Source organism: Arachis hypogaea, chromosome 11, assembly GCF_003086295.3.
Source record: "Arachis hypogaea cultivar Tifrunner chromosome 11, arahy.Tifrunner.gnm2.J5K5, whole genome shotgun sequence".
NCBI lineage: Eukaryota > Viridiplantae > Streptophyta > Magnoliopsida > Fabales > Fabaceae > Arachis > Arachis hypogaea.
In genome coordinates, this window is record NC_092046.1 from 18,641,922 (window position 1) to 18,714,010 (window position 72,089).

Sequence of the window (72,089 nt, forward strand, 5' to 3'; positions counted from 1 at the left end):
GTTCCGAAATATCCACTTGGTGCCGATCACTTTCTTTTCATTTGGCTTTGGAACAAGTGTCCAAATTTGATTCTTTTCAAACTCATGAAGCTCATCCTCTCAATGGCTTTCTTGACGTTTTGAGGCTCCATTTGAGAGAGAAAAGCAATGTTTGTTTCTTCATTTGCTTTTCTAATGGAGGAACGAGTTTTGACACCATGAGAGACATCCTCAATAACAAACTCCTGTGGATAATTCTTTAAAAATCTCCATTCCCTAGGTCTAGTGGACTTGGAGGTAGATTCAGTCACTAAGGGACTTAAAGAACTGGTGGTTTTATGATTTCTTCCAGATTTATGAGACAAAATAGAATTGTCTCATGTTAGATTTTTAGCAGCTACAGGTTCTGATTCAGTTTGCTCAGAATTTTCACTTTCATGATTTTGGGCTTTTTCAACATCCTTTTGAACCTGATTTCCTGCATCACAATCCTCCAAAAGACTTTGAACTAAGTTAGTATCACAAAATGTAACATGTATGGACTTCTCAATTATTCTAGCATCTTGATGATAAACTCTAATGCTTTACTATTTATGGAGTATCCTAAAAATAAATACTCATATGCCTTTGGATCAAATTTTCTCAAATTATCTTTGTTATTTAGAACAAAACATTTGCATCCAAAGATATGTAAGTAATTTAAATTTGGTGGGTGACCTTTCCAAAGTTTATAAGGTGTTTTCTTAAAAAATTTCCTTATGATAGTTCTATTTAAAATGTGGCAAGCTGTGTTAACCGCTTCAGCCCAAAGGAATTTTAGAACATTACTCTCACACATCATAGCTCTTATCATTTCTTAAATACTTATATTCCTTCTTTCCACAACACCATTTTGTTGTGATGTCCTTAGACAAGAGAAGTTGTAGATATTCCAAATTCCTCACAAAAAGATTCAAATAAATGGTTTTCAAATTCAGTTCCATGATCACTTCTTATTGAGGTGATTTTTAAATCCTTTCATTTTGAACTTTCTTGCTAAATATTTCAAAGACCGAAAATGCTTCATTTTTGTGTCAAAGAAATAAGACCCAACCAAACCTAGAGTAGTAATCCACAACTATTAACCCATAGTGTTTACTGCCTAAGCTTTGAGTTCTTGTTGGACCAAATAAATCAATATGTAGCAATTCAAGTGGTCTTTTAGTAGAGATGTCTTCCTTTAATTTAAATGAATTCTTAGTTTATTTTCCCATTTGACAAGCCTCACAAGTGATGTCCTTGTCAAATTTAATCAAAGGTAAACCTCTTACTAAACCTTTCTTGACAAGCTTGTTTATTTGAAACATGCTTGCATGGCTCAATCTCTTGTGCCATAGCCACTTTTCAGATTCCTTATAATGAAAACAAGCTACGTTTTGATCTTTTAGCTCATCAAGAGTAAGTCCATACACATTATTACAATGCTTAGCAATAAATAGTACTTCATTTGTATTTTCATTTACAACACAGCATTCCAATCTTTTGAAAGTCACCAAATAACCCAAATCACATAATTGACTTATACTCAAAAAATTATGCCTCAAGCCATTTACCAAAAAGACATCATCAATGAAGGTAGAGTGATTATTACCTACTTTTCCAACAGCCATAATTTTACCTTTTCCATAATCTCCAAAGGTCACAAAACCTCCATCATACTTGTTGATGGTGTTTTTGTGGAAAAATGAATTTCCAAAATACCTAAAACTAACCGGCAAGTATACCGGGTCGCATCAAGTAGTAAAACTCACTTAGAGTGAGGTCGATCCCACAGAGATTGAAGGATTGAGCAATTTTAGTGGGTGATTAGTTTAGTCAAGCTAACATTGAAGTGAATTGTGTGAAATTGTAGCCAACAGAAAGTAAATAGCAATGAATTTAAAGTTGCAGAATGTAAATTGGCAAGAAACTTAAAGAGCAAGAAATGTAAATTGCAAGAATCTTAAATGACAAGAAATGTAAATTGCATGAAATATAAAGGGGAGTGGGTGCTGGAAATGTAAAATTCAACAAGAAAGTGTAAATAGCAATCAAACAGAGAAGTAAAAGATGCAGCAGATTCAAACAGATTTGGAAAATCACTTGAAAAATCAAAACAGAAAGCAGCTTGGCTCAATTGCGAAATCTAAATGAGAGGTTGAAGATCTCAGGAGCTCAATGAGACTAGAAAACAAGTCTAGATTTCAATCCCTTCCTTGATCCAACAGCAAACAGATTGAAGAAAAAATAGAGATGAAAGCAGTAAAGAGAGCTTTGATTTAAATCACAATTCACTGAAATTATGCAGACAAGCAAACAGAGAGAATTTTCAAGGTGAGATTGAAACAGAATTTCTTCAATTATCAACCCAAGATTCAAAACAAAAAGAAAAAAAACTAAAAGAGAGAGCTCTCTAATCCTAGTGCTCCCTAGTGGAGCCAGCCTCCTGGTGAAATGAAACTAATGCCTTTATATAGGCTTTTACAAAATGAAAATGAAGAATGAAAACAATATTTACAAAAATGAAATTCCTAATCTAACTTCTCTGTGTGCCTTTGAGTCATGTGGGTTTGTTTGCTTTGGAGTGGAATTGGGTTGAAGATGGATCCGGATGGTTGCTCTTGGACTTGGGAAGAAATCCGCTTGTGAACCGGGCCATGAACCATTTAAGCTTGAGTCAAAGTTTGAGGCAAACTTTGACTTAAGCTTTTTTTTGCAGCTAGCCTCCCGTGCTGTCATCCACGTTTGGCTCAAAGTTTGAGGTCAAACTTGAGCTCAAACGTGGCTTCTCCCTTGCAACTCTTTTGGCCAACGTTTGAGGCAAACGTTGGCGCAAACGTGGCTCAATTAAACCTTCAATCAGGGACTCTTCTTCATGCTCAAATGGCGCCAATGTTTGACCTCAAGTTTGAGGCAAACGTTGGCGCAAGCTTTTTGTCCTCCTGGGTAAAATTGTTCAAGCCAACGTTTGACCTCAAAGTTTGAGGCAAACGTTGGCGCAAGCTTTTTGGCCTCTGGGTGAAACTTTTCAAGCCAACGTTTGACCTCAAAGTTTGAGGCAAACGTTGGCGCAAGCTTTTTGGCTTCCCTAGGTGAGATTTTTGCAACCTTACATGCATGCTTGTATTTACCTTAATAAAGCTTAATGCATTAACATTAAAGCACTTATTTGCAATGTATGGCTTTAATAATGTTTTAGTGCATTAACGTTAATTGCATTAGAAATTAAAGTTTGCATGCTTTTATTGCTTTATTAATTACTAATGCCAATGCTTTCATTTAATGAATATGGCATAATACTAACGTGAATAAGCCCAGGTAGCATGCATTCATTTTCATTGGCATTAGTAATTAAGTTTCATGCATGTATAAGCATTAATAATCATATGCATGCATGCTTTAGCTATTGATTCATGATAATGCATGCATGAACATTAATGCATGATAATAAGGCCCAGGCTTCATGGTCATGGGCCACGCTTTTAAAAGCGTGGCCTAAGGCTCCAAAGTGTGCTCCAACTTCAAAGTGTGCCCCAAAATTCCTCTTTTCTTCTTTTAAGCTTATTTTGTGCTATTTTGCTTCTTTTTCAACTTATTTCCTGTAAAATTTATAAAATCAAAAGATCAAGGAAATATACCATTTAAGCACAAAAGAATGCAATATTTAAGCACTAATTATCAATTACTTGTATGAAAAAGCATAGAAAAACATGACATGGTGACATGTCATCACAACACCAAACTTAAACCTTGCTTGTCCCCAAGCAAGAAAAGAATCATGCAATAAAGATTGACAAACCAAGGTGAGAAGAATAGAAAATTAATGTTCATGGTAAGCTAGTTTTCTAAGCAAGCTACAATCACAAAAGAAATGTAAATGATTGATGCTTCCATCTAGCTCAATTTATGAAATCTTTTTCTTATATTTCTTCCTTGAAGAAAACTTTTAATTTTCTTATTAGCTTCTCCTTATGGGTGCTTTGCCCCCATGAGTTGATAACAAAGCTACGACTTCTAAATGCTTTGTTTTCAAGTATTACCACTTGATACATAAGCACCACAAGCATTTGATTAGAGGACTTCATTAAGCTCATTTTTCTTTTCTTTTCTTGACTCTCTAATCATTGATGCTCAGAGCCTTGAGGTTTGAGGGAGTGCTTTTGCACTTTGAGCCTAACCTTGACTTCTAAGTGTTTTGTTTTCAAGCATTTGGCTTGATACATAAACACCACAAGTACTTAACAAATAAATTGCCATTGGTACTCAGAGCCTTCAGCTTTCTCATTCTTTCCCTTTTTCTTTTCTTGCTTTATTTTGCATTTGCTTCTTCAAGGTTTTCATGATTTTAAAAGATTTCACAAAACGTGCTAGATGAAAACTTCAATTAAATAAAATCTAATGCAATTAAGCAACAATCAAACATACTAGCTTTCCAATACTTTTATGCACATGCTAAATTCTTCTTTAATGCCTTGTTTGTTTATGATCATGATGCTTGATTGCTTTTGAACTCACAAAACTCAAGTTGGTAGTCATAATGCCACAGCACCATGTTGCAATTTAGAAATCAAACTATGCCTTTTCATACACACATGCATACAGAGAAGGTAAAGACAATCATGCAGTTTATAGTGCTTGAAACAAATGAGAGGAAAAGAAACTTTACAACCTTGTAGTTCATCTTCTCTATTGTTGTCATTTTCCTCCCATTCTTCCCTTTCCCTTGCCAAACTCAGAATGCTTGCTCATCCTCAAGCAACAATTAGAACAATGGCTATGGGGCTAAGATGGATCATGAATGTCTTACACAATGAAATATTAATAGCACATGTGTTTTAAGCAAGCAAAATTAAAGATAATAATCAAGGCACAAAGGACAGAGACATTGTGATTGCATAGATAAGAAGGTGTGCACAATACATTGCATAAAAGATAAATGGCACACCCAACTTAGTGTGACACTTTCACTTGGAATTAATGCAAGTATCCAGTAAGGATTGGAAGCAAATTTTTGTTGCATAGCAACACCAAACTTAGAGTGCAATCATATGTCAACTTATTTGAATTAAAACTAAGCAAGTGAAACTGTTATTTGTTAAGTACAATCACCAAGCCAAGAATCTGTCATGAATAAAGCTCTCTTGGCAATATATTAACAAACACAGTAAATAAGCAAACTAAAATGAAAGCATTTAAAAACAGAAAAATGACTAAAGAAAGTAGAACGAAAAATTGTCAAATTAAAAGAGAAAAATAAAACTGCAGAGGCATTATGATTATGCAAACAAGTAGTGTTGCTTGAATGAATTGCATAGAGAATAAGTGGGACACCAAACTTAGGATCTTGGTGTGTCACTTTCATTTTTGATTTGATGCAATCATCCAAAAAAAAATTGAAAATAATGTGTTGCATGGCAACACCAAACTTAGAATGTAACCATATGCCAATTTATTGAATTTAAACAAAGCAAAGAAAGAAATGTACCTACGGTCTACCTGTTCTTCACTTTCTTCCTCTTCTTCCAGTTTGTTAAGAGGAATGACCTCAAAGGAGGGAAGGATTCAGCTAGTGTCCCTTGTCTTGGCCTTTCCTCAGCAAGCTTCCTTTTGCAAATGGCTTGATTGATCTTGCTTGCTGGATTAGGGACAGAATTGGTGTTCTTACTAGTTGCCTTCACTTCTTTGGATTCAAGACTTGGTTGCTGTGTGATTATTGGAGTTTTGTATTCATCCAGAGCCTTTTGAATTCGTGGTTCCATGAGCTTTTCCTCTATGTACTTCTCTGCTTCACTTGAGTTTGGAATTCTTTGGTTGTCTTTCTCACTTTCTTGCTCCTCCACTCTTTTCTTTGCACCCAACATTTGACTTAATAGTTCTTTTATGGAGGAGGTTTATTGATCTTCCCAACATTTCTTCATCTCCTCTTCATATCTTTCAATCATGGATTCAATTGTTGAGCCGTTTTGTTTCAAGGAGGTTTGAGAGAGTTGTGAGTTTTCATGTTCCCTTGTCATCTCAAGTGGCCTCTGTGAATATGCAAGTTCAGGTTCAAATATTTCCACCACCTCTTTTTTCTTCACTAAAAATCCACTTGACTCAGTAGCCTCTTCCTCTTGTTTTTCCTCCTTCTTCGTTGCACTCACCAATTGAGCTAGCTGCACTTCCATATTTTTGAGGGAGTTTTCTTGTTCTTTCCAAACTTTCGTTGTCTTCTCCTCATATCTTTTGAGCATGGATTCAAACTTTGAGAACCTTGAGTGGTTCATGGAAGTTTGTGTGGGTGGTGAGTTTTGAAAGGGGCTTTCTGTTGAAGCATGGTCAAGTGATGATAACTTTGGATGAATATCATATGGAGCATTAGAATTCCCTTCCCAGCCACCATTAGAATCATGACTTGCATCATTTTGTGGTGGAAGGAAATATTCCATATGGTTTTCTTGCTTATCTTGTGTCTCTGAAGCAAATCTCCATGAATTGGAGTGCTCAGAATGTGTATTCTCTTGGTGATATTCCCAGCCACCATTAGAGATTGATGATGGTGGGTAATATCCCATAAAACATGTTTGATCATAAGATGAGTTGAACTCCATTTGAGTTTTGTAACATACACAACCAAGGAAAATTGAAATTACTCATATCAGAGATGAGAATTTCTTAGTGAGGCAAAAACTCAAACACCTTGTTTCAATCTAAAACAGAAAACAAAAATAAAGAAAATGCTTGATCTAGACTTCTCACCCACTTAATCATTATTGATCTAATCAATCCCCGGCAACGGCACCAAAAATTTGATGGTGTTTTTGTGGAAAAATGAATTTCCAAAATACCTAAAACTAACCGGCAAGTATACCGGGTCGCATCAAGTAGTAAAACTCACTTAGAGTGACGTCGATCCCACAGGGATTGAAGGATTGAGCAATTTTAGTGGGTGATTAGTTTAGTCAAGCTAACATTGAAGTGAATTGTGTGAAATTGTAGCCAACAGAAAGTAAATAGCAATGAATTTAAAGTTGCAGAATGTAAATTGGCAAGAAACTTAAAGAGCAAGAAATGTAAATTGCAAGAATCTTAAATGACAAGAAATGTAAATTGCATGAAATATAAAGGGGAGTGGGTGCTGGAAATGTAAAATTCAACAAGAAAGTGTAAATAGCAATCAAACAGAGAAGTAAAAGATGCAGCAGATTCAAACAGATTTGGAAAATCACTTGAAAAATCAAAATAGAAAGCAGCTTGGCTCAATTGCGAAATCTAAATGAGAGGTTGAAGATCTTAGGAGCTCAATGAGACTAGAAAACAAGTCTAGATCTCAATCCATTCCTTGATCCAATAGCAAACAGATTGAAGAAGAAATAGAGATGAAAGCAGTAAAGAGAGCTTTGATTTAAATCACAATTCACTGAAATTATGCAGACAAGCAAACAGAGAGAATTTTCAAGGTGAGATTGAAACAGAATTTCTTCAATTATCAACCTAAGATTCAAAACAAAAAGAAAAAAAACTAAAAGAGAGAGCTCTCTAATCCTAGTGCTCCCTAGTGGAGCCAGCCTCCTGGTGAAATGAAACTAATGCCTTTATATAGGCTTTTACAAAATGAAAATGAAGAATGAAAACAATATTTACAAAAATGAAATTCCTAATCTAACTTCTCTGTGTGCCTTTGAGTCATGTGGGCTTTGTTTGCTTTGGAGTGGAATTGGGTTGAAGATGGATCCGGATGGTTGCTCTTGGACTTGGGAAGAAATCCGCTTGTGAACCGGGCCATGAACCATTTAAGCTTGAGTCAAAGTTTGAGGCAAAATTTGACTCAAGCTTTTTTTTGCAGCTAGCCTCCCGTGCTGTCATCCACGTTTGCTCAAAGTTTGAGGTCAAACTTGAGCTCAAACGTGGCTTCTCCCTTGCAACTCTTTTGGCCAACGTTTGAGGCAAACGTTGGCGCAAACGTGGCTCAATTAAACCTTCAATCAGGGACTCTTCTTCATGCTCAAATGGCGCCAATGTTTGACCTCAAGTTTGAGGCAAACGTTGGCGCAAGCTTTTTGTCCTCCTGGGTAAAATTGTTCAAGCCAACGTTTGACCTCAAAGTTTGAGGCAAACGTTGGCGCAAGCTTTTTGGCCTCTGGGTGAAACTTTTCAAGCCAACGTTTGACCTCAAAGTTTGAGGCAAACGTTGGCGCAAGCTTTTTGGCTTCCCTGGGTGAGATTTTTGCAACCTTACATGCATGCTTGTATTTACCTTAATAAAGCTTAATGCATTAACATTAAAGCACTTATTTGCAATGTATGGCTTTAATAATGTTTTAGTGCATTAACGTTAATTGCATTAGAAATTAAAGTTTGCATGCTTTCATTGCTTTATTAATTACTAATGCCAATGCTTTCATTTAATGAAAATGGCATAATACTAACGTGAATAAGCCCAGGTAGCATGCATTCATTTTCATTGGCATTAGTAATTAAGTTTCATGCATGTATAAGCATTAATAATCATATGCATGCATGCTTTAGCTATTTATTCATGATAATGCATGCATGAACATTAATGCATGATAATAAGGCCCAGGCTTCATGGTCATGGGCCACTGTAAGATCCAGAAATTTCAAAAAAATCTTATTAAGAACTAATTTTGATTTATTTATTCATTACATGCCTTAACCTCAGAAATTATTTTATTAAAGATAATTAAAACAAATTTTGATGGATTGAGTTTAAAGTAATTTAAAGTTTTATCTGATTTTATAATTATCGAATTATTTTCTATATTTAAATAATAAAGTTTAGCAAATTGATAGTTAAATATATTTCTAAGTAATTTTAAGGGATTAAATTGGATTTCAAATTAATATGATATACTCTAATTTTATTAAAATTATTATCAAATTCAAATTTAATCCCAAATTCTCAAATCAAACCCTAACTAAACAAAATCCTAATTTTTCTACCTTAATAAGATAACGGATACAAAATTGTTTTCTTCTATATATTTATATAAATTTTAACTAAATAAATATTTAATATAAATACTATATGCTATGTGTATTAAACAAAAAGACTACTAACCTTTAAACTGTTAAAGAGAAAATAAAGATTAATAAACTATTAAACCATGCTTCTTTTGAATGTCAATTCTCTTCTTTGACCTCATCATTAATTTTCTTTCTTTTCCTTGCTTATTGTACCTGCCGCCACTAACCCTTTTTTTTCCCAAAAATCAATTACTATCAGCTTCAGAAAAAAAAACTAAAGAAAGAAAAGAAAGGGAAGAGAGGGGAAGGGAGACGCAGGAGAGGGAGAAGGGGGAAGGAAAGGAAGGCGGTGCGGTGGGTGTCACCGCCACCGCCGCCGCCGCTATTGGCAAGGGAGAAGGAGATCTGAGAGGAAGAGGGTGCCGGGGATGAGGGAACTGCAACAGAAAGAGAGATCCGCGAGAAGAGGAGGAAGAAGACCACACCTAACCACGTTCATCCCGCCGACGCGCCGCCACTGCACAGCGTCGCCGCCATGCCTTCGTTGCCATCGAACGCCGTCAAGCACGAAGGGAGCCAGACACCGCGGGGAAGAAGTTGCTCGTCGCGTCATAGTCACCGTTGCTGGGGCTGTGAATCGCCGCTGTGAACCGCGCGAGAGCCAGTGGAGGAGGGAGCCTCTGCTGTGTCACCGTTGAGCTTCCATCAGCGCCGAACCGCCATGCCGTCGCTGCCATCGTTCAGACTGTCGGAGACCATTACCGAGCTCCTCGCCGCTAGAGGATGCCCCTGCAGCTGCCAAACCCCATCGCACTCTAGTTTGGGTTCCGGCTCTGGTTCGTTTATGCTGGGTTTTGTTCTCCCGAGTGCCGGAGCCGCCATTTTCTTGGTAAGTTTTAGCCTTGTTTCAGATTTCTTTCCTTATCCGTTGAAATCCTTATTACCGTAAGAGTAGTCGCTTAAGTCGTATTGATTGATGATGGTGTCGCAGTGAGTTTTTCCGCTGCTGGTTGAAGCCGCCGCTGTTGGAGCTTGCCGGAGTTAACCGCTGGAGCTGCGGCTGTGCTGTACTTAGTTTCTTGTCGGTACAGTAAGTCGCTCTTGCTCTGAAACTCTCTTAATTGCTGTTCTGTTATATGTGGCTGAGGTTTTGCGATATTATTTGCTATTTGATTGAGTTTCGGTTATTTCTTATTACGATTAGAGTAGCTGTGGTTGCCGCAAAAGTGGTTTAGAGCTGAGGATGAGACTGCCGCGTTGTGGGCCGAGAGAAAAACTGAGTTTATCGTGTAGCTAAGTCGTAAACTGAGGTAGGGTTTTTCTTAATATCTAATTTATATTACAGAGTTGTGATAAATAGATATTAATGTGAGAGAACATATGCCTGTGATTATAATTGTCTTCTAAATGTGGTTGTTTGCTGGACTGAATGCTTGATTGCTTGATTGCTTGAGTAGCTTGTAATTGCTGAAAAGAAGTTAGTTTGAAAGGTTATTTAGCTGATTATTATGAAAAATGGTTTTTCTTGGTTTTGAAGCTATTTTTGATGATGTAAAGGAATTGGCTTTGGAAATGGTTTAATTTTGAGTTAGTGACTTTATAAATGATTTAGTATTTGAGCTGGTTTGATTTTAAAAAGAGATTTATTATGGGCACTGATTCGCTTGAAAATAATTTGATATTGGAACTAGCTGAATCTTGGAAAATGATTGAGGTTTTGGAAAGGTTTGAGAAATGTTTGGATGGGACCCGAAAAGGGTGGCAAAATCCGAATTTTAGAGGAGATGCTGCCGAAATTTTATAAAATTAGAAGTTTCATTTGAAGTAGTTATTTTAAAAGGTTTAATTTTAAACATCATATGATTTAAGATTATTTCATTTATCAAAGAAAAAGTTATGTTTTGGATTGAGAATTGTTAGTGAACGAAACGGAAAGAAGGATGATGATGATTGATTTGAAATATGATTTTTGAATGAATTTGGAAATGGGATATGGATTGACGAATGATGATGATATTGAGAATGGCTTAGATATTGATGAATGATGAATGAATTATTTATATGGCTTATGAATTTGAAATATCTGAGATACGAGGTTCCCTGGATTAAGTGCCGTGGCTTGCCACCACGTGTACCAGGTTGAAAACTCGATACTCTGTTGACCCTACGACGTAAGTGTGACCGGGCACTATATAAATTCTCGGGAATGTTACCCCCATTGAGCAATATTGATTATTTGAGAAAAAGCTATGCATAGACTCTTGGGGATGCACGTCGGGGGACAGTCTAAGGACAATTCAGACTTGTCGGGTTGGCTGGATAACCGACAGATGAGCCTCATCAGCCATAGGACAGGCATGCATCATATGCATTTGTATGCTTTGCTTGGGTTTGAACTTGTTTTGGTTTGCCTAATTGCTAAACTGTTCTTAACTGCTACTTGAACTATTTGCTGTAACTGCTACCTACTTGTGTTTTCCTTGTCTGTCTTGCCTGTGTTTGTCCTGGCGTGCTACATTTGAGAATGAATTTTGGTGCTAAATTAATGATTGTGTTGTTTGATTGCGTGGTTGGTTTCTGATTGAGATTTTCTTATAAGAAAGGAAAAGTTTCGGATTTCTGAAAAAATAAACATTGTTTTTTTTTGAAAAGGTTTTGAACGATTACCTATTAGTTTTTTAAAAGATTCATAAGGCAAAGGTAATCACTGAGCTTGAAAACAGTTTTCTTATAAAATATCTTCTTATGACAACTTTGAAACTTTGTGGTGAGACCGTGTGGTTAGGTTCTCACCCCCCTACAGTTTTACCTTTTCAGGAACCGGATGAAGAAGCATTAAGAAGAGTTATACTACGTTTGGTTTATATGTTATTGTATTAATTAGATTATTTTCTTCCCTCGCCTTTGTTATTACAATTTTGTAAGAGGGATAGGAGTTGTATGTTATATATATATATATATAAGATATTATGTAAGAAGTCTTGTATATGAATCTATGTCTGCTTGTTTTTTTTTTAAGATAAGGTATTTACTTCCAGTTTTTAAAGAAATCAGCAATACAGTGTCGAGTCACAGGCTTCTATTTTAATATTTAGTATGTAAAGTAGTCGTAATACTTCTTGCTATCAGAGTAGCGCAGCCGGAAGCGTGACTTCTGATGGTGAGGGTGTTAGTTTTGGTATCAGAGGGGTCCTTCTTGTAGAGCCTTGGTAATGGACTGATTATGCTTCAATTGCATACTCTGAGATTCTGTCATGTAGTAGGTCTTGTTTAAATAACGAGAATTAGAGCTTTATGCACATGACGGTCTATTGATTAATGCCGTTAGTCGTGCATTGCATAATTCCTGGTATTAAGTTTGGCCGGCTTAACACTAGTGAATTATATATATGTAAGCACTAATGGGTTGTCATAGACGATATGTGAGTCATAGATAACGCGAGTCGCGGGTTTTGGGAACGTTAGAAACTAAGTTCTAGAGATTAGTTCTGTTTCGACGTATAACCTTTGCTCGTGCTTGATGTTATCTTCTTCTTTATCAATTGTATTGGAATCTCTAGTTCTTGATTTCTTCTTGGAATGTGTTTTGGATATTTTTCTACCATATTTTGTCATTCATATATATCCTTGCTTGATTATGTTCCTAATTGTTGCTTGAATCTTTAAGGAACATTCAACCTTAACACTATTAATAAATTTGGTATTTGTTGATTTGATTTCGAATTAGTTTTGGTGTAACGTATGATCCTTGATTCCTAAATCATTTAAAATCTTAAGAGTCGCGATTCGTAGTAAACTAATTATGCGATTTAGTTCTCCTGTTTCGTGTTCTGCAACTATTGTGTGTCCTGCTCGGATTACAATCTTTGGTTTTGTGTTTTTTCGTAAAGATGATAAAAGCTGACCTTGTTTTGATAAAATGTATCAATTCTAGTAATTTTCTTTTACAACTCTTATCTTGGAATCTCTTTTGAAAATAGTTCTATTTTAGTCCTTTTCTGTTTGATTATGATTGTAACCATTATTTGAATTCTGAATATGACAACCTTAGATTTTATAAATATTTTCCTACAAAAAAATAATAAATTCTTTATATAGTTACAACATGCTTTTATTTAAAAGTACTACCTAGTCTTTATTTATTTTTACAAGAATACTTTATGTTAGATTTTCTCATTTGAACATAATTTGATTCTCTTGCAATATTATTCGAATTTTTATGCATATACATATATATTTACTTAATTGTGTATCTACGAACTCTTCAAATTTTCTAAAGCAAGATTTCTATTTTCATTTCAATTAATCTTCATTAATAAACTACACACAAATCATTTTAATTTGAATTTGATCTAGTATAATATAATATTTACCTTTATTTAGTTTTTTTTGAAAAATATTGTATTTATATACTTTCTTCAAAAAAAAAAAAAAGATGAACAAATTCCCTTAGGTTCAATTTGAAGTTGTTCTAAATTGTTGTATTCTCTTTCCTATTATTGCCCATGTCGAAGCTCTTTGATTCAGAATTCCTTCTTAAGCTTTCGAATTAACTCCCTTTACACTACACTTGATTGCTTATATATATACTTGTCTGTTGATAATCTCACGTATTCTTTCAAATCCTTGCGAAGTACCATCCTTGTTCAACTGTCAACCTGAATATTCTCCCGATTTCTTGCAAATACCATTTGTGTCTTTTGTAATCTTCTCAAGTTTAGTAGTTCTTATATGTTAGTTTTTAGGGACGCGATTTGTGCATGCAGAAAGCGAATTTGGTAAGTGTACGAGGTTATAAGGAGCCGCGGAGTTTCGAGGTAATGCAAACATCTATACTTTGTTCAGTTCCCTCAATTGTTTATTTCATATCTTCTCTTTTTCCTAGATAAGATGATCTTCCTCTTAAGTTTATCTATTCCTTGTGGACCTTTCATTTGATTGCGTTCCTACATATTCCTTTGGATTTTGTAAATGACGTCCTTGACTCTGGTCACTTCCTTGTGAATCTTGTACTTTGATTTAGCTTGAATTCAATTCTAACGAATGTACCGTTCTCTTTTCATCGTCTCCATTGAAGTTCTTTAATCTCTCCATATGTTCATCTCTTATTTGTAAACTGCTATTTGAATCCTTAAGAACGTCTATCCTTGTCATTATACTTCTCTTTATGAATTTTGTACTCTTTGACAAAATATTGGAATTGTTTTGGGTACGATGCCGACCCTTAAATCTTTGAAAATGTAAAGTACCCCTTTTTATTATATTGTATTGGCTTATGTGTTCTAAATTGTGCCACTCAATTTGATGTATCGTTCCTCCTCTTTTCTTGAAATGTAATTTAAATTCCCTTGCTTCGCCATTTGTACCTTACGCATATCTTGACTGGTTACACTTCTGACTATGTTAAAATTTTTGCAATACGGCTATTGATTCCATACTTTTCCACGAACTATGAAACCCCCGTGATTATTTGAAGTTTTTCGCAGTAATGCGTCACCATAGTCTTTAATCATTCCTTTTCTATGAAATCTCATACTTCTTCAACTCAGCTTGGATGTGTTTTAAACTAATGCGCTGATTTTCTTCTTATTGATCCTGTTGAATTTCTTTGATCTAAAGGTTATCCTTGAAGTTGTCAATTGATTTCTTTCTGGTAAACTTCATTGCTTGAATATCCTTGTTTACCTGCAATTTCATTCATTCTTTCAAATTCTCGCGAACGCGGTCCTTGTCACTTCTCTTTCTTTTCTATGGTCTACTATCCTTCTGAGTATACTCGAGATTAGTTTTGGTATCTTGTGCGACCGTTAGACTTAGTAAACAACACATTAGTCCTTTAGGACACGTTTGATGAACGTAAAAGGTAAAATTCGTAGGTGTATGACATCACAGGGAGTTGTGAAACCTTGTTTTACGGGAAAGAGTTCTATTGATGTGGGACTTATGACCAATAGTAAGGTTTGCAAAGTGTTTAACAAAGTTTAAGACCTTCGGATAAGTTACTCATTGAAGTATGGTTAAGAATGGTGGAGATAAGTTAAGTTGAAGTTTGTATAATTGAATCTCTGAAGTTGGTATGAGATTAGTATGCGAACATTAAGCACATCGTTTTAACCCCAGCTTGTTTTATAACCTTTTGCCGTCTTGCTTTACCATCACATATTTGAAACATATCATCTTATACATCAAGCCTATCTTGTAACTTTTGTTTCGCATCACACTTATATCCTTTATAACTTTATGGCATGTGAAAATCTTGGTATTTGAAACTACATGTATATATATATATTGAGGACTTTTTGCCATTTCTTTAAATAAGTTCAAGAGTGAAGTAATATAAGAATCTCTTTTATTTTGCATCAATTTTCGAGGACGAAAATTTTTTATAAGGTGGGTAGGATGTAAGATCCAGAAATTTCAAAAAAATCTTATTAAGAACTAATTTTGATTTATTTATTCATTACATGCCTTAACCTCAGAAATTATTTTATTAAAGATAATTAAAACAAATTTTGATGGATTGAGTTTAAAGTAATTTAAAGTTTTATCTGATTTTATAATTATCGAATTATTTTCTATATTTAAATAATAAAGTTTAGCAAATTGATAGTTAAATATATTTCTAAGTAATTTTAAGGGATTAAATTGGATTTCAAATTAATATGATATACTCTAATTTTATTAAAATTATTATCAAATTCAAATTTAATCCCAAATTCTCAAATCAAACCCTAACTAAACAAAATCCTAATTTTTCTACCTTAATAAGATAACGGATACAAAATTGTTTTCTTCTATATATTTATATAAATTTTAACTAAATAAATATTTAATATAAATACTATATGCTATGTGTATTAAACAAAAATATTACTAACCTTTAAACTGTTAAAGAGAAAATAAAGATTAATAAACTATTAAACCATGCTTCTTTTGAATGTCAATTCTCTTCTTTGACCTCATCATTAATTTTCTTTCTTTTCCTTGCTTATTGTACCTGCCGCCACTAACCCTTTTTTTTCCCAAAAACCAATTACTATCAGCTTCAGAAAAAAAAACTAAAGAAAGAAAAGAAAGGGAAGAGAGGGGAAGGGAGACGCAGGAGAGGGAGAAGGGGGAACGAAAGGAAGGCGGTGCGGTGGGTGTCACCGCCACCACCGCCGCCGCTATTGGCAAGGGAGAAGGAGATCTGAGAGGAAGAGGGTGCCGGGGATGAGGGATCTGCAACAGAAAGAGAGATCCGCGAGAAGAGGAGGAAGAAGACCACACCTAACCACGTTCATCCCGCCGACGCGCCGCCACTGCACAGCGTCGCCGCCATGCCTTCGTTGCCATCGAACGCCGTCAAGCACGAAGGGAGCCAGACACCGCGGGGAAGAAGTTGCTCGTCGCGTCATAGTCACCGTTGCTGGGGCTGTGAATCGCCGCTGTGAACCGCGCGAGAGCCAGTGGAGGAGGGAGCCTCTGCTGTGTCACCGTTGAGCTTCCATCAGCGCCGAACCGCCATGCCGTCGCCGCCATCGTTCAGACTGTCGGAGACCATTACCGAGCTCCTCGCCGCTAGAGGATGCCCCTGCAGCTGCCAAACCCCATCGCACTCTAGTTTGGGTTCCGGCTCTGGTTCGTTTATGCTGGGTTTTGTTCTCCCGAGTGCCGGAGCCGCCATTTTCTTGGTAAGTTTTAGCCTTGTTTCAGATTTCTTTCCTTATCCGTTGAAATCCTTATTACCGTAAGAGTAGTCGCTTAAGTCGTATTGATTGATGATGGTGTCGCAGTGAGTTTTTCCGCTGCTGGTTGAAGCCGCCGCTGTTGGAGCTTGCCGGAGTTAACCGCTGGAGCTGCGGCTGTGCTGTACTTAGTTTCTTGTCGGTACAGTAAGTCGCTCTTGCTCTGAAACTCTCTTAATTGTTGTTCTGTTATATGTGGCTGAGGTTTTGCGATATTATTTGCTATTTGATTGAGTTTCGGTTATTTCTTATTACGATTAGAGTAGCTGTGGTTGCCGCAAAAGTGGTTTAGAGCTGAGGATGAGACTGCCGCGTTGTGGGCCGAGAGAAAAACTGAGTTTATCGTGTAGCTAAGTCGTAAACTGAGGTAGGGGTTTTTCTTAATATCTAATTTATATTACAGAGTTGTGATAAATAGATATTAATGTGAGAGAACATATGCCTGTGATTATAATTGTCTTCTAAATGTGGTTGTTTGCTGGACTGAATGCTTGATTGCTTGATTGCTTGAGTAGCTTGTAATTGCTGAAAAGAAGTTAGTTTGAAAGGTTATTTAGCTGATTATTATGAAAAATGGTTTTTCTTGGTTTTGAAGCTATTTTTGATGATGTAAAGGAATTGGCTTTGGAAATGGTTTAATTTTGAGTTAGTGACTTTATAAATGATTTAGTATTTGAGCTGGTTTGATTTTAAAAAGAGATTTATTATGGGCACTGATTCGCTTGAAAATAATTTGATATTGGAACTAGCTGAATCTTGGAAAATGATTGAGGTTTTGGAAAGGTTTGAGAAATGTTTGGATGGGACCCGAAAAGGGTGGCAAAATCCGAATTTTAGAGGAGATGCTGCCGAAATTTTATAAAATTAGAAGTTTCATTTGAAGTAGTTATTTTAAAAGGTTTAATTTTAAACATCATATGATTTAAGATTATTTCATTTATCAAAGAAAAAGTTATGTTTTGGATTGAGAATTGTTAGTGAACGAAACGGAAAGAAGGATGATGATGATTGATTTGAAATATGATTTTTGAATGAATTTGGAAATGGGATATGGATTGACGAATGATGATGATATTGAGAATGGCTTAGATATTGATGAATGATGAATGAATTATTTATATGGCTTATGAATTTGAAATATCTGAGATACGAGGTTCCCTGGATTAAGTGCCGTGGCTTGCCACCACGTGTACCAGGTTGAAAACTCGATACTCTGTTGACCCTACGACGTAAGTGTGACCGGGCACTATATAAATTCCCGGGAATGTTACCCCCATTGAGCAATATTGATTATTTGAGAAAAAGCTATGCATAGACTCTTGGGGATGCACGTCGGGGGACAGTCTAAGGACAATTCAGACTTGTCGGGTTGGCTGGATAACCGACAGATGAGCCTCATCAGCCATAGGACAGGCATGCATCATATGCATTTGTATGCTTTGCTTGGGTTTGAACTTGTTTTGGTTTGCCTAATTGCTAAACTGTTCTTAACTGCTACTTGAACTATTTGCTGTAACTGCTACCTACTTGTGTTTTCCTTGTCTGTCTTGCCTGTGTTTGTCCTGGCGTGCTACATTTGAGAATGAATTTTGGTGCTAAATTAATGATTGTGTTGTTTGATTGCGTGGTTGGTTTCTGATTGAGATTTTCTTATAAGAAAGGAAAAGTTTCGGATTTCTGAAAAAATAAACATTGTTTTTTTTTGAAAAGGTTTTGAACGATTACCTATTGGTTTTTTAAAAGATTCATAAGGCAAAGGTAATCACTGAGCTTGAAAACAGTTTTCTTATAAAATATCTTCTTATGACAACTTTGAAACTTTGTGGTGAGACCGTGTGGTTAGGTTCTCACCCCCCTACAGTTTTACCTTTTCAGGAACCGGATGAAGAAGCATTAAGAAGAGTTATACTACGTTTGGTTTATATGTTATTGTATTAATTAGATTATTTTCTTCCCTCGCCTTTGTTATTACAATTTTGTAAGAGGGATAGGAGTTGTATGTTATATATATATATATATATATATATATATATATATATATATATATATATATATATATATATATATATATATATATAAGATATTATGTAAGAAGTCTTGTATATGAATCTATGTCTGCTTGTTTTTTTTTAAGATAAGGTATTTACTTCCAGTTTTTAAAGAAATCAGCAATACAGTGTCGAGTCACAGGCTTCTATTTTAATATTTAGTATGTAAAGTAGTCGTAATACTTCTTGCTATCAGAGTAGCGCAGCCGGAAGCGTGACTTCTGATGGTGAGGGTGTTACAGCCACGCTTTTAAAAGCGTGGCCTAAGGCTCCAAAGTGTGCTCCAACTTCAAAGTGTACCCCAAAATTCCTCTTTTCTTCTTTTAAGCTTATTTTGTGCTATTTTGCTTCTTTTTCAACTTATTTCCTGCAAAATTTATAAAATCAAAAGATCAAGGAAATATACCATTTAAGCACAAAAGAATGCAATATTTAAGCACTAATTATCAATTACTTGTATGAAAAAGCATAGAAAAACATGACATGGTGACATGTCATCACTTGTTGAGTTTGATGAAGAAGGTTGACCTTCTAATCATGTGCCTTGAGCATCCACTGTCCAAGTACCACATATCCTTTTTGTTCTTGGATGCTAGGCAAATTTACATTAAAACTTCAAGTAACCTTATGTATCCAAATTAATTTAGATCCTTTGAAGTTAATCCACCTTGATTGTCCAAGTGCATTGAAATCATAGACAACATTATAAATTTGGTTTTCTACTATTCTTTTTTCAATGAAGCATTGTGAGTATGAGTGACCAAATTTCTTACAATTAAAACAATGATTTCCTGATGCTTGTTACTGGAATTAACGATAGTTATGATGCTGGAAATGATTAAAGGATTGAGATTTTCTGGTTTTTGGAAGAGGTACATTTCTTTTGACAAAATGCCTTTTGTTGTGATTATTCCTTTTTGCAAAAGCATTCAAACCAGAATTTTTGAACGCATTTGGTCCTTTTGAAGGAGAGGTTCTGTTGTTAAAAGATGGATTTTTGAAAATAACCTCACTAGTTGAAATATAGTCCAGACCCGATTTGTTTGATACAGGTTCAGTTCTTGAAGATAATTCAGTTTCCTCAAAATAAGAGTTTTCAAATTCTTCTTCATAGGTAGGAATAAATCCAAAACCAGATTTGCTTATAGTAGGTTTTGTTTTTGAAGAAGAGGTTATGAATTTTGTGGAGGAGTTATCAAAAACTGCATCATCTTTTGTCACATATCCTAAACCAGATTTTTCAAACAATGGTATTTGATTTGTAAGTAATTTGTCCAAGTTGCTAGAACTTTGAGCAAAATTTGCTAAATCACCATTCAGTCTTTTAATCATTTTATTTAATTTTTTTATTTTTAGCTATAAGCTCTTGAGAATGGTCCATAATGTGCTTTCCTTTTAGTTTTTCAAGTTCAGATTTTAGAAATCTGTTTTCTTCAATAATATCCAAAGCACATTCGGTTTCCTTCACCTTTTCTTTCAAAAAATCATTTTCAACTTTCAACATTTTTTTTTTCAGATTTACATTTAGTATATTTTTCCAGCAGTTTTGTAGAATTTAGTGTGAGATCATCAATTATAACATGTAAATCATCTATGAACAAGTCATAGTAATTTACCTCATCAAGTTGATCATCACTAGCCATGAAGCAGATTTTATCTTCACTTTCGGAGTCTTCTTCCTCATCCGAATCATTCTCAAGATCCTCCCAAGATGCCATGAGCACTCTCTTCTTTTCTTTCTTTCCTTTGTCTTCCATCTTGAGTTTCGGACAGTTGTACTTGAGATTTTCAACTTCCTTACAGTGGTGACAAGTCACCTTACTCATGTCCTTCTTGTACGCTTTTGAGCTTGATCCTTTGTACTTGCTTTTGTTCCTCATTATCCTTCTGAGTTTCCTAGCAAAAAATACAAGTTCATCATCTGAAAAACCATCACTAGACTCACTCTCTTTTGATTCTATTTTTGACTTAAGGGCAATTCCCTTTTTCTTTGATTCCGGGTTTGTGTGTGTGGCTTCATAGGCAAGAAGGTTTCCTCTCAGCTCATCATATGTTATGGAACTTAGATTATTACTCTCGGCTAGGACAGTGGCTATTGTTTTCCATTCCTTCGTGAGGCTTCTAAGGAGTTTTTTCACTAGGATGTGTTCTGAGTAGGTTGTACCCATAGCATCGAGGTTGTTGATTATAATTGAGAATCTCTCAAACACTTCATTAATACTTTCTCTATCCTTCATGTTAAACATCTCATATTCTTTTTGCAGCATATCAATCTTCGTTTCTTTGACCTGTTTAGTGTCTTCGTGTGTAACCTGGAGTTTCTCCCAGATCTCTTTGGCTGTCTTGCATCTAGACATATTTCGGTACTTTTCAAAGCTGATAGCACAGTGAAGAAGGTTGATGGCTTTAGCATTTAGCTCCATTTTCTTCTTGTCGTCATCATTCCATTCAGTTTCTTCTTTTGGAGTCACTACTCCATCAGCGCTTGTTTTGGTTGGAATTTTGGGGCCGCTTACAATAATCTTCCATATATTGTAGTCAATGGATTGGATGAAGATCCGCATCCTCTCTTTCCAGTAAGCATAGTTCTTCCCGTTGAAGAATGGAGGCCTGTTGTTTGACTGGCCTTCAGTTAGAGTATAAGCAACTGTGGTTGTGCCCAAGTTGTTCGCCATTGGACCTTTGCTCCACGTGATGAAGCTTGATTCTTGAGACCTTGGCTTTAGATACCAATTGAAGGTTGTAGAAGGTTTAGATAAGGGGGGTTGAATCTATGGCCTTCTTTTAATTTAAAAAAATTACCCTTTCAATTCAAACTTTAATTCTGAATCTGTTTGAACTTAGCAGCGGAACTTTTATGAGACAATTTGGTTTTGTCTCATGAATTTCAGAAACCAGAACAGAGAAGGGAAGAGAGAAGCTGACACCATCATGTATCCTGGTTCAGTTGTCTTGTGCAATGCAACCTACATCCAGTCTCCACCACAACAGTGGTGGAATTTCCACTATAGTTAAAGTATTACATACACTAATTTCAAAGGATTGACACAATCCTTTCCCTCTCAAGTTCTAACCTAACTTGACTTGATTATGCTAATACCTAACTCTTCACTCTTAGTGCTAACACAACTAAGAAAGTGGTACCTCACTAGTACAAGATACAAGATACAATAAACAACCTAAAGAAATCTGAAATCACTCTAGGCGTTTCACTCAAGTGTATCACTCAACCTTTTTCACTCTTTGAATTTTTTTTAAGCTCTCTCTTTCAGACTTTTACCACTCAAAAAATTACAGAAATATATACATTAAAAATGAAATTACAATATGTGAAACATGAAGGAGATTGATGCTTCAACAGTCTTGCTTGCTATAGGTTGAACCGGATTCACTTGACTCTGATTTAGTTCCTTATTCTGGCAGAATGCCTCTTTAACTAGAGAGCACTGTCCAAGTTGATGAACTCTTCAGAGAAAACTTCTCAGAACAAAAACTTCAAACCCTGGTTCTCTCTCCTTAGCTTTAGAATGATGAAAAAATTTTCTTTTGTATCTCCTTGCATGTTGCTGAGTTGCTCTCTACCAAGTGAACTCCTCGAGCTGTGTGCTACCAACTTAGCCTTTCACTTTCTTCTATTAATCACCAATTTTGAATTTTGAAACAGATCTCTTTCTCTTGACCAAATGCCTCAGAATAGCAAATAAGAAAAGTTTTTCAATGGCAATCCCACATCTAAACCCTTGAGATACTACTTTGTCTCCAAAAAATAATCTTGCCCTTTGATTCACAGCAGTGTATTTCAGAAATCACTTTCTCCATTTATCTCAAATCGGAGTGGTAGAGAGTTGGAGAAGGAGAGAAGAAAGTAAGATGCTTGCAAAAGGAAATGAATCACCTTTAGCTTCTAACTTAGCTTGATATGGTTTAATGTGGGTGATTAGACCTCAACTTTTTTACTTAACCCTTCTCTTTCTTTCTTCTTTGGTGAATGACTTTGGAACGAAGCTCTCTCTCTCTCTCTCTCTCTCTCTCTCTCTCTCTCTCTCTCTCTATTGTCTAAGTCTGACCGAAATAAAAAAGTGAACGTTGCTTTGGAGGCAAGCACTTGGAGGGATCAGCTTGAGAGAAACACCTTGGGCATGGATTTTATTCACTTACCATTCAGCCCATGTGATTTCTTTGTCATTTCTTATTTGGCCTTTGTTTGTAAATGTTGCACACTATGAGTGCTTCTGATTTTGTTGCCTTTAGTTGGGCTGCTGCAATATTAAGTTTTGGCCTACATCATTTTAAACAAAATTATCAAAACTAATTGGGTAATCAGCCCAATAAAATTAATGTTTGTCATCATCAATTATGTTAGTTAATTTCTTAACTCAACAATATATTTTATACTAAAAATTACTTATTTAAACTAAACATATTTTAAGAGCCTAGTTAATATTTTCTATTATAGAAATCTAATTCTCAACAAGCCGAGGGATTAACAAAATAGTTTTAATCAAGATTTTGAAAATTGGATCGGTTCTTAAATTACTCTAATTAATGATACAATTAGTTTAATTATGGTTCAATTGAAATAAGCGTTTTATAATAAAATAATAAATAAAATATAAATAAACATACTAAAACATAATCATAGTTTAACATAAACCTTAAAATATCATCTAAATTTAAAGTACTATATTAATCAAACTCTTATAATCTTATCAAAGTACAAACTCAAAAAAGTCAAATAATAAAAGAAAATATCCAAATATAAAATAGCAACATGTCATCAATCATTAAAATCTACAAAATCTTACTACAGATTCGCTGCATTTGAATTGTCTTCACCTTCATTTCCTCCATTTTGAGCAGAAGAATCAAAAGATATAGTATAAAGACTAATATTATTACTGCTCTTTTGATGAAAATCGGCATTAATATTACCTAACAAAATACACGACGTGTTATCAATATGTTAAAAACTAAAATCATTCTAATAAATAATTAGAAAATAAATTATAATATTCACGACGTTGTTGCTTTTCTTGTAATATTGCTTCGGCGATTGTATCTTCAATTTCATCATCATCTTTTTCACTAAAACTTATTTTTCTTTTGCTTTTGTTTCTCTTAGTTTTTTTTATAAGCCTTCCTTCTGATTTTTTACATATTAAGGAACTTTAGGATATTTTTTAACATCTCTAGTTAAAAATTAGTCGAGTTCCGATTCGGTTTGATTAGCCAATTTTCGGTCGATTTAACAGTTTACAAGCAATTTTTGAGTTAGCAGTTTTGTTTGTGGGACCAAATTGCAAAAATTTAGGTTTTCAATTGAACTAATTTGATCAATTTTTAGAACCACGGTTTTACTCTGTCTGCGTTTAGAAGAGACAAAGACTAGGAGACAAAGATTAAAAAACTGAATTTTTAAATTATGTTTGGTGTAAAATGTATAGGATTGAGTGATATCTTAATATTTTGTTGGAAAAGAAAAAGTAATGTTAGATGTGAAATTAAAATAATTAGACGATGATAATTTTAGAAATAAATATTATTAAAATTTTATTTTTCGTCAAAAAATTTTCAATCCTTCTGTATCCTTATTTTTTAAAAATTTTGAAAGGACTAAAATTTTGTGTTTTGTAAATGAAATTTTAACTCTAATCTTTAACTACTAATCATATATCAAATTTAGGTAGCGTTTGGTTTATGTATTTTTTAAGATAGAGACATAGACATTAAAGACATAGGCTGCGTTTGTTTATAAAGACAGGACACTGAGACAGGTACACACAGACATAAAATTGTGTTTGACAGAAGAGACATGAACAGAGACAATGTGTCCAGAGATACTAAATTAGTGTATTTTGTGTCCATTCTGACAGGAAGGACACGGAGACACCAACAAAGGACACAAATTATTTTTTATTTTTTCTTTCATTATTCTTGTTAATTTTTCATAATTATATTTTTTATTATTATATTTTTCATCTCAAATTTTTTAAATGAAAAAAAGAGAGAATAAATTAGATTTTCATAATTTATTCTAATTTATCACCAAATAAAATACAAGAACACAAAATTTTGTGTCTCTGTCCATCAGTGTCTTGTCCTATTCTGTTCTCAGTGTCTTGTCTTGTCTTGTTCTCGAAAACAAACGCAGCCATAGAGACAAATTATTAGTGTCTATATACTATACTGTATTTGGTAAACATTGAATAAGACACAATAAAATTAGAAAAAAATTCATATTATCCTTATAAAAAGAATTAGCCACCATTGCTACCACTATCATCCACCATCTCTACCACTACAAATTCATCATCACACACGATTCATCACAAATTAATTAGCAAAAATTTTACAATAATCAACAAAAATTTTTATTTTTCAAAAGAAAAACAAAAAGGGAGGAAAAAGTAACTGAAAAGCAAACTGTGAAAGGAGAAGAACCAAGGTAGAGGAAGAGGCGGCAATGACAAATTCGAAGAGGAAGAGGAAGAGGCGGCCGTGGACATCGTGAAGAGGGAGGAGAGGCGACAGCCATAAATCTAGACGAAGGAGGAGACGAGTGGCGACGTGCGGATCTGGACGAAGGAAGAGACTCAACAGTGGCGCTCGGATCTAGACGACGAGATGCGGCAGCGGAAGGAAGAAGGAGAGGTGAAGGAAAATGGTCAGTCATTAATGGATAGAGAAAAATAGAAGAGAAAGAAGTAGAGTTAGGGATAAATATATTATTTTCAAAATTAATAAAAGGCAAAAAATAAAAAATTATGTCTAATTAATTGTATTTTTTTGTCTCAATATTTTAAAAGTATACTGAATACATATATTTTATGTTTTGGTGACTAAACAGAAAAAAAAGAAAGAAAAAAACAGAGACAAAATCAAATTAATTGGCTAAGTTCATATCTAAATCTATTAGATGTTGAAGCTCACTCCATGGTTGACTCCAATTCGAGTGAATGTCTGCGCTAGAAACAACTGCTCTAGCCATACAATCTGCAACACTATTTGCATTCCTCTGAATTAAAAGAATAGAGACTCTCCAATTCCAATTCATAACCTCATGTATATGCTTTGCCAAATCCCATTCTGCAATATCCTTACCAAGCATTCTTTGGTTTATCAAGAAAAGAGCTTCTAAACAGTCTGTTTCACAAATAACCTCACGAAATTCACTATCCCAAACTAGAAGTAAACCTCTCCAAATCGCATACAATTCAGCAAAAAGAACACTGCATACTTCGACTTTTCCAGTGCAACCTTTCAACCAACATCCGTCAGAATTGCGAATGATACAACCAAAATCAGCATAGCCAAAAGGAGCAAAACAACTAGAATCACAATTCAATTTAACAGAATGAATTGGAAGTGGAACCTAATGCAAACAAAGCGAAGGAGGAGACAAAGATTGATGCATAGCAAAAGTAGTGTGGAGCTCCGTTACTGAACTACGAATCAAACTCACCACTTTACTAGTACTCCAAGAGTCATCTGTATTGAATAAGTCATGATTTTTGCTTCTCCAAATCCACCAGATGGTCAAAAAGAAAAGAAAAACATCTCTATAGAGCCAATCACGTAAATCTGAGTTATTTGAATACAAGTCTAAAATGTTTCAAACTTCCTTGGTATTAGGGCACTCCCGAAGATAATAAAAAATGGATTCAAAATCATTTTGACATCGATGACAAATGTTAGATAAAATTAAGTCACAACTTAAACAAAACTCTGCCGTAAAAATAGTGTTATGTATTAAATACATATATTTTATGTATATTTATGTACTAATATCTCTATTAAAAATTTGTATTTCAACAAATAAATACAAAACATGTTTTAGTGTGTCCATGTTGCTGTGTGAGTCTTTGAAACCAAAAGCAGCCTAAATTCCCTAATCCCAATTTCAGTGTCTGTTTCCAAACGAACCTCATAGACCGTCATAGGATGAATGTGCAAATTTATTTTAATAATTTGTAAACAAAAGGATCAATGAATAAAAGAAGCGTGGTCCAAACATAAATACCGAGAAATATAGGGGAACAAACACAAGGACAAGGAAGATCATTCATAGCTTTGGTCTACTTCTTCAGCTTCTTTGTTCTCTCTCTCTCCCCCTCTCTCTCCAGTTAGACATTAGAGTAGGGCTTCTTCTTCTTCTTCTCCTCTCTCCTAACCACCGCCTCGCTCTCTCTTACACCCCCGGAGGGTGTCTCTCTTATCCTACGCAAAGTTCCTAATAAACAATTCAATCCCACATTTCCTTCACACAAACTTACCCTAATCCAAAACCGAAAAGAAAAAGCACCAACAGCAACGAGATCCAACAAAGTTACGAGCTCCATTGAATCCCCCGTACGGCGTCATTTGGATCACCAGTGTTGGTGGTTACAGTGCGATCTTACTTAGGGTTTCGATCAATCATTGCCAGATCCCACGAATCGAGACAAAAATAAGGGTTAGGGTTTTCATGCTTTGGCGATTGACACTGCGATGGCCAATTCCGGCACCAAATTCGTCTCTGTGAATCTGAACAAATCCTATGGGCAGCAATCTCACCACCTCCACAACAACCACTCCGCCTCCTTCGGATCGGGCAGGACTAACCGTCCCTCCTCCGGCCACGGCGGCGCAGGCGGTGGAGGAGGCATGGTGGTCCTCTCGAGGCCTCGCAGCTCGCACAAGGCAGGGCCTAAGCTCTCCGTCCCGCCCCCCTTGAACCTCCCTTCGCTTCGCAAGGAGCACGAGCGGTTCGATTCGCTGGGATCCGGTGTTGGTCCAGCCGGTGCTTCTGGTTCGGGAACCGGGTCCAGACCTGCCTCCTCCGGTTTGGGATGGACCAAGCCTGCTCCAATCACTGCCGGGGAGAAAGAAGCGCCTGTGGAGCACGCGCTGGATGGATTCGACCAGGGATTGAGGTCCGGCGAAGGGTTTGGCCGCGGTGGCAGCGTGTATATGCCGCCGGCTGCTCGATCCGGTCCTGTGGGACCCACTGCCGCCCCTGTTTTGCCTCAGCCTACTGTGGAGAAGGCTGCCGTGCTGAGAGGGGAGGATTTTCCTTCATTGCGTGCTGCCACCTTGGTTTCATCCACTCCTGGGCCGGCACAGAAGAACAAGGAGAAGGAGAATTCGATTCAGAAGCTGAAGAGTTCAGCTGATGAAAGTAATGTATCTGGTGATCAGAGGAAGGACGAGTCAGTTGTTGAGCTTCATCAGCAGCAGCGTCACTCTCAGTTCAGTATTGCGCGAGGTGGTGGAATTGGAATTGGGGGTGAGTTTGGTGAGAGTGGAAATGGAACTCGAGGTGGTTTTGGTGGTTCTCGAGGCAGTGCAGGGGAACATGGGGGCCGGAAGCAGCAGGATGAGTATTTTCCTGGTCCGTTGCCCCTTGTTCGGTTGAATCCGAGGTCTGATTGGGCTGACGATGAGCGAGACACGAGTCATGGATTCACAGAACGGAGCAGGGGAGAAGGAAGCAGGGATCATGGGCTTTCTTTGAAGAGTGAGGCTTATTGGGATTTTGATATGCCGAGGGTTGGCTTGTTGCCACATAATAATAAACATGGTTTTGACAAGAGGGGACAGATAAGGGACAATGAAGCTGGAAAGGTTTCCTCCAGTGAAGTTTCTAAACTGGACCATTATGATAGGAATGGTGTTGGTGTTGGTGTTGGTGTGAGACCATCATCCAGTGGGAGTAGAAATTTGGGGAAGGATAACAAGTACGTTCCATCCCCTTTCAGAGATAATGTTAATGGTGATTCTGGAAAGAGGGACATGGGGTATGGTCAGGGACAGGGAGGGAAGCCATGGAGTAGTAGCATGACTGACTCATATGGTGACCGAAATAATAATGCACAACAGTACAATAGAAATAGAGTTGATTCTGTCCAGAGCTCAGTGTCGAAGTCTTCATTTTCCTTGGGAGGTAAAGGGCTTCCGGTTAATGATCCTCTGCTCAATTTCGGTAGAGAGAAACGCACATTGCAGAAGTCTGAAAAGGCTTTCATGGAGGATCCATTTGGAGCTTCTGGTTTTGATGGTAGGGATATATTCTCGTCTGGTCTTGTTGGGGTAGTGAAGAAGAAGAAGGATATGCTTAAGCAAACTGATTTCCATGATCCTGTCAGGGAATCATTTGAGGCTGAGCTTGAAAGAGTTCAGAGGATGCAAGAACAGGAGCGGCAGCGAGTAATTGAAGAGCAAGAAAGGGCATTAGAATTGGCTCGCAGAGAAGAGGAGGAAAGATTGAGGCAAGCTAGAGAACAGGAGGAGAGGCAGAGGAGATTGGAAGAAGAAGCAAGAGAGGCAGCATGGAGAGCAGAACAAGAAAGGGTTGAAGCTTTGCGGAAGGTAGAAGAGCAGAGGATTGCAAGGGAAGAAGAGAAACAAAGGATGATTTTAGAAGAAGAGAGGAGGAAACAAGCTGCTAGACAAAAGCTTCTAGAATTGGAGCAAAGGATTGCTAGGAGGCAGGCTGAAGCATCAAAAGTTGGTAATAGCTCTCAACTTGTAGATGATAAGATGTCCGGGGTAGTGAACGAAAAAGATGCATCTAGGGCTACGGATGTGGGTGATTGGGAGGATAGTGAACGAATGGTTGACAGGATATTAACTTCGGCATCTTCTGATTCATCAAGTGTGAATAGGCCATTGGAGACGGGCTCTAGACCTAATTTCTCTAGAGATGTTTCTTCTGCTTTTATTGATAGGGGAAAACCAGTTAATTCATGGAAGAGAGATGCATATGATAATTGGGGCAGCTCAGCCTTCTATTCACAGGACCAGGAGAATGGTCACAACAGTCCTCGAAGGGATCCATCAATTGGTGGAAAGGCATTTATGAGGAAAGAATATAATGGTGGTGCCGGATTTATGTCATCAAGGACTTATTACAAAGGTGTTTCGGAGGCTCCTTTAGATGAATATGCTCATTTAAGAGGGCAGAGGTGGCATCAATCTGGAGATGGCGATCATGTAGGCAGAAGTACAGATAATGATTCAGATTTTCATGAAAGCTTTGTTGAAAGATTTGGTGAAGGTTGGACACAGGGCCGTTCTCATCCATTTCCTCCATACACTGAGCGTCCATATCACAATTCAGAACCTGAGGGACCTTTTGCCTTGGGGAGGTCACGTTATTCGGTCAGGCAGCCTCGTGTTCTTCCCCCACCTTCTTTATCTTCTGTGCACAGACCTTACAGGAATGGGAATGAGTTTACTGGTCCTTCTGCTTTCCTGGAAAATGAGATTCGGTATGATCAGGCAGCCAGGACTGAGTCTACGCTGCCAACTGGTTATGACAACGTGAATCGTGGACAAACTGAGGTAGTTGATGCCCTACAAGAGGCTACTGTGAATGAGAACCATAAAGGCGATACCACAACAGGTTGTGATTCTCAGTCTTCGCTCTCTGTTTCAAGCCCCCCAAGTTCTCCTACTCATCTTTCTCATGATGACTTAGATGAATCTGGAGTTTCTCCTGGGATATTGACTGCTGAGGAAAGTAAAAATGTGCTTTCTGCTCCGGAAAATGAATCAAATGAAATACCTACCATAGCTGGAAATGAGAATGTTGTTACTTCTTCTGCTGTCTCAAGTGGTGATGATGATGAATGGACTAATGAGAATAATGAGCAGTTCCAGGAGCAAGAAGAATATGATGAAGATGAAGATTATCAGGAAGAAGATGAAGTGCATGAAGGAGATGATAATGTCGACCTCAATCAGGAATTTGAAGATATGCATTTGCAGGAGAAAGGATTGCCCCACATGATGGATAACCTAGTGTTAGGATTTGATGATGGTGTCCAGGTTGGGATGCCCAATGAAGAGTTTGAAAGGACTTCTAAAAATGAAGAACCCACATTTATGGGTCAACAGGCTGATGGCATTAATCTTGAAGAACGTGCTTCTTTTGATGATGCATCCAATGATGGCAAAGGCCTTCAAACTGTCAATGATTCCTCACAGGTGAATCTTAATAGTTCTTCTAGTTTGTTCCATGAACCAGAGAAGCAAAATCAAGATTTGCTCATTCAGCCTAGCAATGCTCATTCTTCTGTGGCATCTGAGAGTCTAGGCAATGTGGAAGCTTCTAATGGCATGTCTACTCATCACAGTACACCGACTTCAGTTCCTATTGCCCCGCACTACTCGTCTTCAGGCCAGACTATTATTTCCAACGTAGCTGTTACTCCTAATCAAGCAGACGTACCCATTAAACTCCAGTTTGGCCTTTTCTCTGGTCCATCTTTGATACCCTCACCTGTACCTGCCATACAGATTGGTTCTATACAGATGCCGCTACACCTTCATCCACAGGTTGGTACACCCATTTCTCACATGCACCCATCACAGCCTCCTTTATTTCAATTTGGGCAGCTGAGGTATACATCTCCTATATCACAGGGGTTAATGCCTCTGGGTCATCAGTCAATGTCGTTTGTTCAGCCTAATATTCCATCCGGTTTCTCTTTTAATCATAATCCGGGAGGTCGAATGCAAGTTCAAACTGGTTCAGAAACATCCGATTCTTTTATTAAAGATGGGATCAGGCAGCATTCTGTTGGCAGCCAACCAGGTAATGCTAGGAGCTTACCACAAGGTTCCCAACCAAGTGAGAATGCAGAAAATATAGCTGGAATAAAGCAGGCTCAGATTGGCACTCCCCATGATGGTACTGATAGTGCTAGAACTGCTGCAGGTTTTCAGTTGGACAAGCAGGTGAGCCAAAATGTTGTTAGAAAGAGCAGCAGTGCTTCATCAAGTGCTAAAGAGTCAGAAGGTCTGTCTCTCTCCAGAGATGCATCATTCCATTCTCTTTCTAAAGAGAGGGATTTTGTGGAGTCAAAAGCACATTATCCTCCATCTGGTGGTAGGGGAAAGAGATATGTCTTTACAGTAAAAACTTCGGGATCTAGATCATCAGGTCCAGCTCCAAGGGCCAGTCGCCCGGACGCCGGAGGATATATGAGGAGGCCCCGGCGTAATATACAACGAACTGAATTTCGAGTCCGCGAAAGTGCTGATAAGAAACAATCTTCTAGTTTGGTATTGACTGATCAGACTGGGTTGGATAATAAATCAAATATCAATGGGAAGGGAGCAGGCATTTCTGGAAGGGCAGGACCTAGGAGGGCTTTCCCAAATAAATCTGGAAAGCAGTCAGTAGAATCAGCTACTGAAAATCTACATGGAATGGATTCTGGAAGCCGATTTGAGAAGGTTGATGGGAAAGATTCAACAAAGGCTCAGAGCTTCTCACATTCTGGACAGAGTAATCTCAAAAGGAACTTGTGTTCTGAGGAAGATGTTGATGCTCCATTGCAAAGTGGAATTATACGGGTGTTTGAGCAACCTGGAATTGAAGCTCCTAGTGATGAGGATGACTTTATTGAAGTCAGGTCAAAGAGGCAAATGCTAAATGATAGGCGAGAACAGAGAGAGAAAGAAATCAAGGCCAAGTCTCGGGTTGCAAAGGTATAGATAGTCTGCAATTTTTTTCTGTTAAATTAACTGCATTCTGTATCGCATTCATCTCATGTTTTCTTTTAATATTAGGTACCAAGAAAATCTCGCTCCACTTCACAAAGTTCTATGGCAAATTCTAGCAAAGGACCCTTGCCTGTAGGAGAAGTGGCTAACAGTATTCCCAGTGATTTTGTCCCTGCTGAAGGGCGGGGAATGACAAATATTGATGTCTCATCTGGATTTAATTCAAGCATGCCATCCCAGTCATTAGCTCCTATAGGCACACCTCCTTTGAAAATTGATGCACAGCCTGATGTAAGGTCACAGTTAAACAGGTAACTGCTGTCTTGTAATATTTATTGTTGCTATGACTTTACAAAAAGTAAGCCTATAATGTTACTTTACCTTTGCAGGTCACTGCAGACAAGTTTCCCAGTGGTTTCTGGTGGTGAAAAGGACCCTGTCCCTGGTGTGATTTTTGAGAGTAAGAACAAGGTTCTTGATAATGTCCAGACATCTTTGGGCTCTTGGGGCAATGCACAAATTAATCAGCAGGTTTGAACCCTTATCCCAATAATAAGAGAATAATAGCAATTGAAATGCAATTTCTGATTTTCCAGTGTGTATTCACTTCACATTTCCATAAATCTTTTTTAGTTGCATACATCAATATAGACTTGGTTATCTACATCGAAAATTATGATCTTTTTTGGTTGTTTACGTGGAATATTGAAATCTTCTTATGTCTATGTATGGTCTGATGATTATATATGGTACTAATCCCATAATTTAATGTGACACTACTTTGAAATTAAGTGACTGTAGTATTTGTGCTCCTTCTTCTTCTTCTTCCTCTCTCTCTCTCTCTCTCTCTCTCTCTCTCTCTCTCTCTCCTACTTTTTCTTTTAGCACTCTGTGGGTGACGCTTGGGATCAAATGGGATATTCTATTTATAGAAGATTGAAGAAATGCTTATTCTCTGTTCAATCCCTTCGTTGAGAATTTAAAAATTAAAACAAGTTGTATTGTAGGTCATGCCGCTTACACAGACACAACTTGATGAGGCTATGAAACCTCAACAGTGTGATTCACAGACTCCTGTTAGCAATGTGACAGCTATTGTTAATGAATCCAGCTTGCCAACATCATCCATTTTGACAAAGGAGAAAGCATTTTCATCTGCTGCCAGCCCCATTAATTCCTTGCTAGCTGGAGAAAAAATTCAATTTGGTTAGCAAAGAGATATTTTCTCAGTCATTTGATTATTGGCTTTGAGCAATTTTCTTGCAGTTTTCTTATTTCTTGACTTATTTCCTTACTGATGGACCATGTTTCTTTCTGTATTCAGGGGCAGTAACATCTCCAACTATTCTTCCTCCCAGCAGCCGTGCTGTGTCTCATGGCATTGGCCCTCCTCGTTCATCTAGATCAGACATGCAAATATCCCACAATCTTGCTGGATCTGATAATGATTGTAGTCTTTTCTTTGACAAAGAGAAACATGGTGATGAATCTCATGGCCATTTAGAAGATTGTGAAGCTGAAGCTGAAGCAGCTGCATCGGCTGTTGCTGTTGCTGCTATTAGTAGTGATGAGATTGTTGGAAATGGGTTAGGTACTTGTTCTGTCACAGTTACAGACGGTAAAGGTTTTGTAGCTGCAGATATTGATAGGGTAGCAGCAGGTAAATCTTTTTCGTAATTGTTAACTCATTCCGATAATTTTCTTTCTTCCAGTCATACACTAATTTCTTATGATCAATTTCTATTATTGATTTCTATATTAATCTTTAGTTACTTTGGCAGGAGTAGGGGAGCAGCAATCTGCTAGTCAATCTAGATCTGACGAGCCTTTAAGTGTTTCTCTTCCAGCAGACTTATCTGTGGAGACTCCGCCCATTTCGTTGTGGCCACCCCTGCCTAGTTCACAAAATTCTTCTGGCCAAATGATCTCACATTTTCCTTCCATCCCTCCACATTTTCCTTCCGGCCCTCCTTCTCATTTTCCTTTCTATGAAATGAATCCTATGATGGGTGGTCCTGTGTTTGCGTTTGGGCCACATGATGAGTCTGCATCTACAACACAATCACAGACTCAAAAAACCACAACATCAGCAGCATCAAGGTCGATTGGGAGCTGGCAGCAGTGCCATTCTGGTGTTGAATCTTTTTACGGTCCTCCAACAGGATTTACTGGGCCATTTATAACTCCTCCTGGAGGCATCCCGGGAGTTCAGGGTCCCCCGCACATGGTTGTTTATAACCATTTTGCACCTGTTGGACAATTTGGTCAAGTTGGGTTGAGTTTCATGGGAACCACGTATATACCATCTGGAAAGCAGCCTGATTGGAAACACATTCCTACATCCTCTGCCATAGGACCTGGTGAAGGGGATATGAACAGTATGAATATGGCATCTTCGCAGCGGAATCCTGCTAACATGCCATCGCCAATTCAACATCTTGCTCCTGGATCACCTCTTATGCCAATGGCTTCTCCTCTGGCTATGTTTGATGTTTCTCCTTTCCAGGTAATTCTTATATAGAAGCTGCAATGCTTTTTGTACAGCACCCCATTGTCCAGCCATAGCTTTGTTCTTGCCTGGAACTAGGGGTGGCATACGGGCCGAAACCCACCGGCCCGGCCTGTGTAACTCCAAAAAAAGGCAGGCTGGACTGGAATTTTGAAACTGCTATAATTAAAAAGGCTGCCTAACCCGCACCGTCTAATCCGCGGGCTTTGGCGGGTTTCTGCAGGGCGGGCTTCCCCTACGGACCCGTCGTTTTTTTGTTGTAATTGAAAATAATTGAAGATGTTTTAAGTTATAGTTTGAATTATGTTCTATATTTGGTTGATTAGAGACTTGAAGATGTTTAATTATATGTTTGGACAATGTTTGTTTTATTTTATTATTTTGTTTCAAAAAACTTGGTTGATGATTATATTTCACATATTCAGAATTATAAAGACTTTAATGTTTGTGATTTTAGAAATTATAATTTTTTTTTGTCTTTAGAAATTATAAATTTATTGAAGTGGTGGTGAAATTATATATATATTTTTAATGGTTTATTAATTAAAAAAATAATTAAAAAAAAGAGAATTAGCAGGCTTAGCCCGCCATTAGGCTGGGTGGGAGAGGAATTTGGGCGCCTCGCTAGGCGGGGCGGCCTTTTGGCTTGGCGGGGCGGGGCAGGGTGGGCTAGCCTGTTTGCCACCCCTACCTGGAACTAGTAAATACTAGGTATTTGTAGTTTAGTCGAATAGGATAATGAAAATCATTCGGTTATTCCATGTCTTAATTTAACTGTATAAGCTCTAATTATTATCAGAGAAAAGGACAAATAGGTCCCTGACTTTTTGTCCTGCGGACATTTTCGTCCCTGACCATTGAAAAATACTTTTAAGTCCCTAACCTTCACAAAACCTAGACGAATCAGTCCCTCCGTCCAAATGCCTTCGTCAGGGACTGATCCGTCTAAATGCCTCCGTTAGGGACTGATCCGTTCAAGTTTTGTGAAGGTCAGAGACTTAAAAGTATTTTTCAATAGTCAGGGACGAAAATGTCTGCGGGGCAAAAAGTCAGGGATCTATTTGTCCTTTTCTCTTATTATTATTATTATTATTATTATTATTATTATTATTATAGCTAAATGATTGATCACATTTATGGCAGCCCTCTACTGACATGTCTGTCCAAGCTCGATGGCCTCATGTTCCTAATTCACCACTTTCATCTATTCCTTTGTCAATGCCGATGCAGCAACAAGAAGGGGTACAAACTAGTCAATTTAATCATGGACCTTCTGTTGATCAGCCATTAAATATCCAAAGGTTTACCAATTCTAGGACTTCGACGCCTTCCGAAGGTGATAGGAGTTTTCCCAGAGCAGCTGATGTTAACCAATTGCCAGATGAACTTGGGTTAGTGGATGCATCAAACCCGACTGCTGCTAAGGCTGAACAGAATGTTGTCAACAAGACTCCCTCGCTGATCAACATTGCGGATGCCGGAGAGGTCAGTTCTCAGAATGGCAAAGGCAGCAATAGTAATAACCAGGGTGCGAGTTCTGCTTTTAAGAGTCAGCCCTCGCAACAAAATATTTCTACTTTGCACTATGACAATTCTTCAGGACATGGCCATTATCAAAGAGGTACTGTTTCTCAGAGAAATAGTTCTGGGGGTGAATGGTCCCATCGTAGATACCAAGGAAGAAACCAAACTATGGGTACAACAGATAAGAGCTTCCCTTCATCAAAGGTGAAGCAAATTTATGTGGCTAAACAGACTATTGGCGGGGCATCGTCAACGTCATGATGGACAAAAATTTAGTTGCTGGATTTGCAAAAACTTGCAATGCTTTATATTTTGGCTGAAACAATAAAAAGAAAAGGTTTTGATTAGCTTCTACTACTTTTGGGGTGCAGGGCAGGTTGAGTGTTAGGTTGAGACTTTTTTGCTGATTACATCATTTTGTCTACGTGTAGTCCTGAAGAAGGTTGCCGAAGTGATTGATATCACTTTTTGCTCACCTGGATTAGTTATTGGGAATTATATCATTTAGTATGCTAGTGCTGCTTGCTTGATGAGCTCATTGTTGTTTTGGAATGTATCAATCAAGCATGGTCGATCTTTTTATTTTTCATTTTTGATGGCATAAAACCAGGCAAAGATTATTTATTGGTTGTGTATTGAAAAAATAGTTGTCATCGTGTATTCTTTCCATTATTATTACAAGGGAAGTATCAGTTTTGAGAATTGATAGTTTTATTTTTCTAGTTTGACTTCCTCATTATGATTTAGTGGTTGAATTCATCCATCATAATTCATAGAGACTCCGGAAAACATTTTTGTTTTGTTTGTTCTGTATGAAGCGCAGAAGCTAGACAGCAGCAGTAGTCTTTAGCTTTCCAAAACACGCCAAATGCAGGATAACAGAATTACAGAAACAAAGAAATACTATAATACTATATAGAGTAAATAGCCATTTTGGTATATGAAAGATTTAGCTTTTGATGAAATGGGTTTTAATATTTATTTTTAATAAAATGACCTAAAGTGATCCAAATGATTGGTCAATAGTTTATTCATCTCGTCAATAATTAAATATTTTCTATTTGACAAAGGAATTGGGAGGAATTTATGACTAACAGTGCTGATTGTCACGGCCTTGGACACATTCCAACGCTACCGTGCCGACACTCGAACTTACTCAACCTCTTGAGCTAAGACCAAGTCAGTCTAACCCTCAATACTTAGCAAGAAAGCTAAGAATACAAGAGAACATAAGAGAAATGAAGCTTTGGTGGAAGAACACTTTATTGCTCAAGTGTTTGTTACAAATGATTCACACACACAAATTCTAACTCTCACCTCTATTTATAGCCATCCACCTCCTCAATGGATGGTTATGATTAAATCTGATCAACGGTTCAGATTAATCATCCAAAACCTTCTTTACAAATATTTATCCTACCATAACTTTCTAAATGTTTCTAGATTATTCCATACCACTCTTTATACTTCTATATATATCTACACTCTTCTAGAATACTCTATGACCTTCCAGAGTCTTCTAGAACCTTCTAGGGTATTCCGGGACCTTCTAGGATATTATAGAACTGTTAAATTTAACCTTCTAAAATTTACCGTGACATTCTCCCCCACCTAATGCCAGACGTCCTCGTCGCGTTCTATTCATGATAGCGCTGTAGGTGTTCTTAGAATTGCCACAGATCTTCACGAGCTTCCCAGCTTGCTTCGGTTATCGGGAGTCCTTTCCACTTGATCAAGTATTGGATACTTGGTGGTACTCCTCTTCGTCGTACGACGCGATTAGCTAAGATATCTTCGATTTCTTTATCAAAGGATCTAATCACCACAGGCGGAGCACGACTCGAGTCACCTCTACTCGATTCATCTTGGTATTCATGATATGGTTTAAGCATACTCACATGGAAGACCGGGTGGATCTTCATAGAGGGAGGGAGTTGTACTTTGTAAGCAACCTCCCCAACACGTGCAATGATCTCAAATGGCCCTTCGTATTTGCGGATTAAGCCCTTATGAACCTTGAGAAAGGCTTTGAATTGTTATGGAAGAAGTTTAATCATTATCGTGTCTCCCACTTGATAGCTTGCATGCTTCCTCTTCTTATCTGCCCATTTCTTTATCCTCTTTGCAGCTTTGTCAAGGTAAGAACGAGTGACATCTGCTTGTTTTTCCCAAGACTTAATCATATGATAAGCTCCAGGGCTCTTCCCTGAGTAAGAGGAAGGAAGAGAGTGAGGTGTAAGCGGCTGTTGTCCAGTCACAATCTCGAATGGACTCTTCCCTGTAGACTCACTCCTTTGTAGATTGTATGAGAATTGAGCAATGTCTAGGACTTTTGTCCAATCCTTTTGATTAGCGCTTACAAAATGCTTCAAGTAACACTCGAGTAAGGCGTTCACTCTCTCAGTCTGTCCATCGGTTTGAGGATGGAAGCTTGTTGAAAAATGAAGCTCCGACCCAAGGAGTTTGAACAGCTCTGTCCATAGTCGTCCTGTGAAGTGTGGATCTCGATCCCTAATGATGCTCTTAGGTAATCCCTAGTACTTCACCACATTCTTGAAGAATAGTCGTGCTGCTTCCTCTACAGTGCAGTCAGTAGGGATAGGTATAAAGGTAGCATACTTCGAAAATCGATCCACTACCACGAGAATAGATCCAAACCCCTCGGACTTTGGTAAGGCAGAGGTGAAATCTAAAGAGACACTTTCCCACGGTCGCTCTAATGGAGGCAGATGTTCCAACAACCCACTTGGTGTCTTGTTTTCAATCTTATCTTGTTGGCACACAAGACAAGTCTTCACATAGCTCTCCACTTCATCTCTCATTTGAGGCCAATAATAAGAATATTCAATGAGCGCTAAGGTCTTTTGCTGACCTTGGTGACCAGCCCACTTGGTGTCGTGGCATTCTCTTACCAACTTCCTTCTCAGATTTTCCCATTTAGGAACATATAGTCTTCTCCCTTTTGTGTAAAGAAGGTCGTTTTCTAACCAAAATCTTTTGGTCTTACCTTCTCTAGCCAACTCCACCAACTTCTTGGCTAATGGATCGTGATGCAACCCTTCCTTGATGGTATGCACAATATCTCCTTCAACCATAGAAATGGCCGTCAACTCAGCCTTGCGACTCAGCGCATCTGCTACCACATTAGTCTTGCCTGACTTGTGTTCAAATTCAAAATCAAACTCAGCTAAGAAATCTTGCCACCTAGCTTGTTTGGGGCTTAACTTCTTCTTAGTTTGGAAGTAGCTTGTAGCTACATTGTCTGTTTTGACGATGAAGTATGAACCAAGTAAGTAGTGACGCCAAGTTCTCAGACAATGCACTACCGCGGTCATCTCCTTCTCTTGGACGATGTATCGCCTCTCTGTATTATTTAACTTGCGACTCTCAAAGGCAATCGGATGTCCTTCTTGCATCAGAACCCCTCCAATAGCATGGTCAGAAGCATCAGTGTGGACTTCAAATACCTTTGAGTAATCGGGTAGTGCTAGTACTGGTCCTTCTGTGATAGCAGCCTTCAACTCATCAAAGGCCTTTTGACACTCCTTGGACCATTTCCAAGAGTGATTCTTCTTGAGAAGATCAGTTAATGGTGCAGCCTTGGCGGAGTATCCCTTGATAAACCTCCGATAGTAATTAGCCAACCCAAGGAATGACCTCAATTCAGATACCTTATTTGGCGACTCCCACTCTTTGATAGCCTTCACCTTTCCTTGATCCATACAGAGAGTTCCATCTTTAATGATGTGTCCCAAGAAGTGGACTTCGTCCCTTGCAAAGGAACACTTTTTCTTCTTCACATATAGGTTATTCTCTCGCAAGATCTTGAACACGGTTCATAAGTGTTCTACATGTTCCTCCAAAGTATTGCTATAGACAACAATGTCATCCAAGTAGACCACTACAAACCGATCAAGGTAAGGTCGAAAGATCTCATTCATCAAGGTACAGAAGGTCGCAGGAGCATTGGTTAAGCCAAAAGGCATCACCAACCACTCATACGATCCATACCTCGTGACACACGTGGTCTTAGACTCATCACTATCGGCAATTCTCACTTGGTGATATCCTGACCTCAAATCTAGCTTTGAGAACCACTTGGCTCTACCAAGTTGATCAAACAAATCGGCTATCAAAGGAATGGGGTATTTGTTCTTGATGGTTACCTTGTTAAGTGCTTGATAGTCGATGCATAGTCTCAATGAACCATCATGCTTCTTTTGGAACAAGACTGGTGCGCCATAAGGTGCCTTCGATGGACGGATGAACCCAGCATCTAGCAAATCCTTGAGTTGCTTCTTCAACTCCTCGAGTTCTGGCGGTGCCATCCTATAAGGTGTTGAGGCGAACGAATTTGCTCCTGACTCCAATTCAATCTTGTGGTCTACCTTCCTCCTAGGTGGTAGTTGTTTTGGCAACTCGGGAGGCATCACATCCTTATTTTCTTCAAGGACTTTCTTGATTTTGTGAGGAACGTCTTCTCTTTCGGATGTTGACTCTTCTTGTAATAGAGCCAAATATGTAATCTCTCCCTTCTTGAATCATTTCTTTAGTTGCATAGCAGACAGTATCGATGGTCCGCCAACTTTTTAGAGACTGTAGGAACCATGCATGGAGACCCTTTCTCCATGATGCATACTACGTCCTAGTATGGCATAGGTATTATATTTGCCTTCCTTTGCAAATCGAGCCCGATGACTATTTTAAAATCGTCCATGGGTGCTACTGAGAAATCTACAAGGCCCTTCCAAGAACCAAGAGTCATCTCTACCCCTTTTGCTACTCCCTTAAGGGGTTCACCCTTGGTATTCACGGGTTTGAACCAACCATTCTTTTTGGTGATCTTTAACCCAAGCCTTTTTGCTTCATCAGGCGTGATGAAGTTGTGTGTAGCACCAATGTTGATCATAGCCATGACGGATTTTTCATTGATAAAGGCCTTGACATACATCAAGCCTTTCTTTTCTACGGTGCTTGCCTCTTTGCCCTTCACAGCATTCATGAGTTAGATAGATCCAACACACTTATTTACTTGAGTTTGGGCCTCTCGTTCCTTGGCGATAGATGCCAGAGTCCCTAGCTTGGGGTAGTCCTTCATTTGGTGTGGTCCCTTGCACACGAAGCATCCTCCTTTGGGCACTGATGCGTGAGCATCTTTCCTATCTTTTCCTAGTGAAATTGCATCTAATTTGTTGAGTTTAATAAAGAATTAATTATCTTTTAGCCAATATGGATGCTACTTTGAGTCTCTTGCAATTTTGTTTATTTTAGATAGCATTCGGATGGATTTGATGGAGTTTCTGCAGAGAAAGAGAAGAAATCAAGAAGCTGACCAGCGTGGAGCGACGCGTGTGCGTGCCTGCGCATACGCGTGATTTGGAGGTATTCATGGCGACGCGTGCGCGTACTTGACGCGTACGCGTGAAAAGCGAATTTGCTCAGCGACGCTTGCGCGTACCTGACGCGTACGCATGACATGCGAAGAAGACCAGCGACGCGTACACGTGATTGACGCGTACGCGTGACATGCGCCACGTGCAGAAAACGCAGAAAAATGCTGGGGGTGATTTCTGGGCTGTTTTGACCCAGTTTCCAGCCCAGAAAACACAGATTAGAAGCTGCAGAATGGACAAAACAAGTGGTCCCCACCCATCAACTGAATACTTGTTAATTAATTCTAATTTAAATTTAAATATTATTTTTAGGAAAAGATATTATTTTAGTTTTAGAAATTAGATTTTAAAATTATTAGGATTTGATATAAAAGGGAAAAGAAACTTCTCTTTTAGATATACCATTTTAGACTACCAAAATATATTTTATCAGAATCCTATTTTTCTCTGAACCATGAGCCACTAATCCTCCATTGTTAAGGTTAGAAGCTCTGTCTATTTGTATGGCTTGATTTTATTTCTTTTTCTATTTTAATTCATGTATGGATTTACAATTTAAGAATTGTTTTTGCTCTTTATCTTATGAATTTGGGTGGAACGGAAGTATGACCCTTTTTCTATTTGAGTTCTTGTATAACTTGGAAAAGCTCTTTACTTGAACAACAGCTTGAAAACATATTTTCCTAAATTTTAATTATCTGGATTTAACGGGATACGTGACATATAATCCTTTTATTTTTGGGTAATTAGAGTTTTTGTGGCATATAAACTGGAATTTGATCATGCAGCTTCTAATTGGAATTAATTGACCAAGGAATTGACAGTTAATGAATTTTAGAGGAGACTAGAAAGGTCTAAGGAATTAGGGTCTAGTCACATATAATTTGCCATAAATTAAATCCTACATGATTAAAATAGTTAGTAAGAAAAGCTAATCCGGAAAAATAGATAACTCTGAAGCCTTAACTGCTTTCTCCATATTTCATTCCCAACTCAATTACTTTACTATTTTAATTTCTGCACGATTGTTTAATGCTCTTTGAATATTCAAATACTCTTTTCTGTTCGTCTAACTAAGCCAATTAATCAATCATTGTTGCTTGATCCATCAATCCTCGTGGGATCGATCCTCACTCACCTGAGGTATTACTTAGTACGACCCGGTGCACTTGCCGGTTAGTTTGTGGTTATAAATTACCGCACCAGGCACGAAAGCCTTCTTCTTTTTCTCGTACTCTTTCTTTGAAGAGTATATTCCTTCCTTCTTGATAGAGAAACTCTTCTCCTTGTCTCTCACACCTTTAGTAGAACTAGGCTTGGAGGAAGACTTGGGTTTAGAATCTCCCCTATGATACTCAATGAGTGATTTGGCCACCACGACGGCCTTGTCGACATCTTTAATATTCCTTCTTTGTAATTCTTGCTTTGCCCAAGGTTGGAGTCCATCAATGAAGAAGAACAATGCATCCTCTGATGCTAAGTTGGGGATTTGAAGCGTGAGAGTAGTGAACTCCTTTACGTAGTCGCTAATCATACTCTTGTGCTTCAACTCCCTCAACTTCTTCCTTGCTTCAAAAACCACATTCTTAGGGAAGAATTGTCTTTTCAATTCCCTTTTGAAATCTTTCCATGTGGCTATGTTGCAAGTACCCTTCTCCATATCTACGCATTTTTTCCTCCACCACAAAGTAGCATTATCAGAAAGGTAGAGAGCTGCAGTGCGTACTGGTGCGGTAATTTACAACCACACTTACTAACCGGCAAGTGCACCGAGTCGTACCAAGTAATACCTTACGTGAGTAAGGGTCGATCCCACGAGGATTGATGGATTAAGCAACAATAGCGTTTGATAGGATTAGTTAGACAAACAGAAAATAGTGTTGAGATGCAATATAAAAGACATTAAACAATATAAAAAATATTAAAGATAGGCAGATAAATAAGTTGGGAATAAAATATGGAGAAGATAGTTAAGGTTTCAGAGTTATCTATTTTTCCGGATTAATTTTTCTTACTAACTATTTTAATCATGTAGGATTTAATTTATGGCAAACTATATGTGACTAGACCCTAATTCCTTAGACCTTCTTAGTCTCCTCTAAAATTCATCAACAGCCAATTCCTTGGTCAATTAATTCCAATTAGAAGGTGAAAATCAAATTTCAGTTTATATGCCACAAAAACTCTAATTACCCAAAAATAAAAGGATTATATGTCACGTATCCCGTTAAGTCCAAATAATTAAAATTTAGGAGAAATTGTTTTCAAGTTGTTGTTCAAGTAAAGAGCTTTTCCAAGTTTTACAGGAACTCAAATAGAAAGAGGGTCATACTTCCGTTCCACCCAAATTCATAAAGTAAGGAGCGAAACAATTCTTAAATTATAAATCCATACATAAATTAAAGTAGAAAAAGCAATAAAATTAATCCATAGACAGAGCTCTTAACCTTAACAGTGGAGGTTTAGTTGCTCATAGAAAAGAGAGAAAATTAGGATTGTCAATTATGTTCCCCTGATGGGATCAGGTGGAATCTCCCCCGGACCTCCCCAAAGGAAGGAAAGCTTCTCCCTTTTATAACTAATCCTAATAAATTTAAAATCTAATATCTAAAACTAAAAATTAAAATAATATCTTTTCCTAATTTAAGATTTGAATTTAAATTTGAATTAATTAACAGATCTTCAGTTGATGGGTGGGGACCACTTGTTCTGTCCATTCTGCATCTTCTAATATGTGTTTTCTGGTTGAAAATTGAGTTAAAACAGCCCAGAAATCGCCCCCAGCGTTTTCTGCATTTTTCTGCACGTGGCACATGTGACGCGTCCGCGTCGTTCACGCGTTCGCGTCATTTGTGCAGATTCCAGTCCACGCGTTCGCGTCAGGCACGCGATCGCGTCATTGCGATTTCCTCCATTCCGTGCGGTCGCGTGAGCCATGCGTCCGCGTCGGTATTCGCTGGTCATCTCCTTGGCTTCTTCTCTTTCTCTGCAGAAACTTCATCAAATCCATCCGAATGCTACCTAAAATAAATAAAATTGCACAAAACTCAAAATAGCATCCATAGTGGTTAAAATATAATTAATTCTTAATTAAACTCAACACATTAGATGCAAATTCACTAGGAAAAGATAGGAAAGATGCTCACGCATCACAACACCAAACTTAAACTGTTGCTTGTCCTCAAGCAACCAAAACTAATATAGGCTTAGGATGTGAATTCGCATGAGAATGAGAGTTCAATTAAGCCCATGTCTTCTTCTTATAATGGGGTTTACAACTGCAATCCTGAACAGTTTTGGCATCTCATTTTATCCTTTGAAGTTCAGAATGATTGGCATCCATAGGAACTCAGAATTCAGATAGTGTTAATGATTCTCCTAGTTTAGTATGTTGATTCTTGAACACAGCTACTTTATGAGTCTCGGCTGTGACCCTAAGTATTTTGTTTTTCAGTATTACCACCAGATACATAAATGCCACAGACACATAACTGGGTGAACCTTTTCAAATTGTGACTCAGCTTTGCTAGAGTCCCCAGTTAGAGGTGCCCAGAGTTCTTAAGCACACTCTTTTTGCTTTGGATCACGACTTTAACCGCTCAGTCTCAAGCTTTTCACTTGACACCTTCACGCCACAAGCACATGGTTAGGGACAGTTTGATTTAGCCGCTTAGGCCAGGATTTTATTCCTTATGGCCCTCCTATCCATTAATGCTCAAAGCCTTGGATCCTTTTTTTTGCCCTTGCCTTTTAGTTTAAAGGGTTATTGGCTTTTTCTGCTTGCTTTTTTTATTTTATTTTATTTTATTTTTTTCTTTTTTTTTTCGCAAGCTTTGTGTTTTCACTGCTTTTTCTTGCTTCAAGAATCAATTTTATTATTTTTCAGATTATCAATAACATTTCTCTTTTTCATCATTCTTTCAAGAGCTAACAATTTTTAACATTCATAAACTTCACTATCAAAAAAATATGCACTGTTCATGTCATGCATTCAGAATCACAGAAAATACCACCACATTTAAGTAAATAAGACTATTATTCAATATAAATCCACTTTCTCATGCAATATGTCACTCCTATATTTTTTTGTTAAGCTAAATGAGTAATACATGAGACATCTTTTCAGAATTAAAGCAATAGGAGAACTAAACTAGTCCTAGGATTCTAACTAATAAAGGATCATGCAATAAACAAAACAAAATAACAGGAAACCGGAACATAACATAGAAAAAGAGGGGAGGAATAAAAAATGAAAGAAACTCAACCACCTTAATTATCCGCTTTATTCTTCAGGTTGTGCTCCTTCGCGAAGATGATTCGCCTCCCTTTTGTACTAGAAAACCTATAAGCGCAGCGTCGACACCAAATTTAAAGGTTTGCTTGTCCTCAAGCAAAGAAGAACTGAAAATAGAAGAGACAAATGTTAAAATGAAAGAAAGAAAAAAAAAAATAAATAAAAAGATAAGAGAATAAGAGAGAATTATGATTGGAAGAGAGAGAGAAAGAAAACTGGGCGGCGCAAGCGACGCGTTCCCGTGCGTCGCGCATTCTTCATAATGACGCGTTAGCGTCAGGCATGCGACCGCGTGGATGGCCATATGTGTAACTGACGCGAACGCGTCAATCACGCGTCCGCGTGACCAAATTTGTGCGTTTAGCACACTTCTTGCCCCAAGCTGGCACAACTCTCTACCCAAAACGCTCTGTTACGTCGAATTTGCAGGTCACGCGATCGCGTCGGTGACGCGACCGCATGAATGACGAAAATCACAAACGACGCGAACGCGTGGGCCACGCGTCCGCATGGGCTTGTTTGTGCGAAAAACTTCATTCTGGCGCCACTCCCGCGCAACTCTCTGTAACTTTTTATTTTTCTTGCACACATGATTGACGCGTTCGCGTCATGTGCCTCCCCTTTTTTTTTTTTAGCCTGAGGTGTTCGGTTCCTGTGATAAAATAGCTGCATGATCAGAAAATTAGTAAGAATTTAATAAAAATCAACTAAGTAAAAACTACTACTACGAAAAATAACTAAGAATGAAAAAGAACGATCATACCACGGTGGGTCGTCTTCCACCAAGCACTTTTAGTTAAAGTCCTTAAGTTGGACATGTTGTGAGCTTCTTGTCATGGTGGCTTGTGCTTGTACTGATCCAGGAATCTCCACCAATGTTTGTAATTCCAATGGCTACCGGGATCCCAAACGAGGCGCACAATGCCTTTGAGCAAGTTGAAGCAAGTGACAAAGCCCCAAGAGTGTTGATTGTGGGAATGAATTCCAGGGTCCCAAACTTTGCTTTTACACCCGTCTTCTTGTGTATCACCATTGTTTCCACCGAGTGGTAAGCAATCTGAATTCTCACAGAGGCATCCAAACAACCTTCTGGACCCATTCAATTGAGCTCTACACCAATCCTTGCACTTCGATTTGGAGCATGTAACCATATTGAACCTTGCTTGACAACTCTTACCACTAACCATCTTCCTCTTACTCTTAATGCCACAAAGAGCTCTAAGTTGACCATCCGTCTCCAGTAGCCCATATTCAAGTGGAAAAGTAAGGATTAAGGATAGAAATTTTACCCACTTGAATGTTGTATTGGATGGTGATGGCTTTGGAAGAGGTCTTGCAAGCTCTACTCCCTTGTGTTCTACTTTGAATTCTACCACCTCCTTGCAAGCTTCCTCACTTTCAACCTCTTCTTCTTGGTAGCTTTCTTTTAATTCAATCTCTTCTTCATTGCTTACCAAGGGCATGGGAGGTTGTGTATCTTCCTCCTTTGTAGGTGCATCTTCCTCCTTTGTTTTTGCATCTTCCTCTTCTTCCATGTGTGAGGATGGAAAGTTCTCTAATGCACTGGAGTATAAACTCCTTTGATTGATTTCCTCACTTTCTTCCATAGGATCTTGCATTGTATCTTTTGGAAAGGAATTTGCTTGTTCCTCTTCCTGGTACTTGATAATCGACTGCATATGCTTCTCTATATTTTTGACACTTGTCTTTATATCATGTAAGCATTCTTTCATGAGAAGCTCAAGATCTGATGGTATTTGAGATGAATAAGAAGGAGGTGATGGTTCTTGATAAGTGTAAAAAGAGGATGGTTCTTGGTATGGATAGGGAGATAGTGGCTCTTGATATGGGTAGAAAGATGATGGTTCATGATACGGATAGAGAGGTGGTGGTTCTTGATATGAATATGGAAGTGGTGGCTCTTGATAGTTGGAACATGGAGCACTGAGGTTTCTTTGGTTTTGACCTTGCCAACCAAAATTTGGGTAGTTTTCCCATTCATAAGGATATGAATCACTACTCGGGTGTGAGTAATAACCCATATGATCTCTCTCCATTATTTTTCCTTAGCACAACACACCAAAAAGAATTAAACGCACCATGTGGTAAACAGGAAAGTAAAGAAGAAAGAACAAAATTCTAAAAATTAAAATAAGAAGAATTAAAATAAAAACTAACTAGGAAACACCAAACTTAATTTCAGAAATTAAGAAGTTTTTTTTTTTTGAAATAAATAAAAAAACAGAAATAAAATTAAAGTTAATAAAATATATAAAAAAATAATAATAATGAAAAGAAATCGAATGAAAATAAAAGAAAAATAAATAAATAAAAAGAAAAGTATATAAAAAACAGACGAAGGCTTTTTTTTAAAAAAATTTTAAAAGTTAAACGAAAAAGAAAAAAGGAAAAAAAATTAAAACGGGGGACAGGGTTGAGAAACGAAAAAAAAGAGTTTTTATTTTTTTTTGGTTAAAAATAGAAATAAAATAAAACTAATAAAATATTCAAAGATAAGAAAATTTTTTTTGGAAAGAAACAGAATAAAAATAAAAAATAAAAAATAAAAATAAAAAATAAAATAAAAATAAAAATAAAAATAAAAAAAGAACTGACGAAGGTTTTGAAAAGAAAAAAAATCAAAAGTTGATTGAAGTAAAAAAAAAAAAAAAACAGGGCAAGGGGTGGGAACGAAAAAAAGAAAACAAGGAAAATCTTTTTTTATTTTTATTTAAAATTTTTTTTGAAAAATAATAAAATAATATTTAAATAAAGTTAAAATTAAAACGCCTAATCTAAGCAATCAAACAACTAATAGTTGTTAATCACAGTCAATCCCCGGCAACGGCGCCAAAAACTTGGTGCGGTAATTTACAACTACACTTACTAACCGGCAAGTGTATCGGGTCGTACCAAGTAATACCTTACGTGAGTAAGGGTCGATCCCACGAGGATTGATGGATTAAGCAACAATAGCATTTGATAGGATTAGTTAGACAAACAGAAAATAGTGTTGAGATACAATATAAAAGACATTAAACAATATAAAAAATATTAAAGATAGACAGATAAATAAGTTGGGAATAAAATATGGAGAAGATAGTTAATGTTTCAGAGTTATCTATTTTTCCGGATTAATTTTTCTTACTAACTATTTTAATCATGTAGGATTTAATTTATGGCAAACTATATGTGACTAGACCCTAATTCCTTAGACCTTCTTAGTCTCCTCTAAAATTCATCAACAGCCAATTCCTTGGTCAATTAATTCCAATTAGAGGGTGAAAATCAAATTTCAGTTTATATGCCACAAAAACTCTAATTACCCAAAAATAAAAGGATTATATGTCACGTATCCCGTTAAGTCCAAATAATTAAAATTTAGGAGAAATTGTTTTCAAGCTGTTGTTCAAGTAAAGAGCTTTTCCAAGTTTTACAGGAACTCAAATAGAAAGAGGGTCATACTTCCGTTCCACCCAAATTCATAAAGTAAGAAGCGAAACAATTCTTAAATTATAAATCCATACATAAATTAAAGTAGAAAAAGCAATAAAATTAATCCATAGACAGAGCTCCTAACCTTAACAGTGGAGGTTTAGTTGCTCATAGAAAAGAGAGAAAATTAGGATTGTCAATTATGTTCCCCTGATGGGATCAGGTGGAATCTCCCCCGGACCTCCCCAAAGGAAGGAAAGCTTCTCCCTTTTATAACTAATCCTAATAAATTTAAAATCTAATATCTAAAACTAAAAATTAAAATAATATCTTTTCCTAATTTAAGATTTGAATTTAAATTTGAATTAATTAACAGATCTTCAGTTGATGGCTGGGGACCACTTGTTCTGTCCATTCTGCATCTTCTAATATGTGTTTTCTGAGCTGAAAATTGAGTTAAAACAGCCCAGAAATAGCCCCAGCGTTTTCTGCATTTTTTTGCACGTGGCACATGTGACGCGTCCGCGTCGTCCACGCGTTCGCGTCATTTGTGCAGATTCCAGTCCACGCGTTCGCGTCAGGCACGCGATCGCGTCATTGCGATTTCCTCCATTCCGTGCGGTCGCGTGAGCCATGCGTCCGCGTCGGTATTCGCTGGTCATCTCCTTGGCTTCTTCTCTTTCTCTGCAGAAACTTCATCAAATCCATCCAAATGCTACCTAAAATAAATAAAATTGCACAAAACTCAAAATAGCATCCATAGTGGTTAAAATATAATTAATTCTTAATTAAACTCAACACATTAGATGCAAATTCACTAGGAAAAGATAGGAAAGATGCTCACGCATCACGTACCTTTATTGTTTCTTTGACCACCCCTTGGCCTTCAAAGTATCTCTCCCTTTGCTATAGGAAGTTCTCCACCTCTCTAGCGTCCCTCACACCCTTGAACTCCTTTGGCTTTGGGAGATCAATCTTTGTCGTCTCCCTTATAATGGTTGGTCGAGATTTTGCCTCCTCGAACCAAACTCGAACTTTTGTCAAATAGCTTCAAGGAATTCTCAAGCTTCTCTTCGATTTGGAGCATGCTTTCTTTGAAAGCATCTGGTTCTTCCAACACGTGAGCCTCGAGGGTCTTCTTGTCATGTTCTATCCTTTGGAAGCACTCATCCATAGAGGATAGAACATTTTCCAACATAGAAACTCTTTTTTCTAAGAAGTTAGAGTCCTTCCCTCTAGGCTCACTTGAAGAACAGACCTTCTTGCCTCCCCATTGAGAAGGAATAGTATCCCTTCCCCTTTGAGACTCAACATGCTCCATGGTGATACTAGAAGCCATACCCACAACCCACTTGTGCTCCCTCTCGAACCTTGCTCTGATACCAAATTGTCACGGCCTTGGACACACTCCAAGGCTACCGTGCTGGCACTCGGACTTACTCAACCTCTTGAGCTAAGACCAAGTCATCCTAACCCTCAATACTTAGCAAGAAAGCTAAGAATACAAGAGAACATAAGAGAAAGGAAGCTTTGGTGGAAGAACACTTTATTGCTCAAGTGTTTGTTACGAATGATTCACACACACACAAACTCTAACTCTCGCCCCTATTTATAGCCATCCACCTCCTCAATGGATGGTTATGATTAAATCTGATCAACGGTCCAGATTAATCATCCATAACCTTCTTTACAAATATCTATCCTACCATAACTTTCTAAATGTTTCTAGATTATTTCATACCACTCTTTATACTTCTATATACATCTACACTCTTCTAGAATACTCTATGACCTTCTAGAGTCTTCTAGAACCTTCTAGGGTATTCCGGGACCTTCTAGGACATTCTAGAACGTTTCGGAACCATCTAAAGCATTCTCAAATACTCTAGAAAACTCTACAAACACTGTTAAATTTAACCTTCTAAAATTTACCGTGACATGATGGTGCAAGTGATGCTAAGCTGAAATTATGGAACTTGTAGAGCCTATTGTCCATAGAGTCCAATTGAGCTAGTTTTTTTTATAGTTCCTAATCTGTTCTTGAGTTGCATAATTTTTGCCCTAACTTGTGCGGTGCAGAACATGTTCAATCTTGACCAAATATGATGTGCAAACTCGCATCTTACCATCCTCGTTGTGAAATTCTTGCTCATCAATGCTAACAGCCAAGCTTTCATATGCGCATATTACTTCTTCCACTTCTTGTTGCTCGCGGACATTGTTCCTGTCACTCAATCTTGGTTTGGCACAAATCTTTCTGGAATTCCTTTTCCGGTGAGATGATCTAATAGCTGATAACCTTCGAGCATAGCCTCAATCTGATCTTTCCGGGGTAGGAAATTGAGCGCATCCAACTTCAACACTATTGGTGCTATGAAATCATGAATCGCCGATTGTGATTGTGATTGTGCTTGAGCTCCGATCTGATCGTTTGGTTGCGACATGGTTGAATGGTTGATAACTGTGCATCTTTAGTAGTTTTTAGGGTTAATTTTCATTTGTTTTCTTAAATTTTAATCATATTTCTTATGTTTTCTAGTAGAATTTTAGATGTTTGGAGTTGTGTTAGTATTTTATGTTTTCAGAAGTTTTTGTCTAAAAATAACCAAGAATTCAAGCCTTTTAACAAGAAAACACAAACGGTTCAAGAAAAGCCCAAACCGAGCCTAAAGGAACAAAATCGGACGCCCAAGCCTTCAAGCATGGACGCCCGGCGGCCACACTCCATGCCCGGCAGCGAAACATGCACACCCGACGGCCTCTCTAAACGCCCGACGGAGGAAAATTTTCGGTAAAGAATTTCTCAAAATAACTTTGTTGCAAGTATAGATCTAAACCGACAATTAAACCTCAATCAACGTTTAATTAGGTTGTCACAAGTACAAACCCCAATAAAAATAAACCGAAGTATTCAAACCTCGGGTCGTCTCTTAAGGAATTGTAAGGAAGTGTATTTATTATTGGTTACGGGAAAGTATATTTTTGGGGTTTTGTAATAAGAAACGAGAAAGTAAAATGGCAAGAAAATAAACTAATAACTAAGAAAGCTCTTAGCAGGGAAAGGGAACTAGAAGTCCTATCCTTATTATCATCGTCAATTGTGATGGTAAATGTAAATTGCCTTCACTTAGTTAATCTTAAACCAATGAAAGAAAGTCAAGTGCATACAATCAACCTGAGTTCACAAGTCCTAGTCAACTCATAATGAGAGACTAGATTTAGTGAAGTTCAAGCTAACCGGCAATCTTCAATTACCAATCAACAAGAGACTTTGACAATTCAAGATTCTCCAAATCATCAACCCAAGCTAAGAACACAAAAATCTAATTTAAAATCCAACCAAAAATTTTATCAAACACTTGGAAGGCACAAAATAAAAACATAGAAAATTAATAAGAGATAGTAAAGTATAAGACTAACACATGCAAGGAATTAATGACCAACAATAAAAGAAAGAAGCAATAAACATGAAATACCTCAAATTGCATTAAAAGAAAATTGAATCTAACAAGAAGAGTTCATAAACTAAATTGAAAAAATAAAGGAATCAATAAGAGAAGATAAACTAAGATACTAGAACAATAAAAGGTAGAAGAAAACTAAATTAAAGCAAGATAAAATTCTGAAGCTAAGAAGAAATAAGACTATACTAAAAATTCTAAAACCTAGAGAGAGGAGAGAGCCTCTCTCTCTAGAAATCTACATCTAAAACCTAAAGTTGTGTGAATGAATGAATGATTGATTCCCAACTCCACTCTGCAGCCTCTTGTCTTTATTTTCAGGCCTGAAACTGGGTCAAAAGCAGCTCAGAAATCGCCCCAGCGAATTCTCTTTACTGAGGCACGTGACGCTCGTCACGCGTACGCGTCGCTTGGACTCTGCACTGGTCACACGTAGGCGTCAGCCACGCGTGCATGTCATTTGGTTATGGCTTGGTCACGCGTACGCGTGGACACCAACTTCTCAAAACTTCAATTTCTTGTGTTCCTTCCACTTTTGCATGCTTCCTTTCCATCTTCTAAGCCATTCCTGCCCTATAAAACCTGAAATCACTTAACGCACATATCACGGCATCGAATGGTAACAAAAAAGGATTAAAAATTAGCAATTTTAAGGCCAAAGAAGCTTGCTTTCAATCATAGTACAAAATTAGGAAGAAAACTTAAAAACATGCAAATTACATGGATAAGTGTGAGTAAAGTTGACAAAATCTACTTAATTCAATACAAAATAAACCATAAAATAGTGGTTTATCACCGGCGTTCCTCCCCTTTTTTGCACACACGCCCGACGGTAGCTCTCCAAGCCCGGCGTCCAAATAAATCCTGAATGTGAAATTGAGCCACACCCAAACGCCTAGTGTTCATCAACCTCAACTCCCAAGATGCAACATTATTAAGGCCCAATCTTAATTATACAAATCATAAGAAGCATTAATCTCATCCAAAAATTCAAGATTTAAGAGATTAGTTATCATTAATTCCTTCTAGAAAGAGAAAGATTTGGATGTTAGGATTTGTTTCTAGATTAGATTTGAATTATTGTTAAGATTTTAATTGAATTTAAGTAGGTAGTTATCTCATCTTTTCTAAAGATAAGATTAGAGTTAATTTTTGAATTTGAATTTTAGATAGAACTTTGGATATAAATAAGTAAACAAGGTTCACAAGAGAGAGTAATCGGGAGGAGGATCTTCGGATCCCAATCCATCAGATCACACTGATGACTTGCATCATCTACCTATTTGCTCATAGAGTTTTTTGTCAAAAAAATGAGTGCTCTCTCACTGAAATAATGCAATATTGATGGATATATCATGAATTTTTGGAATACTACTTTGAATATGTGTCTTGCATGAATTTCAGGAGAAAAGAGAAGCAAAGAAGATGAAAAAAAGAAAAAGAGGCAGGGCGTGTCAACAGCGTGCCAACTGGCGTGGCACGCTGGGCCAGAAAACCAGAGAGCATCATGGATGAAGTTAAAGCTGGCGTGCCTGACAAACCCCATTTGTAGGGTTTATCTTGTATTGATTTTTGGGGATTTTATCACCTTTTACCCATATTTATTCAAGAAATAGCATGGTTTTGTATATTCTCCTTTAATTGTGCTTGAATGTGAAAACATGCTTTTTAGGACTCAAAATAGCTAAATTTAATTCACCTTGATTCTATTAGATGCCTTGATATGTTTGTTAAGTGATTTAAGGTTTAGTGCCCTGGGCGTGTCCCTAGGCGTGGCACGCCCACTCTCCAATAGGGGCGTGCCCTGAGTGTGGCCCTGGCATGGCACGCTGGACCAAAGTCATAGAGGAGACCCTGGAACTCATTATCAAGGGCGTGCCACTCAGCGTGTTATATGGCGTGGCACGCCAAGCTTACAAGTGAAGGCATGACAAGGGCGTGCACGAAGGAGTGGCATGCCAATCTCTTATACTAAGCGTGTTTCCAGGTGTGGCACGCTGGGCTTAGTTTCGAGAAAGAGGGTTTTGAGTTAAGCAACAAGGGCGTGTCCACGAGAGTATCAAGAGCATGGCGCGCCAATCTTTCAACAAAGGCGTGTCCACGGGCGTGCCAAGGGCGTGGCACGCTGTGCTAAAATTCCAAAAGCACTCCCAGACCTCTCCAACAAAGGCGTGTCTTCTGGCATGTAGTATGAAGTGCCACGCCAAGACTACATGAGTGAGCGTACCAGTGGGCGTGCTTGAAGGCGTTGCACGCCAATTTATCACAAAGGGTGTGTCAAGGGCATGCTAAGGGCGTGGCACACCAGGCATCCAGAGCAGAAGAAACTCAAGTCAAGGGGCGTACCAAAGGGCATGTGCTATGGCGCCCCACGCTGGTGTGCAAAGTCAGCGTGCCACTGGACGTGCTCGAAGGCATGGCACGCTGGGCTTAAGTTCCACGGAGTGTTCCAGGAGCCATCACAATGGGCATGCCAGCAAGCGTATCCTAGGCGTGGCATTCCAGTTCTAATCCTTGAGCGTGGGAATGGACGTGAAGCTTCAGAGTGGTACGCCAACAATACTGGCGTGTTAGAGAGCGTGTCCTAGGCGTGGCACGCTGGGCCAACACTACAGAGGGAAATCTAAGGGTTCCAAAGCAAGGTGTGCTAGCCAAGTGGGGTGCCAAGTCTGTTTACGCTGGCGTTCCACTGAGCGTGTACTATGGCATGACACGCCAGGTAACAAGTGCAGAATTTAAGCACTGGGCATGCTCGAAAGCGTAGGACGCCACTCAACATACCCCCAATCAGCAGAAAAGGTTCAGTACCATTTAGTTAGTGAGAAAATTTTAATTGTAATTTTTGAATTTACAAGTTAGAATTAGGAGTAGTATATAAACCCCAGGAAGGTGCTTTATTAGGGGGGGATCTTCTTTTCCCACTTCTGACTTCCATCTTACTTTCCATCTCTTGTACCTTTCCTGAGCTATGAGTAGCTAACTTCTTCCTCATTGGGGGAAGGAGCTCTATTGTACTTGGATGGATGAATAGTGTATTTTATTCTCTTCTTCTCTTCATCTCTTATTTGATTTGCTAGAAAGATATTCGTTCTTAATTCAAGGATTCAATTGTCTTGAGAAAGAAATTGAGTTCTCATGGATTCTATCTGAGCCTTGGAAAAGGGATCATAGAATCTTGCTTGAATTTCTTTCTCACAATTGACTAGATCTGGGTTTGGGTTTGATATAGTGACATGTAATCATCCTAAAACTTGGGTCTATAAGATTGTTTGGCTTTAAATCAAGAACCAATCTTCATCTCTTCTCATGAGCAATTAGATCAAGGAATTGGCAATTGATCAAGTTAAGAGAGATTGAATTGCCAAGGAATTGGAATTCAATCACTTATGATTTGCCAAGAGATCAATGAGTTCCATGATTGAAGATGAGATGAGAGCCATTTTGATCCAGAGAATACAACATCTCTGTACCTCGATGATCCGCCCTATTCTTACCTTTCCACATTATGATTATCTGTTTTACTATTAATGCTCACTTCCCTCATCCCTTTATTATTTCCGTCATTACTTCCCTTGTCTTTAATTACTTCAATTTATTTTCTGCACTTTAACTTTGTAGCTCTTTACATTCTTGCCTTTAATTCAGTCATTTAATTTCTTGTTATTTACAATTCTGTTATTTACTTTATTGCTAAAACATCAATTCTTATTTATTGGATTATTTAACTAGAATATCTAATTAACTAAAGTTGCTTAAATCTATCAATCCTCATAGGATCGACCTCACTCTCGGTGAGTTTTATTATTTGATACAACCCGGTGCACTTGCTGGTAGTTATGCGTAATATTGTTTTACAATTTTCGTATCACACAGATCTCTGTCATCATTAGGATTAGTTTTTTCTTTATCATGAGTCACTAAACCTCCTCCTCTGATCCGTTGAAGGTTAGGAGCTCTGTTTGGTTTTAGGATTAATAATATAAGTGTTTTCTTTTCATGCATCTTTACTTTTTCAAGATTGAGTTTTGTTCTTCATCAATAATGGTTAGATTTGGAAAATATTCTAATTTTGTTTTAGATTCTAATTTTATATTTGAAAAAATTAATTTCGAAATTAGCTTAAAACTCATCTCACAATCTTCACTTATCTAGAGTTAGTTTGAATAAGTAACATATAATTCGGCTAGTGACAGTTCTTGAAGATTGTGTGACTTATAATCGAAACCATTCTTCACCTCTTCTCTTGACTAGTTGACAAAGGAATTGGCGATTAATTGAGTTTAGAAAAATTAAATCACCAATGGATTAGAGTTTGATTTTAAATGATTTGCTGTGAAAGAATTTTTGCATGAATTAAATAAGAAAGCATAAGCATTGTTCTTCCAAGAATCAAACATCTCCAAAACCTTCAAGATTCTCATTTATCGATTTTCTTCCAATTTCAGGCATCCTCCCAAGTCTTTTCTTTTGTTTCTTCTTTTCTTCAAGACCCACAATCCAAAATTTAAGGTTTGATTGATCTAATTAAATATTTAATTAGACGTTAGTTGCCTCAATCCGTTAATCCTCGTGGGAATTATATCCACTCACCGTGGTATTAATTGAAGAATCCAGTGCACTTGTCGGCATCTATGAACATTAATTTTCGCTCATCATCAGCTCTGATATCATGTAAGATCCTGAATGAGAGAGCGAATGAGAATAACAGAGATGGAGAGAGAAGAGTAAAGAGAGAAAAACTTAGTTAGTTATGATTATGAATCAACCGTTACAGAGTAGCTATTGTACTTGTATTTATACAAGATGAGTTTAGTAACTACTAACTACAAACTTAACAAATTTTTAACTGTCTAATAACAAACTCAAAGCACCTTATGACACTTCAGCACTACATATTTTATCACGTACAATAACAATTTTTTTTTAAAAAATCCCATATTAAAAAAAATACTAACTCTTCCAATAATTAATAATGCATATTACAACCTTTTTATCCATATAAAAAAGATTAGCCACATTTTACGTCTCTTTATTTACTCGTGACATGACTTCTTTTTCATATTTTCTCCAATAAAAACACCTCTCATCTGACAAAACGTTGATGATATCTCTTCCTAAAGATCTTTACAAAAAGCTTTGCACATTTTATCGTTTTTCTGATCTCAAGCTCAAAGTAGTGAAATAAACATAACATTATTATTGCAAATAGCAAAAGCCATGCTACTATTTATGATTGAGCAATACCTTACCTTTATGGTGCATGCATTGGTGCTTTTTAGTGACCCCATCAGCCAGGTCTTTCTTTCCCTTTATATCTTAGATTTTTGCACCTTTTATAGCAACTGTATGTTTGTTACTACACGCAGGATTTCTCTTTTTTGTTACATAACCAAAAAAAAAAAAAAAAAAAATCCGCAATGATCATTAATCGTCTAGACATAACGAGCATTATTTATAGGGGAACGTTATGAGGTTAATATTTTTAGTAAAAAATAAAAAATAATTAGTATTGATTTAAATATAAAAATATTGGTTATCTAATATTTTTATTTATAATACTATTTAGGGTAAAGTATACTTTTTGTCCTTAAAGTTTAATAAAAGTTTCAAAAATATCCCTAAATTTTATTTTGTTTCAATTTTGTCCCAAAAGTTTTCGATTTGCATCAAATATACCCTCGACGGCTAAATTTTCAAAAAAATTTAAGACTAATCTAACAATAATGCATGAAAATTATGCTTGATTTGCTTGTATTGAGGGTTGTTCTTATGAAATTATTGTTGAATTGGTCTTAAATTTTTTGAAAAATTAGCCATCAGGGGTATATTTGATGCAAATCGAAAACTTTCGGGACAAAATTGAAACAAAATAAAACTTAGGGGTATTTTTAAAACTTTTGTAAAACTTTAGGGACAAAAAATATACTTTACCCTACTATTTATTACATACAGATAAATCTTTTATTATTACAAAAAAAGTTTATTAAATATCTTTTAAAAGGCTAATTTTTTTTAAATGAATTACAATTGTGTATTATATCCTATTATTATAAACTTTCATCTTTTTTTAATATGTAGTTTATTTTTTTCTGAAATTGTAAATAATCAAATTGCTGTGAATGATTTCATGATTATCATGATTCAAAAGGAAAGCGGACGGTCTAATTTCATGAAGACCAAATTTAAAATGATATAGGAGGGACAAATCGGAGAATTCGATTTGTTTGATAACATTTTTTAAATCAGAAAGAAATAAATCGTTGGGTCTGATTTGCATAACTAAATATTTTTTAAATTCCAAAAAGCAAATTAATTGGTTCCACTACGGCAGAAGTGGAGAGTAGCGGCGGGTGAGTAGCGGCCGTGGCCATAATCGTCGCAGACTAGAAGGATCGTGGTAGAGTTGAGCGGCGGTTTGGTAGAAGCCACAAAATGGCCTTGTATCGCGGCTGGGCAGTGAAAAACACTGCGGAATTAGCATACATATCTTCAAGCTTCTTTGGATAATCCTATCTGTTTGGTGCGAACAAGAGGGAGCAGAGGCGCGAAACACACCCACCCTCCCTGGGCTGCAACATCCCCAGCGACTGCTTCAAGAAACGCCGCTAGGTGAGGTTCTTATCTTAATTCATTTTTCAATTTCCCTTTTTATCTTCTAACCACTAATTGATTTCTCCCAATTTTGAAGAAACCCGCGAGTTGAGCTTCGTAGCGCACTAAACACTACTGTCGTTTCTCTACCGTGCGCCATTGCTGTCGATCCGTCCACAGTTCCTGAAACCCTACCCCCTTATCCACAGTGCGCGAAATCCCTCTCTTCAGCTCCACTCTGCGCCTCTGTGTGAGTTTTCAAGTCGCAGAGCCCCCATCAGTGTTTCTCTCACCGGCATCGAAGTTTCCTATATCCTCGATCCTGCGCGACACCATTACACCCTCCTCCACCGTGAGCCAATCCAAGCTATCGTAGCATCTCCCCTGTCACTGGTTCGTTCTTCCACTGTGAGCTAATCAGAGTCACAAAAGACGCAAGACTACAGAATTTTGGATGGTTAAGATCACTGGTAACGTATTTAATAATTTTTCTTTATTCAATTTGAGCTAGATTCCATGTTATATACTTTTTTTTGTGCATAATGTCAACAACGGATGCACACATAGGGTATTATATTTGGCTTATGGATTCCGACGGCACAATCAAGCCGGCAAGATTAAGCGTGAGGGGGCTATGGAACGGCCTAACGGTAGAAGGATCGTGCTCAGGTTCAACAACAAAAAGCAGCCAATTGGAGACGAAGCTGGACTATTGAGTAGGGTGCTTGGTCTGCTGGGATCTAACTATGAAAAATTTTCTATCGGTAAGGAAAGTTGGCATAAAATTACCACTAAAGACAAGGTTTATAACGAATGTGTCAAGGTAAATGTTTATATTCCCTTTGAATTAAATTTGCTTATTTTTATAATTATTGACAAATTGTATTATATGTGCAGCAAAATTTTCACTTTGATGAAGATAGTGAAGGAACTATCAAGAAATATATTTTGAAAAGTATGGGAAGGTCTTGGAAGGAAACAAGGCTGAGGTTGTATAATGCCTTTTACGAACCAACATTCACATTTGAGCAAAATATTGAGCACCGTCCGCCGGAAATTGATCGAGAGCATTGGAGAAAGTTCCTGGAATATCGCACCAAAGTTGAGACGAAGTTAATCTAGTATATCATTGGTAGACAACACATCAATTTATATTTGCATTGAGTCTTTTTAAATCAGTATCTAATCACCTTTTGTCTCTGATGGACTAATAGGAGAAGTGCAGGAAAAATGCGATTAATCGATCAAAACAATTATATACTCACACTGGCGGTTCGAAAAGCTTCGCACGGCGGATGGAAGAAGAGGTACTCCACTTTTTTATTCACTGTTTGGACTATCTCTATGACTTAAGTTTCCTTGATTGTGTGGAATACGGTAATGGAATAAACTTTGTTGTTACAGTCTGAACAACAAGGAAGGAGAGTCGGTAGAGGAGAGTTATAGATCACAGTGCACAAAAAAATGATGGCTCCTATATCATTGATGAAGCAAGAGCAATTGGTGTAAGTACTACTTGTTAGAATTTATCGATAAAATTATGATCTCAAATACGTTAATAGTTTACTTCTCTATTTTATTTTGTTCTTTATTTCTTTGCTGAATGGTTTGGACTTGGGTTGGAAACAACAATAAGATATTCAAAGATGAGTTTCTATTAATCCTAATTCAAAATGGACCAAAAGAAATTTTCAATTTCCAATTCCACTTACTTTTATTATTTTTCTAATTTACCTCAGATGTTTCTAGACAGTTTAAACTTCAATGTAATTTAGAGACAGTTGGGTTAAAATTGAAATAATTCAGTTTCACTTATCCCTTATTTCTTTTTATAGTGTTTGGCATCCTATGTAACAATTATTATTTTGGTTGTTTTACGTAAATAACTTTCGAACCCAATTTTTTTCTCTCATATTTGACTGTTTTTTTTTATTAAGGTAGACCTATCAACAAAATGATTGTATTTGCTAATTTGTGTCTGTAGAAAAGAATTGAGGAGATTGAGCAATAGGATGAGTCTTCTAGAGTGTTGTCTCAAAATGATTCTATTGCTCAGGTTTTCGGAAAAGAGAAATCGGGTAGAGTACGTGTTGTGGGTTTCGGTCCGACTCCTACTCAACTCTTCGGTTCGAATTCACATGCGACAGGCAACGGAGTCGAAGTAGAGGAGACTCAGAGGATGCTGTTTGTACTGCAGGCAAAGCTGGAAGGCTAGAAGTTGAAGAGGAAGGCGATGGAAAATGAGGCAACAGCAGAGAAGAAAAAGATGCAGGTGATGGAGAGAGCTCTGATTTATCTATTTCGAAGGCAGTGTGAGGAGCTGCCACGAGACATCGCTGTAGGAATGAGTTTCGTGGAATGATAGAGTGAACAATAATAGTGTATTAGGATTGTAGATATTTTGGATTGAAGCAAACTTCATTTTTGAATTAGACTATGCAACTCTTTGCAAGAGGTTTGTTTTCTTCGTATTTTTATGAATATATTATTTTGTTTTGCAGATAATTTATTTGTTTTTTCTACAGGTTTACATTCTAAGGTTGAAAATATTAACTCTTAAGATATTAAAAAAAATCTAAAAAGCAAAAAAAAATTTCTATAATATCTTAAAAAAATTATACGATTTTTTTTATAAAAACCCAAATTTCTTTTTTTTAATTCTTCTTAATTTACCGGCGGTTTAAAACTGCCGAAAAGTCTCTCAAAGCTACTGAAAATCTGTCAGAGATTGCAGCAGTTTGCAACCGCCGGTAACTATTTCCGAAAGCTTAATTATGTTTTGTGGCGGTTTTAAAACCACAGCAAAACACGCGGCAGCATGAAAACATCAAGGTGAATAGCGGCGGTTTTAGAACCGCTGGTAAACATGCTGAAAATCATGTCACTAGCGTTTGGCGACGGTTTTCTGAACGATTGCCGTGAAATATTGATTTAGCGGCGGTTATACCAGCATTTACTGAAAATCGCCGCCAAATCTAATCCCCGCGCCCATAACCGTGGCGGTCCGGAGAGTCGTCGGCATTTGAGTTTGCGGCGGTTTAAAACCGCCGCTAATCATTAAAAAAAAAGCTTTGGTATGTTGTGCCTCCCTTGTAGTGTCCGATTTATGTTTTTTATGAATATCAAAATAAGTAAGCATAGGGTACGATTTATGGAAGCTTTATATAGGTAGCGTGTCTTTGCCAATTGCACATTCTTCTCATTCGTCTTCGCCTTATTGTTTCTTACAGTAATATAGAGAAATTCGAGTGACAGTGACTGGAAAAAAATAGATGATAGAGTTATCTATTACCGTGGTCAGATTTTATTACAAACATCTGAAGGGATGGGATTTGTATATGAAAATCCTCTGAACTTGTTCCTTTTATACTATCATTTGAAGAAATAAAAGATGTGATTTGTGAAAGGATAGATCCTCAAATATCGAAGAGGCTGTCATGTATTTTGTACATGCATTCTGTATTTCTGTATAAGTGCTTGGTGGGTTCATTTAATTTCAAACGAAGTATGTCACCAATGAAGCATGTCAGAGATGTTTTCAATCTATTATCAAACTTGATCACAAGTGTTATTCATCGAGCTATAGATGGAGTTCAAACAAACTCAAGTCGACCGAAATATCGAATGGGAAGATTATGACAGTGATAGCGAGGAGGAGTTTGAAAGCAACTTTGAAGTTGTTGATCCAAATGAAGATGAAGATCAAGCTGATGACACTATGAAAACAGATGTGACGAAGATGACAAATACACTAACAAACCAGCATCAGATTAGTTTGAAGAGCCATCTTGCATGTGCTCGTTGAATTTGAAAATCATGCATGCACTAAATATATAATTTAGATATTTGTAGGCAGATTAAGTTCATTATGCAATTACTTGACTAAATGACAAGTATCTAAATTGTGTATTTATTTTGTAGATTAATATGATTTGTAGGATAAGATTGTAATTATCAGATATATAATATAAATAATATTTATATTGTAGTCTATATATTTATAACTTATATATTTATATTTACAAATTTATGTATTTAATGTTAAAGAATATGATGTAGTCATTTATTTGGATTTATTTTATTTAAATTAAATAATTATATAATTTATGGAAATACATAAAGTATAAAATAATTATTTAAATACACAACATATCACATCTCGTGTACTGAGAGCGAAATTCAAATATGGATGTATCCTGAATACTAAGATCCTGAGCTATGATGCAACGAAAATCTGACATATCCTGGGTGCACCTGAGATACATTTCATGTGGAGAAATGGGTACTAAGCACCCGATATGCGTTCAAAAGCTGATCCAGGTCTCAGTACCCGAGATACAGTCAAACACAGAAAGGGGTTTACAACACCCGAGATATAGTAAGATACAAATTAAGTCCACAGTACCCGAGATACGTGTATTATGGTCTACGTGTCTCTCTGTAACCTAGATATCTTTGAAAAAAACTATATATATTCTCCCACCCTCAACCATTAGTCACAATTCATTCTTTTCTCTATTCTCTCTCTCTCTCTCTCTCTCTCTCTCTCTCTATCCTTCAACTTTGTTCGCATGAATAATAATAAGTTCTTTTTTGTTGTAATTTATCCCAATCGGATAGTAAAAAATGGTGATGAAGGAGTGATTTTTAAGTCTAATTCAACTGTGATGTTGCGCACTTACTATGTTGATACCCTACATGCACTAAAGACTGTCATACTAAGCAACATAGGGGGAATAGGTTTCAAGGAGATTGAGTGGGTTGCATATAGATTTTTATCAGCGCTTCCAAGTGATGGATTTACTAACAAGTTATTCTGGCTTGAAGGTGATTAGCATGTGAAGGTAATGCTCGACGTACATGCAAGGCTAATGCCACAATATATGATGGAGTGGTATGCTATAGTTCATGATGTGATTGGTGGTGGTGGGTTGTCCTCTTCGAGTCTTCAAGTAGTCCCGCTGGATGTAAGACTGATCCACCTCGTCCAGCCTCGTGATATCGAAGAAGACGACAGCAAGGGCGATTCTGATTATGTTGCCGAAACCAGGTCATTGAACGACTTCTTCCTCTGTTGGATATATGCCGGAGACTCCCACTGGCGAGGGTTCTCAGTTTCTCCTGCCTCCCCGTTTGCCCAATTCACAATTGTCATAAGCTCCAAGTCATTATCACACTTTGAATTCGGACACAATGCACCTGGATGATCCTTTCAATACCGGCCAAGAGGAGGATCACAACACGGATGATGGGTTAGAATTCTGGGCTGGCCATAGGTTCGAAAACCGTGATATTGTTCTGATGGTGGTAAAGAACTAAAGTATTCATAAAAACATAGAGTACAAAGTTGTGGAGTTGGATAGACTTAAATACCATTGTCATTGCAAGCAATTCACCAACGATACGGTTGTCCATGGAGTATTAGTATGGCACTTCGTCAGAATTTGAACTACTAGTATATTTTGTTTGTTAAGTTTTATGAAATTAAAGGCAATTATGTTGATTATGTCATGTACTGAATGTTGACATGCACGAGTAATTTTGTAGGAATGTGCGTAAGTTTGGTGGACCACACGCCTGTTTGGCACCAACCATGTCTCAGGACCATACTCTATTGGATAATAGTTTGATTTGCAAAGTCATCCTACCTATAATATAGAATGATCCATCTGTCTCTATCCTAGTGTTGCAAAGTGTAGTGCATCAGAGTTATCATTTCAAGCCATCGTATCGAAAGGTGTAGATGGAAAATAGAAAGCGATTGCTCAGATTTATGGTGATTGGGAAGAGTGGTACAACAAGAAACTCAGCCTCTTACAAGCTTTACAAGAATGCTTCCCAGGTATGATACACGGTTGCATTGTTGTTCCTTATTATGACAGAAAAAAGGTTGACGAAGATTGGAGCTAGCTTGATGAGGTCTTTTAGGCATTTTCTCATTGTGTTGAGGCATTTAAGTACTGCAAGCCTTTTGTATTGGTAGATGGGACATACTTATACGGAAAGTACAGGGGTGTGCTGTTAATTATTGGCTCAAGATGGTAATAACAATATTCTACCTATAGCTTTTGCATTACTTGAGTTTGAGACAATTGAGGCATGTTCATTTTTTCGATCAAATTTGAGGTAGCATGTTACTCCGCAACCGGGACTTCTCGCATATCTGATAGATCGCAGGCCATTCGTGCTACCCAAAATACACCTCATAGTGGTTGGCATCCTCCCTTAGCACATCATGCTTATTACATACGTCACATGGCTTTGTACTTCAATTCACGGTTCAAATCGGCTGAAGGTGAAAGGTACCTTATAAATGCATCGCATACTCCAAGCAAAGAGGGCTGCGATTGGTACTTGGATGCCTTGAGTGGGTTATCCCGGGATATGTTGGATTGGGCTCTTAGGTTTAGCAAGGATCTATGGCTTCAGCATTGTGATAAAGGTCGCCGGTATAGTCACATGACGACGAATCTTTCAGAGTGCATAAATGCAGTGCTAAAGGGAACGAGGAACTTCCTATAGTGGCTATTGTTTGGGAAACTCTTGAGAGGTTGCAACAGCTATTTATGCGCAAAGATTGTGAAGCGCAGGCTCAATTACAAGATGGATAGATATTCTCACAACGTCTGTTAGTAGCTATAGAGAAGAATAGAGAGAGCTTGCCGATGATGAGAGTCACACATTGTGATCGTTGGGCATCTGTATTCAGTGTGGAGGAGGTGGAGCCGATGGAGGGATGGTGCCAGACATCATATCGTGTTCGTCTTAATACGCGTACATGCGAGTGTTGATTATTCTAGTCTTTGCATTATCCCTGTCGTCATGTATTTACGGCATATGCAGCTGCGATCATCGAATGGGGGAACTTTGTTGACCCCGTGTATAAGATGGCTTCTGTTTTCAAGATTTATGAGATAGACTTTCTGCTGATACCAGACGAGAAGATGTGGCCTACATGGTACGGTGCATAGCTTAACAACACTCATAAGCCATTTAAGAGCAATCTACTATAATTGGGGATCCTCATATGGTGTCCATCAAAACTAGAAAAATTGCATAAATCACAATAATTAGGTACGAAAAACCAATGCCTGGAATAAAATAGAAAAAAAAAAACATCTCGTACCTTATCAAAGGTTAGGCCATCGATACGACGGCATAAAACTCTGGATCCTACCATCATGGCGATTCTTATTTTGTTGTCCCAGTCCTACCAACCTACGCACAATAAAAATAATTAACGGTATAAATTAATTATTTACAATTATTAATTTTAGTTACTATTTTTAAGATGTTAAATTAAAATATTGACAATAATTACATACCTAGCTGTAAGTGAAAATCTAATGATGTCATATCCCAACGGACAAAATGACAGAAATCTATGGTAGATCCAGGATACAAAAAGTGGCATGAACCCCGCAATGTCAGTCACATCACGCCCAGCAGCGGTGCAGAGTGAGAAGTACGTATGTGCTAGCAGTGTAAACCCCAAGACAACTGCTACAACAATCGAAATTCACCAGCAACAGTAGCCATCTCAAAGTAACAAGTGTAGCTGACTTGTCCGTGAAAAGAAACTCCCGATAAGCATCATCAAGTAGCACCTGGCATACTTACGGAGTGTATCTAGATCTTCCCCAAGTGGAATGTGTGAAACCTTGTTCTTTAGCCAGGTTATCCTGAAACCGAAAACCTGCTTCTTATCCTCTGGCTGTGGTGGTGGTCTATCGCCAAACAAATCCTCAACCCACTCCTACATCGGGTGTCCATGGTACTGTTGGAAGTCTCTGGTACAACCCCCAATCGGCTTACCCTCAGTGTGCAGACCAATATAGTAAGCAACATCTTGGAGCGTAATGTTGACCTCACCCCATGGAAGGTAGAAGTTGTGGGTCTTAGGCCTCCACCGCTCGAGAAATATATAGATCAAGAAATTGTCAAACATAAAATTCCTTAACTCTACTGCATGTCCAAATCCAGCCTCCCTGATATAAAGGAAAACGATGTCCGGTTGAGGGACACTCAAGGTCACACAACGTGGTGACAGCATTCGAGGCCTCTGCAATAGTTGCAACATTTACTCTCGCAAATTGTTCTCATCTAACCCATTATATAGGTTTAATAATTGTTAAATATTGTAAAACTAGTAGATAATATTGTTAATAAAATATTATATTTCATACATTAATATTTTGCACTATCCTAACCTAACTGGTAGTTCTCTAGATGATATCAATCTAACAATAGGTTTTAGCAAAAAAATATGATCTAACAACTATTTTATATGAATAATATATTTATTTAGTATATATATCCAATAGATTTATTTAATTTAACTAACATATTATTTTACGTTTAACTATTATATTTATCTAAATTAAATTAAAATTATTTCTAAAAATATTAACACCTACTCTACCTATCTAAGTTAATAGAACTTCTAACTAACAAAATCAAAATATCTAACACATTAACTAAACTAATAAAGCCTAAATACATAAACTAATTATTTACTCAAAATAAAAGAGGCAAAAAGAAAAGCTAATCTCAAAATTCAAAGCTCCAGCTATATGCCAAGTTACATTCAATCGGTTGATGTCTCCGTTGTGAACATATTATCGGGGCCATCTGTAATTCAGGAATTCGAATTGAAGATGTTACAAAGTTATTAGATTTTTCGAAACTCTTTAAATGAATGAAAATTTCAGCCGCAACTAATATATATAGGCCTTTGACTATATCTCGGGTGCTGTGACCCCCTTTTTATATTTGACTGTATCTCAGGTACTGAGACCCGGATCAACTTTCGAACGCATCTCAAGTACTCAGTATCTATTTTTTCACGTGAAATATATTGCGGGTGTATCCAGGATATGTCAGATTTTTGTTGTGTCATATCCCAAGGTCTCAGTATATGGGATATGTCCATATTTGAATTTCGTTTACAATACTCGAGATGTGGTACAATGTGTATTTAAGTAATTATTCTAGATTTTATGTATTTTCGTAAATTATATAATTATTTAATTTAAATAAAAAATTCCATTTATTTATAGTTTTTATATTTTATAATTTATGTATTTCCAATCTATATATATATAATGTTTTTATATTTATATTTATTTATGTGTAATTTGTAATTTATTTATGATTTATAAATTATAGTTGATTTTAAAGAATTACAAATCATAGATTATAATTTTTCATTTATATTTATAATTTATTTATATATTTGTATTTATTTATTCATTAATGTTAAATAATTGTTCATCTAGATATGTGTTTATAATTTATATATTTTTTATTTTCATATAATTTTATATAATTATTTGATTATTTACAGTGTTGAAGTTAAAAATTTGTCAAGCAGATGATATTTATAATTTATGTATTTGTAATTATATAAGTGCATTTATTTATTTATATATGTTTTATGTATTACATATAATTATAATTTGTATATTTATATGTTAAAAATATTGTCCTCTTTAATTTTATTTTGTGGTGTTATTGTAGCAAAATTTCTTGTTGTGGAAGATAGTAATTTCGCCGTGAAAATAGAATTTAGTACTAATATTCTTATAAAAATTATCCAAAAAAATATTACATCTAATTTTTCTAATAACAAACTAAGTAAATAATCAAATTACAAAAGATAAATAATCTGGTTTCTATTACCAACAATTTTGAGTAATATATATTTTCTAAACACACTAACTAATCAACATAAATATTATTAATCTACAATATTATCATTTTTATTGTTACCGAAACTTAAACTAAAAAATAAATACTTACATAATTAAAATGATGATCTTCAAGATAATGTACATCTTTTTATTCGGTGGCTTGGGTGGTATTTCTTGTTTTTTTTTTTTTTTCTTGTTTTTTTTTTTTTTTTTTTTTTTTTTTTGTCGTTGATAAAGCCAATTTTTTTTTCTCAGCTCACCATCTGATAAGAGATAGAAGAGTGAGTGAATGAATGATGAGAGAAAAAGAGATGTATATCAAACAAGATAAGGTGCTACATGTTTAACACGTTTATGACCCACAAATCCAAAGGTCTGATTTTCACTTACATACAACACGAACTGTTTGATTTTACCCTCCCACAAATTGGAGTTCTGATTTTCCTTTACCACTCCATACCCCTGTTAAAAATCCCTCTTACCCCAAACTTAGGTGCATTCTAAAATTGAAAAGTGCATTTATCATGTGTAGTAATTTAATTTCTTGATAATTATCCGATATTTTAGTTGAAGTTATATCTCCATCAAAGTCATCTCAAAAATCACTTTAATTTCTTTCCGACCAAATCCCACCCAGCGCGTCTTCAGTAGTGTGAAGTGATGGATGCTCATTGACTTCTTCTACTAAAAGTACATGTATACGGTGTGACTCTATTATGTATGTGTGCATTTTGGTTGTGTCATGAAATCTGGAATACAACAATCTAAATCTTCTATACTTCAACTCGCACGAGGGGTTCAATTTATAGTCGTCTTAATATCTCTTCACTTTACAATACAAAAATCTTTTCAACACAATAAAAATCAGTTTAAAATAATTCAATTTTTTTATTTTTTAATTATTTATAAAATAAATTAAAAATTTTATATATAAAAGATCCTTCTACTATAATTATATTACAGTAATTACATTAATTATAATATTTTAAAAAATATTATTAAAATTAAAATAACATTTTATTACTATCAAATAACATTTTATAAAAAGTATTATTTAAATAAAATATTACTAAAATATAAAAAATATAACTTTAATTTTTATTAGCCACGAGCCCATTATAGCAAAATTATATTAAAATTTAATATTATATATATTTAACTCAGGTAACTAGCTCTGGAACCATAATCAAATCTATCGGTGCCCCATATATAATTAAATATATTTCAATATTAATTGATCACTAAATCTTTTTACACCAAAGACTTATTGTTAAAGAAAATTAAGTGCTCGCCAAAACTTTTTTTAAAATTTTAATTTTTTATTACATCATTTTTACTGTAACATACTATCATAAAACCGATTTTCGTATAGATATATTTTTTTATTTGTTTTATACTATTTTTTATATTTTTAAAAATTTTTAAGAATTAAATTTTAGATTTTTTAGATTTTATACTATATCATAAAATTACTCATTTCAAAAATTTAAATTGATAAAAAAATATTAATAATTATATCTCTAACACATAATAACATCAAAGTGCAGCTGGGATAATGATACCTGTTCCGGGCTTACTTAGAACCGGATGATTAGGCTTGTTTGTGAGACTCAAGTGCTCAAGGAAGGTGGTCTCCGACTTGTCCTGCGTTAGGGAGCCGCCGTCCGAGTTGTATATTTGAGAAGATGGGAGGTGGTACCTGCAAGACACTCCGATACCTAAGTCAGCAAAGAGTTAAGCAGGTTTAGGAGTACTGGAATTTAGGTTTACCTGAGTGTATCAGTATATTTATAGGTGCTGGACTAATAACCACCGCTGAAGTAGTTCCACTTCTGATGATGGATAACCGTCCCTTAATCTTAGGATTGTTGAGATATCTCTTCTAGAAGTGGGTGAGAGTTTTTAGGAGGCAGTTTCTTATTTGAACAAGTGTCATCTGCCAGCTCATGTCGAGTCCGACTTCTTTGGGATAGTCGGGTGAATGGTGAAGGCCAACCCTTTGGATTGGGCCCTTTTAACTTAATTGGGCCTGGCCATTGCATTGGGTCAGGGTATGAACAGTGCCCCTACTTGAGTCCGATCTCTTAATTGTGAGTTGGATTCGAGTATTAATTGAACTCGGGGATGCTTAAGTCGGTATTTCTTTTCAAGTCGGAAAACCGACATGATTTTTGAATTTCTCAACCGTTGTGTCTATTCAAACGTCACGTCTGTTTGACTTTTGTATTTACTCGTGGGGGGCAGTTACATTGGTAACAGTGCGCTCTTTTAATGATTGCGTCGTTTTACCGTTATGCCCCGAGTGCGTTATAAATACCTTTCCCTCTTCTTTCTTTCTTTTCTTTCGTTTGCTTTCTGAGAACTGTTTCACTCCTTCGTTCTTTTCCTTGCTTACAAAATCCTCATGCTCTCTCTTTTGTTGCAGTGTTCTTCTTTTACAAAGGTTAGTTTTTTGCATCTCCTTTTTGCTTTTTACAGTATTTCTTGCACTTAATATTCCACATGCTTTAAGAGTGAGGTTCCTTTGCGATATCTTTGTGATATCTTTATTTCGTGCTCTCTTTTTACGTAAGTCTTTTTGGTTGTGACTATTGGTTCTCCCTGTTCTTTTGCTTGGAAAGAATTATCTTTGGACTAGCTTTTGATGATGCCCCTTTTTCTTCTGTGTAATGTAGATATATTTTCTTATATATTGCCTTTCTAAACATATCTTCCCAAATCCCTGAAGCCCTTTTGAGATGGGTAGATTCTTCTGTCCTTTCTGAAAACTCTTTAGTGGATGATGTTTTTATAATTGAACTCCGAAAGCACCATAGGATTTGTAGCCTAGATGTTGATGAACCCAAATATGAACTAGTGGCCCCAGGCTCTGCGACCGAGTTTGTTGCGAGAGGCTTAACGACTCTTACCCCACTTCCTTTTCATGTATGATTGCCTTTTTACCCGTTTGGGGGTTACAT

At 37.0% G+C, this 72,089-nt stretch overlaps 1 protein-coding gene and 2 long non-coding RNA genes across 5 annotated transcripts; all 3 read left to right on the plus strand.

Annotated features, from left to right (window-relative positions):
• The first annotated feature begins 9,227 nt into the window (after positions 1-9,227).
• Positions 9,228-11,906, plus strand: LOC112720469 (uncharacterized). Of its 2 annotated transcripts, none has more exons than XR_003162181.2 (4): positions 9,228-9,853; positions 9,956-10,054; positions 10,169-10,274; positions 11,768-11,906. It is a non-coding gene; the product is annotated as an uncharacterized lncRNA (long non-coding RNA). The 2 variants fall into 2 exon arrangements; XR_011867354.1 differs by having other exon boundaries at positions 10,174-10,274.
• Positions 11,907-16,007: 4,101 nt separating this feature from the next.
• Positions 16,008-18,691, plus strand: LOC112720470 (uncharacterized). Its single transcript, XR_003162182.2, has 4 exons — positions 16,008-16,637; positions 16,740-16,838; positions 16,953-17,058; positions 18,553-18,691. It is a non-coding gene; the product is annotated as an uncharacterized lncRNA (long non-coding RNA).
• Positions 18,692-26,746: 8,055 nt separating this feature from the next.
• Positions 26,747-36,965, plus strand: LOC112720471 (uncharacterized). Of its 2 annotated transcripts, XM_072206565.1 has the most exons (8): positions 26,747-31,057; positions 31,145-32,215; positions 32,297-32,541; positions 32,620-32,761; positions 33,238-33,436; positions 33,555-33,890; positions 34,012-34,736; positions 35,883-36,965. In XM_072206565.1, the coding sequence occupies exons 1-8, from the start codon at positions 27,227-27,229 to the stop codon at positions 36,522-36,524; spliced, it is 7,191 nt and encodes a 2,396-aa protein (XP_072062666.1). In that variant the 5' UTR covers positions 26,747-27,226; the 3' UTR covers positions 36,525-36,965. The 2 variants fall into 2 exon arrangements, with proteins under 2 accessions (XP_072062666.1, XP_025627207.1); XM_025771422.2 differs by having other exon boundaries at positions 26,747-32,215.
• The last annotated feature ends 35,124 nt before the right edge of the window (positions 36,966-72,089 follow it).

What these genes read in the sequence shown, in the direction of transcription:
- LOC112720471 (XM_025771422.2), top strand. Translation starts at nt 27,227, where the DNA reads ATGGCCAATTCCGGCACCAAATTCGTCTCTGTGAATCTGAACAAATCC. An exon ending in GTAAGGTCACAGTTAAACAG is followed by an intron (nt 32,542 to 32,619) that starts GTAACTGCTGTC and finishes TTACCTTTGCAG; the next exon opens with GTCACTGCAGACAAGTTTCC. An exon ending in TGGAGAAAAAATTCAATTTG is followed by an intron (nt 33,437 to 33,554) that starts GTTAGCAAAGAG and finishes TTCTGTATTCAG; the next exon opens with GGGCAGTAACATCTCCAACT.